The 72,089-nt window shown below is 30.9% G+C and overlaps 4 protein-coding genes across 7 annotated transcripts; 3 read left to right on the top strand and 1 right to left on the bottom strand.

The window, feature by feature from the left end:
- The first annotated feature begins 39,205 nt into the window (after positions 1 to 39,205).
- On the top strand, positions 39,206 to 41,721 carry LOC109806571 (glucan endo-1,3-beta-glucosidase 14). Of its 2 annotated transcripts, none has more exons than XM_020369019.3 (3): positions 39,206 to 39,466; positions 39,663 to 40,717; positions 41,249 to 41,721. In XM_020369019.3, the coding sequence occupies exons 1-3, from the start codon at positions 39,403 to 39,405 to the stop codon at positions 41,402 to 41,404; spliced, it is 1,275 nt and encodes a 424-aa protein (XP_020224608.1). In that variant the 5' UTR covers positions 39,206 to 39,402; the 3' UTR covers positions 41,405 to 41,721. The 2 variants fall into 2 exon arrangements, with proteins under 2 accessions (XP_020224608.1, XP_020224609.1); XM_020369020.3 differs by having other exon boundaries at positions 41,029 to 41,251.
- Positions 41,722 to 43,890: 2,169 nt separating this feature from the next.
- LOC109805463 (succinate dehydrogenase subunit 6, mitochondrial) lies at positions 43,891 to 48,290 on the bottom strand. 3 transcript variants are annotated; one of them, XM_020367544.3, is made up of 4 exons: positions 48,137 to 48,290; positions 47,608 to 47,821; positions 44,904 to 45,006; positions 43,891 to 44,213 (listed from the first exon to the last, which is right to left on the bottom strand). In XM_020367544.3, the coding sequence occupies exons 2-4, from the start codon at positions 47,791 to 47,793 to the stop codon at positions 44,062 to 44,064; spliced, it is 441 nt and encodes a 146-aa protein (XP_020223133.1). In that variant the 5' UTR covers positions 47,794 to 47,821; positions 48,137 to 48,290; the 3' UTR covers positions 43,891 to 44,061. The 3 variants fall into 3 exon arrangements, with proteins under 3 accessions (XP_020223133.1, XP_020223135.1, XP_020223136.1); XM_020367546.3 differs by having other exon boundaries at positions 48,132 to 48,247; XM_020367547.3 differs by having other exon boundaries at positions 48,085 to 48,178.
- An 11,224-nt stretch (positions 48,291 to 59,514) lies between these two features.
- Positions 59,515 to 62,011, top strand: LOC109806760 (cytomegalovirus UL139 protein). Its single transcript, XM_020369276.3, has 4 exons — positions 59,515 to 59,613; positions 59,703 to 59,890; positions 60,352 to 60,514; positions 60,649 to 62,011. The coding sequence occupies exons 1-4, from the start codon at positions 59,536 to 59,538 to the stop codon at positions 60,871 to 60,873; spliced, it is 654 nt and encodes a 217-aa protein (XP_020224865.1). The 5' UTR covers positions 59,515 to 59,535; the 3' UTR covers positions 60,874 to 62,011.
- A 134-nt stretch (positions 62,012 to 62,145) lies between these two features.
- LOC109806029 (uncharacterized) lies at positions 62,146 to 65,063 on the top strand. The gene is made up of 5 exons (XM_020368364.3): positions 62,146 to 62,362; positions 62,557 to 62,700; positions 64,248 to 64,487; positions 64,572 to 64,631; positions 64,771 to 65,063. Exons 1-5 carry the CDS (start codon positions 62,252 to 62,254, stop codon positions 64,873 to 64,875), a joined length of 660 nt encoding a protein of 219 aa, XP_020223953.2. The 5' UTR covers positions 62,146 to 62,251; the 3' UTR covers positions 64,876 to 65,063.
- Positions 65,064 to 72,089: the final 7,026 nt, after the last annotated feature.

Below are 72,089 nucleotides of genomic sequence, written 5' to 3'. Positions count from 1 at the left end.
CCAGTTTTTATTTCACTTTTTATTTATTTATTTTAATTCAGGGTATTTTGGTAATTTTATAAAGGAGATAGGGGTGATTTAGTAGCTTGGAACGGGCTGTTCCGGAATTGGAACAGGTCGTTCCAAACTACCAAAAGGTATGTGATTTAGTAGCTTGGAACGGGCTGTTCCGGAATTGGAACGGGCCATTCCAAACTACCAAATTGAATGTGAGTTAATAGCCCAGAACGGGCCGTTCTCAAGATGGAACGAGTTGTTCCGGACTATTAAATATGCCATTAACCCTAAATGGGAACGGGCTTGGAACGGGGCGTTCCCAAAATTATGGTCATTGGGTGTAATTAATGCACACCAGAACGGGTCGTTCTGGTTTTGGAACGGGCCGTTCTGGATGTGATTTTTAGCCATGGTTTAAGGGTCCAGAACGGGCCATTCCGGATTTGGAACGGGCCGTTCCGGCGCAGAATGCCTATATATAGAGCTGTTTGCCACTCCCAAAAAGCACACCTCTCATTTCTGATTTCTTTTCTTCCGCTCTCTCTCTTCTTTCCTCTACTTTCTGCTTCAGACTGAGGGGAACCCAGCGAGGGAGATCAACCAGATCTAGTGTAGATTCAGCTTCTACATATCTAGATTCAGCTTCTTCTTATCCAGGTACGGGGGAAAAGGGAATTATTTATATGTAGAGTTACATGAGGAAATTGGGTAGAGGAAAAACCCTAATTTTATAATTATTTCTGTTTGAAGAATTATTGGTCTTATTTGATTATGTATGTATTTAGGAACATGGATATATGATTAATTGGTAAAAATGATGCTCTGGGAGAGAAAACGAAATTATAAAAAAGTGCCTGTAAGTTAGGTTGTGAAAAGTTGGATGATTTTTGTTTGAGGAATGGATGATCCCATTAGATTCTGTATGTGATGAGGGTTATAAATATGCCAACAATTTGTAAGAATGATGATCTGGGAGAGAGAACGAAATTATAGAAAAGTGCCGGTAAGCTAAGTTTTGGAAAAATTAGAATATTTCTGTTTGAGAAATTAATGATCCCATTAGATTCTGTATGTGTTGAGGGTTAGAAATACATATTTAATTTGTAAGAATGATGACCTGAGAAGAAGAACGAAACTGTAGAAAAGTGTCTGTGAGTTAGGTTTTGGAATAATTAGGAATTTTATCGTTTATGTTAAGATTGTATTAAAATTGATTATTATATTAATTTATGAATATTATTGCTATATTACTTGATAAAAATTGATGACTTAGATGTGAATTGCTTGAGATGTGCGTATGGAATTGAATTATGAGATGTTGTGTGGAATGTGAATGAGATGTGATTGTGGTTCTTCACACCTATGACCAGGGGTGAGCACGGCCCGAGATTGTTACGTGAGTATCGTGACCTTGGTTAACATGTCAGGGGTGAGCACGGCCCTAGGTTAGGGGTAACGTGACCTTGACACAGTGTTATATCAGGGGTGAGCACGGCTCTGGATTGTTACGTGGGTACCATGACCTTGGTTAACATGTAAGGGGTGAGCACGGCCCTGGGATAGGGATAACGTGACCTTGGCACAGTGTTATATCAGGGGTGAGCACGGCCTGAGATTGTTAAATGGGTATTGTGACCTTGGTTAACATGTCAGGGGTGAGCACGGCCCTGGGATAGGGATAACGTGACCTTGGCACAGTGTTATATCAGGGGTGAGCACGGCCTGAGATTGTTAAATGGGTAGCGTGACCTTGGCATAGTGTGAAGTGCAAGATTTGTGATGATTTGGGTGATTGAGAATTATGACGTGATGGCGATGCATGATTGATTGAAATACGATATGTTGAAATATTTATGAATATTGTTATAATAATATATTGTGTTTTCTTATGTGCTATATATATAGATGTTTTCTTTTCTCACCGTGCGATTTGTGGATATTTTAGGTGAGGAAGATCTGGCTACGAGTGGTATCTAGAATGCCAACGGTTGAATTGTCGGGGTGCTCTGATATTGTGACATCGGGGCAAAGGATTTTTTTTAGAACATAGGTTTTTATTGTAAATGTTATTTTTGAAAATAATTTGAAAACTCTTGCGTTTCATTTTTGTTATTGTGGTTATTGAAGGATAATTTTAAAGATTTTCATGTGAACCCTTTTACCGAAATTGAAAAATTTATTTATAAGTTTTTATTATTACAATATATATGTTGGGGTAGTAAGGGTGTCACAAAACCTGTAAATTAATAAAACACCAGACAATTCATATGTTTTTAATAGACCAAATTACATACAAATGACAATGGTTGATAAATGTCAGCCATATATGTAATTAAAGTAACTTACAAATTATTATGCATCCTAAATTACAAAATGAGTAAAACTATAAACATAACTAGTAGCTAGCCAATGTTTCAATGAAAAATGTAGCTCATTGCTCCCTAATGGTGTTTATATCTTCTAGCGACAATGGTGATCGATCTATAAATATCTGTTAAGAAAATTTAGAACAATTAGAAGTAACTCTTAAAACATGATAAAATGCAAACTTAAAATAAAAATTCTCAAAATTCTAAAACGTACTTCAGTCCACCCAGATACTATTTGTGAATCAACAATAGTATGCATTACCTTCATTACATAGTATCCGCACTCAGTTTCTTTTTTGCTTATGAGACTACAAAAAGAATATAAAAACCAATTTTAGTAGTTTACTTTAAACATTGACTAGCCAAAGGGAATCAAACCCCAACATTGACTAGCCAAAGGGAAGCAAGTAACTTTTAATGGTTTTATTTACTATACAACAATGCATAAAAACTTTTCTCTAGGCTTAATAGTTCAGTTTGGGGTTTATCTTACAACCTGCATAATAATAATATACTATATTATATGCTAGAATTTGACTTACTTGATTGACATTTTTCTGAGATTCTTCTATAAGTTTTGATAATTCTTGAACACGTTTCTCATATAATTCCGGATTAGGAGGTTTAGAATTATTAGAATTATCTCCATTCAAAGAACCACCACCAACAGCAGAAGAAGCAGATCATGCTTTTGAATAGCGATGCAGCATTACATCATTTATATGCGTCTGAAGAGCTACACAAATTTCTTCACCCTACAACAAATAGATAAAATACCATTGAGGCAAAATAATTCAAAAGTAACAAGAGCTTGTGTGACATCAACAAAGGTAATGTACTTGCTTGGTTTCAAACTGAAATATGTCACTACAAGAAAATGACGATTTTACGACAGTTATATGACCTACATTGCGACGGTTAGAACTGTCGCAAAGACACCATTGCGACGGTTCACCAACCGTCGCGGAAATGTCCGTCACGAGTGAATTTTGCGACGGTTATTGAAACCGTTGCACAAATCGTCGCAAAATTAGAATTACGACCCTTACAATACCCGTCGCACTAACTGCCTCTAAATCAGTCTCTAAATATTTATTTTTTATTTTATTAAATTTTTTAGACGTCTCAAATTCAGTTGTTATTCTTCTCAAGGATTTTATTTCACAATACTTCACTTTTTAGCATGTTTTGTCCTTACTTACACCTTGTGAAACTTTCCAGAAGGTCACCCATCCCTGTATTACTCCAAGTCAAACACACTTAACTGTAGAGTTCTGATGAGATAAGCTACAGAAAAACAGATACATGTTGTCAGTATAAGTAATACAAATTAATTCATTTAAGTCATTCTCAACTATACAATCTCATACTTATATTATCTTTGGATCCCACTCATTCTGGTGTGTCCGAACCGTTATAAATATATAATAATTATATTACTAATAATAATTATATTATATTTAATTAATCTTTATTTATATATATACTTACTTTTATAATTAACAATCTATTTATTTCTATTTAAAATTAATATTATGATATAATTTAAATTATTTATTATAAATTTAAAAGTTTAAATAATAATTTATATATTTTAAAATGAGAATGGTTATAATAACACCGGTGTAACTTTTACTAAGTATTACACTGCTTAATAATCTTATATTAAATGTAAATTTTGTAAATCCAACCGTTGGATTGAAAGTTCATATCACTTTATATGTTTATATCAAATTTTGTTAAAATTGAACAACTTGAAGGTAATCAAAGTGTTCATATTTTAGTATATTTTGAAATGTATATGTTACGTCAATTTTTTTTTACAAGAATGAAGTATCAAATCATCTTGAATTAATATAAAATTTTGTATATCTTATATTAAACAAAATATATATAAAATTGTTAATAAAATATAAGTTTATTAAGATAATTAATACTTCCAAAAGAAAAATATTCCTTTTGGTCTAATCTACTATTAAATGTATTTTTAATCCTAAACTTTATCAAATTTTATCGTAATTTTTGAACAAAATAATATTTAGTTTATACTAAAAATAACTTTTAAATTCGAATTAAATAGGGATTATATATATGTGTGTATTATATTCAAACCTAGAAGTGATTAAGTTATTATTTGTGAAAAGATAATTAATTTATCAAATATCTCATATTTAATTAACCATTAAAATAATAAATTTCATAAATTATTTATTATTTTTTTCAATATTCTCAATTTAATCCACAATTAAGATGTATTATTAATTTCACTAACACATAAAAAAATATAACATATTTTTTTTATTATTTTTAGCTTCCTAGGATTAACATAAAACATTTTTTTCTAAAATAATTTAAAAGATAGAGAAATAAAAAGTATATTAAAGTATTTTTTCCTTTTTAACATTTCTAAATGTAATTACATATCATTATTATTTTATTTTTCTATTTTTTATTGAAAGTAAAATTATATAATTTTGGAGTGTGCATGACTTTGTGTGAATTTTTATTTCAATTTTTGTCTTGTAAATTGTGATGGTTGGGAGGAACCGTCGTAATGTTGAAAAATTTTGTGACGGTTGGGAGAAATCGTCGTAATGTTTAAAAATTTTACGACGGTTTTGAGAGAAACTGTCGTAATGTTGAAAAATTTTGCGACAGTTGGGAGAAACCGTCGTAATGTTAGAAAATTTTGCGACGATTTTGGGAGAAATCGTCGAAATGTTAAAATTTTTTGCGACGATTGGGAGAAACCATCGTATGAAGGGTCGCAATATCAAAGCGACGACAGTTTTAGGATAACCGTCAAAATTTTTCCGTCACAATTCATCATTTTCCTACAACTCGCATTTTAAAAAAGACTGCAGTATTGCTACTTCCAAATTGCATTTTGTCTCTCAACTCAGCTGAGTGCAAATATTCCTTAGGAACTGGACGGAAAAAATGAATCTAACCAAATTGATCAAGACAAAGCACAATTAAAAACAAAATTCCTTTACTCATATTTATAATAGTAAATTATATAATGTATAGTTGAACTAGTTTTTTTTTTTCTTTTTAGTCGTACCCCTCTTTTATTAATTCCCAAAATTATCTGACCAGGTAAGAGTCCAATTGGATCATCAATCTTGCGAACATTGAAGAAAACAGAATTCTCATAAGGAAGTGCTCTCAGTATACACAGAAATTGTTTTCGCGCATCATCTTTTGACAGATTCTCCTATTAAAAGAGAAGAAAATCTTATATAAGGGGAGCGAAAAATATAAAGAAACTCAGCAGTATATTTCATTTACTATAAACTATATTCTAGAAGCAAATATGAAATTTTATATTTAAAACTAACACAAAAGTGAAAAATGACTGAAGCTATGTGTAAAAGAAAGGCTTAAATATAATTAACAATACAAATAAAAGATTAAATTTCTCATGGTTTTCAATTATTAAAGGTCAAAGAAAAACGTATAGGTGGTCTTCTCATACCAATGAACGATTACGAGAAAGAATGTCATACTCCCATTCCCGTTTTGCTCGTGTCATTAAAATTTGTCTAGGCAGAAATCGCTCTAGAAGCGAATTCCAGTCACTGAGAAATACAAAATCATCATCAGTGTCAAGGGTATAGGAAATTGAAATTAACAAATGTACAAATTTGTCTAGGCAGAACGGGCTGTTTTGTTTGCAGAACGGGTCGTTCTGCAAGAAAAACGGGTCGTTCTGCAAGAAGACCGGGTCGTTCTGCAAGTAGAACGGGCCGTTCCAGATTCAAAATTCGCCCAGCAACAACAAATTAAGAGACATGAGAAGAGAATGTTACCTTGATATTGTATTCTTCCAAGAAAATGAGAAACTGAACACTTTAGATGAGAGCCCGAGAGAGTAAAGAGAAGAATATATGAACTATTGAAGCCAAAGATTAGAGAATGGAGCTAGGGGGAGAATGGGAGCGTAGATTGTAGATTAAGTACCTCTGATGCTACTTTTAAAATCGGTTGTTCAATAGCCGATTTTAAAAGTGCTACTTTTAAAATCGGCTATTTAAGAACCGATTTTAAAAATTACATACAAAATCGGTTCTTAATTAGCCAATTTTAAAAGTATCACTTTTAAAATCGGCTATTTGATAGCCGATTTTAAAAGTAGCATCACAGACTTTTAAAATCGGTCATAAGATAGCCGATTTTAAAAGTAATGTCATTATTTACAAAATTGCTACCGCGTCACTTTTAAAATCGACTACCTTATGACCGAATTTAAAACCCCGATTTTAAAAGTCATTTTTGTACTAGTGATTAGATTCTAAACAAATTATTAACTTAATTAATTACAAAATTATTCATGTAATTAGCAAGATATTCTAATAATTAAATAATCACACACCTTATAATGGTTCTCCCCTCAAGGTGGAGCACACATATCTATCATGCCTAACGTGTTAATTATACCATGGAAATTTTTGTTGGAATAGTCTTTGTTAATACATTAGCTAGTTGTATTTCTGATTTGACAAATTGTAATTGTATAATCTTTTGTCGGGGGTTTTGCTTGATAAAGTGGTGATCAACTTCAACATGTTTAGTGTGGTCATGTTGTGCTAGGTTTTGGGCAATTTTAATGGCTGCCTTATTGTCACAATAAAGATTTATATTGGTTCTACATACTTAATCCCCAAGTCCTTTAAAACACTTTTAATCCACAATAATTCACACATATCACAGGTCATACATCGAAATTCAGCTTTTGCACTTGATCTTGCTTCAACCTTTTGCTTCTTACTTCTATAAGTGACAAGATTACCCTCAACAAAGATAAAATATTCAAATGTAGATCTTTTGGTTGTTTGGTCTCTTGCCCAATCAAAATCAGTATATCCTTCAATGTTTGAGACAATATTTTTTTAGAATAGCTGTAACGACCCGCCATGGTCTCTACACTTAGTGGAATCGCACTACTACTAGTGAACTAAGGAAAATATTAAATTGGATAACTCATACATACAGGTATAGATAAGAATAAAAATAACCAAATTCTTTAAATACAAAATAAAATGCCATATATGTACAGTCATCCCAAAAATAATATTCCCTAGTGCCGGTCAAACAGACAAAAATCGCTACCCAAAATGGTAACCCTAACACGAGGATCAAACTCCCCGTCTCGCAGCGGTCACCTCGACTCCAAGCTAGCCCTGACCTGCTCCCATACCAAGTATGATCATCGCAGTTTCACCACATGGAAACAGAAGGGTAAGCTAGAAATCACAAATGAATCATAATAATCTATACTACACAATCTATTCATAGAGTCACACCATACACTCTATCCAATACTACTCATGCATAAAATACAATCCACCAATCATGAAGTCAAACACCACACTTCATCATATTAATAATCATGCAATAAATGCATCTCATGACAGATATCAATGCATATCAATCATCTAATGCGTCGTCACGCATACACCTAGGAGATCTCCACATCAATAGAGTTGTATAAGTGACATTCCATCCTACCGAAACCACCCCAACCGTTTTCACGCCCAATGCGCCCGCTCGGTCACAGCTAAACAGGATATATAATCCTCCCTCGGGTTTACTCGGATGATGTCACTTACACAATTGGAAGTCCAGATCCACCGTCAGGTATAGCACAGCTGGGTACGGGCTTACCACGACCTTGGCATGCATTAACCAAGTCAATTGTGGAGTTCGCCCACCGACTATCCGCAAGGATCCACGCACCTTCCCGAGTACTTGGTTAAGGGAATAACCCTCGACCTCATACCCCGCTCCAACACTAGCTAAGGACTTAGAGGAGACTCACCCAACCCAGTGGCCTATCTGAGCACCATTCTCCCAAATCCAGTGGCCTCCCAGAGCACCACTCTCATATATCAGTGGCCTATCCAAGCACCACTCTCAAGAGACTCTATGTGAGCTCTTCCAGTTCGAAAATATTTTTCCTCTCCTCAAGTCCTAGGCTAGACTCATGCCATAGGCATCACATGCAATCAGATGCATAATGGTCTGCCCACCATCATGATCAACAATCATACACATGTCATAAGACATCACATGCAATAATGCATCATACATCATAATGGTCTGCCCACCATTATGATCAACAGTCATACTCATATGAACATATACGCATGTCATATCATATTCAAACATTCATACGTATCATCACAAAGCATACATATGAATCACACCTCACCATACATCATATATCATACATACATGATCTAAAACTTCAACTTTAAACATGCATAAGCATCAATTCATTCATAAACTTATTCACGCTCGGCGTAGCCTGAGCTCGCCCAGCCTAATCCCAGCCTGAGAGTCCCAAGACTCATCCACGCCTAGCGCATTCAACCTGCGCCCGGCCTAAATTCCAGCCTAAGAGTCCCAAGACTCATCCACGCCTAGCGCATTCAACTTGCGCCCGACCTAAATTCCAGTAACAGAGTTCACAAACTCTCATCCACAGCAACAAATCCAGCCACATGCAAACACAAAATATAATGCATAGGCTCCATACAACTTAAATAAACCTAGAATCAACATGCACGCATCTGATGCATCAAATTCACCAGAAACCCCATTTTTTCCAAGACTTTGAACAATTAGCGAATTCTCCGATCCAGCCATGGATCCTCAACTTTCATGCCTCAATTGAGTTTCTAAACTCACATGCAACTTAAATAACAAACATTCTAGCTTCCCTTACCTGAAGATTGGCTCAGATAGCCAAAGATTGAACAAAAGTAGAATTTCCCCTCGAGGCTCAACTCAGAACTTCAGTCCTCCCAAAACAAGCTTTCTAATCTGAATTTCAAGAAAAGTCAGAAGGAGTTAGTGATCTAGAGGAGAAAAGGAGTCAAACAGAGAAATTTGGGAGAGAAAGGAGCTCACTGACCCAGAGACCTTCTCTCTAAAACTTTTCTCTAAAAACTCCAAAACTCCTGAAGGCCCCTAACCCTCTATTTATAGACTTTCGGATTGGCCCAGAACGGCCCGTACCGAGTTCGAAACAGCCCGTTCCGAACTCCCAAATCACGCACAAAATTAACGCCCAGAACGGCCGGTTCTGAAATCAAAACGGCCCGTTCCGGGACTCATCCGGAACGGCCCGTTCTCCCTCCGGAACGGCCCGTTCTCCCTCCAGAACGGCCCGTTCTCCCTCCAGAACGGCCCGTTCTCCCTCCAGAACGGTCCGTTCTCCTTCCCAGAACGGCCCGTTCTCAACTACAATATGTAGTTCAATTCAGTAGCTTGGAACGGCCCGTTCCAGTTTGGGAACGGCCCGTTCTGGGCTACTAAATCAGCCTCTTTTTTTTTCTTTTTTTTTTAACAATGTTACAATACTCCCCATCAAATAGGAATTTTCGTCCCCGAAAATAGGTCTACCTGAAGAGAGGAATGGATACTGTTCCTTGAATTGACTCTCCACCTCCCAAGTAACCTCACCAGTAGCTGCATCCCAAACAATTCTCACCAAGCTGATGGATTTGCCACAAAGCTTTTTCAACTTGTGATCAACCACAGCTACCGGTCTCTTCTCATAGGTCAAGTTCTCTCTAACTTGCACCTCATCCATCTTTACCACTTGACTCAGATCTGGGATTTACTTCCTCAACTATAAAATGTGAAACACATGTTCTCCCTCATCAAGTTCTAGAGGTCTCCTCCTCCTATCGGCATAGGACTTTCATCAACTCTAGGTAGCCCTCAACCTTTTCTGAATCTATCTCACCATCTCATTAGTCTAAAGAACTAACTCTGGACCAATCACTACTCACCCTCCTGATACCAACATAATGGAGTCCTACACCTCCTGCCATATAAAGCCTCAAAAAGTGTCATGCCAATAATCAAGTGATAACTGTTATTATAAATAAACTTTACCAATGGTAACACCTCTTCCCAGCTACCTAGATGATCCAACACATAAGCTCTCAAGAGATCCTCCATTGACTGAATTGTCCTCTCCGACTGACCATCTATCTGTGGATGATAAGCAGAGCTCAACCTCAACCTTGTTCCCAAAGCCTGATGCAGAGTCTGCCCACCGGGAAGTAAACCTTGGATCTCTGTTAGAGATAATACTGTAAGACACTCCATGCAACCGTACTATCTCTCTGATATACAACTGTGCAAGCCTCTCCAAGGACCACCTCTTGATAGGAAGAAAGTGCGCATACTTTAACAACCTATCAACAATCACTCAGATAGAGTCACTGTTCCTAGCTATCCTAGGCAACTCAACCACAAAGTCCTTAGTGACACTATCACACTTCCACTTGAGAATCTCCATCAGCACTAAGCTCAAAGCACTAAGCTCAAAAACAGCTGCCCTCTTAATACCAAGCAATCCCAAAATCCTCAACAATTCTAGATCTTGTAGTTGCTTAGTTCCCACCTGTCTCAAGAACTCATTAGTTATGGTGATCATACCGCAACTAATGTGATCTTGGACAACCTCCACTTCTAGTCTCAAATCTCTAAACTACTCAATCAGCTCCAAGTCCTTAATCAACATAACCGACACATGAATGAATTTCCTACTCAATACATTTGCTACCACACTCGCCTTTCCAGGATATACATCAACTTTGAAATCAAAATCCTTTAGGAATTCCATCCACCTCCTCTGCCTCATATTCAAACTCCTTTTTATCACTAAATACATTGAATCTCGCATCATACAGATAGTGCCTCCACGACTTCAAGGCAAACACCATAGCTGCAAGCTCCAAATCATGAGTAGGATAATTCCTCTCATGAGTCTTATGTTGCCTCGAAGCATACACTACTATTCTCCCTTCCTGCATCAACACACAACCCAACCTCTGGTGAAAAGCATCACAAAAACATATCAAAATACTCACCAGTGTCAGGTAACACCAAAACTGGAGAAGTAGTCAATCACTCCTTCAATTCCTGAAAACTCTGCTCACAAGCGTCCATCCAAACTAAAAGCTGATCTTTCCAAGTCAGTTAAGTCAAAGGCATTACTATTCGAGAGAAACTCTTCATGAATCTCTGATAGTTACCCATTAACCCAACAAAACTCATAATCCCCGTAACAGTCCTCTGACGCTCCCACTGGATCACAGCCCCCACCTTGGCTGGATCTCCTGTAATCCCCTCTATCGATATCACATGCCCCAAATCTCACCTCAGACAGTCAAAACTCACCCTTGGACAGCTTGGCATACAACTACCTCTCTCTCAGTACCTGTAAAACCAACCTCAAATGCTCATAGTGATCCTCCAAAGATCTAGAATACACCAATATATCATCAAAACATCGAAGCTCCCCTCAGTTGATCCATCAACTCATCAATTCTCAAAAGCGGATACCTATTCCTTATCGTCAATTTATTCAGTTGCCGATTGCCGATAATCACACAAACGGGCCCCACCATCTTTCTCTACTAACAGTACCAAGGCACCCCAAGGAGAAACATTGGACCTCACTACTATTTCTCCAACAAATCCTCGATCTATTTCTTCAGCTTTACCAACTTAGCTTGAATCATCCTATAAGAAGCCACTGATACCGATCTTGCACCCAATACCAGGTCAATGCTAAATACAACATCACGCATAGGTAACAATCCCGGCACATCATCTGGGAACACCTCAGGAAACTCACTGACAATCTCAATCCTAGTGATGGCCCTCTCCATCTCAATCATTCAAAACGACAAACAACATGAAGCACTCAGTTCCATCTTTCATCAACTACTCAGCCTGACCCGCTGACAACAACACCTCATCCTCCAACTGAGGAAATACCAATCTTCTCCGAGCACAATCTATAAGGATGTGATGGACAGATAACCAATCCATCCCTAAGATTATGTTAATATCTATCATGAGCAACCCAATCAGGTTCACTCAGAACCTCCTACCAAAACACCTCTATTAGGAATCTCACACACATCTCCAATGTCATCAAAGAAATTGAAGCCAGAGTAGATACATACAAAACAACGTGCCCTGCAAACACCAACAACCCAATCTCCCCACACAATCAACAAAAATAAATGAATGTGTGGCACCAGAATCGAACAAAAATAAAACATCCTCACCTGCTGCCTTCCCTTTCCCCTTCACCAAGTCTGATGAAGTGGAAGCCTCTGCAACTGATAATGTAAACACTCTCCCCGCAGTTGTAGGTCTAGGTGGCCTCGGGGCACTCCCAGATGAAGTCGGCGGTGTCTGACAATCTCTAGAGATATGGCCTGGCCTACCACATCTGAAGCAAACATTCCCTGGATGAGAACAATCTCTAACCATATGTGCTCTTCCACATCTGTAGCACCGCACCGACTGTGCTCCGCCCTAAGCAGTAACAGGTCGAGGTCCTCTACTAACAGCTCCTCTCTAAGACTGTACAGGTCTGTCATAGGGTCCCCTCTACTGGCCTCCCCTCCTGAACTCTAGCAGCCTTACCACTGCTACTACCACCCTCCAAACTCTCAACAGTCTTTGCCTTCTCAACCAAGGCAGGAAACTCCACTATGGACATAGGGACTATGACCCTCTTCAACTCGTGCTTCAATCCCTCTGCAAACTTTCTACATCTCCAAGCCTCAGATATGGCCTGAGAGTAGAAACGAGTTAAATGCTCAAACCTCATAGCATAATCTAGAACAGACAGGCTCTCTTAATGCAATCCCTATCAACAGGTACACTCCTGTTCTCTAACATTTGTTTGGTGTCTCTCCACCAGTACTCAGCCTCGCCTGCCAGTATACATATTGCATAGGCCAACTTCCTTTCCCCAGAAGATCTCAAAACACTGAAGATCTTCTCCATCTCACACAACCACTAATATGCCACATCAAGATCTGAATCTCCCTTGAACTGAAGAAGCTAACATCTCCTGAACTCTGCCTGAGAGACCACCGGTCTAACTGCCTCAACTGCAGCTCTACCCACCTCCATCTGAGCAAAGTAAGCACTTTACTATTGCATCACTATGGCCATCATCTCCATAGTTCTAGCGATCTGATCAAACTGAGGTCTCATCATACTGAAAGAATTCAAACATTCTTTTACTAACACTTTACCACTACAACTCACCAAAATTAACACATATCAAAGATATGACACAACAGAAACATAGAAGGATCACTCCCCACAGAGCATCCTAACAGACTCGACCGGCTCTGATACCATAAAAGTGTAACGACCCGCCATGGTCTCTACACTTAGTGGAATTGCACTACTACTAGTGAACTAAGGAAAATATTAAATTGGATAACTCATACATACAGGTATAGATAAGAATAAAAATAACCAAATTCTTTAAATACAAAATAAAATGCCATATATGTACAGTCATCCCAAAAATAATATTTCCTAGTGTCGGTCAAACAGAGAAAAATCGCTACCCAAAATGGTAACCCTAACACGAGGATCAAACTCCCCGTCTCGCAGCGGTCACCTCGACTCCAAGCTAGCCCTGACCTGCTCCCATACCAAGTATGATCATCGCAGTTCCACCACATGGAAACAGAAGGGTAAGCTAGAATTCACAAATGAATCATAATAATCTATACTACACAATCTATTCATAGAGTCACACCATACACTCTATCCAATACTACTCATGCATAAAATACAATCCACCAATCATGAAGTCAAACACCACACTTCATCATATTAATAATCATGCAATAAATGCATCTCATGACAGATATCCATGCATATCAATCATCTAATGCGTCGTCACGCATACACCTAGGAGATCTCCACAACAATAGAGCTGTATAAGTGACATTCCATCCTACCGAAACCACCCCAACCGTTTTCACGCCCAATGCGCCCGCTCGGTCACAGCTAAACAGGATATATAATCCTCCCTCGGGTTTACTCGGATGATGTCACTTACACAATTGGAAGTCCAGATCCACTGTCAGGTATAGCACAGCTGGGTACGGGCTTACCATGACCTTGGCATGCATTAACCAAGTCAATTGTGGAGTTCGCCCACAGACTATCCGCAAGGATCCACGCACCTTCCCGAGTACTTGGTTAAGGGAATAACCCTCGACCTCATACCCCGCTCCAACACTAGCTAAGGACTTAGAGGAGACTCACCCAACCAAGTGGCCTATCTGAGCACCACTCTCCCAAATCCAGTGGCCTCCCAGAGCACCACTCTCATATATCAGTGGCCTATCCAAGCACCACTCTCAAGAGACTCTATGTGAGCTCTTCCAGTTCGAAAATATTTTTCCTCTCCTCAAGTCCTAGGCTAGACTCATGCCATAGGCATCACATGCAATCAGATGCATAATGGTCTGCCCACCATCATGATCAACAATCATACACATGTCATAAGACATCACATGCAATAATGCATCATACATCATAATGGTCTGCCCACCATTATGATCAACAGTCATACTCATATGAACATATACGCATGTCATATCATATTCAAACATTCATACGTATCATCACAAAGCATACAAATGAATCACACCTCACCATACATCATATATCATACATACATGATCTAAAACTTCAACTTTAAACATGCATAAGCATCAATTCATTCATAAACTTATTCACGCTCGGCGTAGCCTGAGCTCGCCCAGCCTAATCCCAGCCTGAGAGTCCCAAGACTCATCCACGCCTAGCGCATTCAACCTGCACCCGGCCTAAATTCCAGCCTGAGAGTGCCAAGACTCATCCACGCCTAGCGCATTCAACCTGCGCCCAACCTAAATTCCAGTAACAGAGTTCACAAACTCTCATCCACAGCAACAAATCCAGCCACATGCAAACACAAAATATAATGCATAGGCTCCATACAACTTAAATAAACCTAGAATCAACATGCACCCATCTGATGCATCAAATTCACCAGAAACCCCATTTTTTCCAAGACTTTGAACAATTAGCGAATTCTCCGATCCAGCCATGGATCCTCAACTTTCATGCCTCAATTGAGTTTCTAAACTCACATGCAACTTAAATAACAAACATTCTAGCTTCCCTTACCTGAAGATTGGCTCAGATAGCCAAAGACTGAACAAAAGTAGAATTTCCCCTCGAGGCTCAACTCGGAACTTCAGTCCTCCCAAAACAAGCTTTCTAATCTGAATTTCAAGAAAAGTCAGAAGGAGTTAGTGATCTAGAGGAGAAAAGGAGTCAAACAGAGAAATTTGGGAGAGAAAGGAGCTCACTGACCCAGAGACCTTCTCTCTAAAACTTCTCTCTAAAAACTCCAAAACTCCTTAAGGCCCCCAACCCCCTATTTATAGACTTTCGGATTGGCCCAGAACGGCCCGTACCGAGTTCGGAACGGCCCGTTCCGAACTCCCAAATCACGCACAAAATTAACGCCCAGAACAGCCGGTTCTGAAATCAGAACGGCCCGTTCCGGGACTCATCCGGAACGGCCCGTTCTCCCTCCAGAACGGCCCGTTCTCCCTCCAGAACGGTCCGTGCTCCCTCCTGAACGGTCCGTTCTCAACTACAATATGTAGTTCAATTCAGTAGCTTGGAAGGGCCCTTTCCAGTTTGGGAACGGCCCGTTCTGGGCTACTGAATCAGCCTCTTCTTTTTTTTTTTTTTTTTTTTTTTTACAGTGTTACAATAGCAATCCTTTGATTGGAGCATTCTTCAAATATCATAAGATTTGATAAATAACATTCATATGCTCTTTGCTAGATGAATGCATGAATTGACTTACAATACTCACAACATAAGCTATATTTGGTTGTGTATTAAGTCTCCCAACCAACTGCTAGTGATGAACATTATCTGTAGGAACTTGGTTTGGGAAAATTTCAATCTTATGATTCATTTCTATGAGGGTTTCTACTAGTTTGCAAGCAAGCATACCAGTTTCTATCAAAAGATCTAGCACATATTTTCACTGTGAGAGAACAATCCTCTGTTTTGATCCTATTACCTCAATTCTCAAAATTATTTTAGTTGCCCCAAGTCTTTCATCTCAAATTCAACAGCCAAATACTCTTGTAATGCTCTCCTCTTATAAAGATCATCCCTAATCATGATCATATCATCAACATATACAATTAAGATTGTTACCTTCCCTTCTTTGTGTTTTATAAATAAAGTATGATCTGAATTACTTTGCTTATATCCAAAAGTCTTCATTGCTATTGAGAATCTCCCAAACCAAGCTCTAGGAGATTGTTTTAGTCTATACAATGACTTTCTCAACTTGCATACTTGCTTTCTACATTAAGTACTGCACTTAACCTTAGGTGGTCCATATATACATCTTCCTTTAAGTCTCTATTGAGGAAAACATTCTTAACGTCAAATTGTTGTAGAGGTTAATCTTGATTTGTTGCTACAAGTATAAGAATGTAAATTGTATTAATCTTAGCAATTGATGCAAAGATTTATTGGTAATCCACCCCATACCTATGGGTATATCCCTTGGCAACTAACCTTGCTTTATAACTATCAATACTACCATCAACTTTGAGTTTCGTTGTGAACACCCACCTGCATCCAACTGTCTTTTTTCCTTTAGCTAATGGAATAAGCTCCTAAGTGGCATTCTTTTATAGAGCCTCCATTTCTTTGTTCATTGCCTTTGTCCACTTTGGATCTGGCAATGCATCCAACAAACTATTAGGAATAGTAACATTGGATAATTGATTAACAGTAAGTGCACATAATTAAGATAATCTACAAGATGACACATGTTTACTAATAAGATATTTAATCTTAACCTTAGGATCAAGTTCACACTATTCCTTTGGGATTCCCTTATTTGATCTTTGTGGATTTCTAGGAGCCATATTTTCTATAGGAACATGTGTTTCACAAGATTGATCACAAATAGGGTTTGAAATTACCTACGGTGGACCATTTTAAGTTGATTCTATAGTTGACGGTGTAGGCATAGGCAACTCTAAAAGCATTGACTCCAACATGGTATTATCACTTAATTCATTTTTAGGAAGTACCAATGAGTCATCATCAACTTTAGCAATACTATTCTTACCTTTATCAATCCTTTGATCAAATAATTGATTTAATTCCTCAAGTTACTAATGAGATATCTAAAAGTGATAGATTGAGACAATTATTTAGCATGAGTTAAGTTTAATGTGATGTTTTATCTAATAGAAACAGTAAATAAATTTTGTGATATTATTTGATAAATTCTCGAACAAAATTTGAGTATAAGAATTAAAATAAGATTTTTTTAAAATTATAAAATTAAAAAAAATAATTTTAAATTTGAAGAATAAAAAAGTATATTTAAAAGTAATTCATGGTACTACCATTCTTGGCCCCTTGTATCAACTTGTTACTTTATCATGGTAGAAAGTTCAATAGAGATATGAAGTAATGAAAACGTAATTAAAGTGCAAAAAGTTAAGGCTTTGTTTGCCTCTTTCAATCCTCGAGCGGACAATAGGATGGTTCTTCTGTATTCCCTGGCCAAATAACCATCAGCTCAGGGTTATTGCATTCCCCTTTTCCAAAGGTTCCTTTATCAGTTTTTCTATTTTATTTCTATTTTAAAGGGGACAATCAAACTTCAGCCTTGATGGGGTTTGTGCACATGAGCCCCTCAAATTCTCAACCTGACCCACCCTCAACAGAAAACAAAGGTGCACAATAAAATACAAGGCCAATTTGAAAACAAATCCCACCAAATGCCTTTGCATTGTCATCGTCTTGAGGAACTGAACTTTCTGATTTAAAATTGCTTCCTGCAGACAACTTTTATATGACAGCATTTTGGCGTTTCTAAATTTTGATTGCTAGTCCAATATAACACATTCCTAAGTAGGGGCCTCACCCCTTAATAATTTCGGTAAGTGCTTTGACTAAGACAGAATTGGAAAAACTGTTTGATGAGAATACCAGTGTTAAACACTGGTGATCTCCACTGATACACATTTGGATATAACGGGTGACTCTCATTTCCTCTTACATTCCAACAATAGCTTAGTCATTATTATCGGTCCGCTCTATATATTTACATTCTTTAAGCCCATTTTCATTGATAAACTCACTGACTCAACCTTCTCAGCAATGAGTTTTATAGGTTACACCAATTTTCAACCCCATGATCATATATGGTATTCTTAGAGAAAAATCTCATTCATGCACAATAAAGATTAAAGAATGGATACACATACAAATATAACAAAAGTACAAATAAGGAAGATAAAAGTTTAACATGATTCAATTCCTCTTATCATATCCATGAGAATATCAATAGATATTTAATCATTCAAACATACAAGTTTTTTTTAGAAAAGTTTAAAATTTCGTAATACATAAACCCCTCTCTTACTGAGGGTAGTAACCCCTCTCTTACTGAGGGTAACCCCCTCTCTCATAGTGGATAGTGACCCATTTTCTCTCAATAGGTGATGATCTCCTTTCTAAGTGATAATAACTTTTTTCTCTCTCAAGAGTAGTGACTCTCTCATGAGGAAAGGTAGTGACCTCCCATTTTCACTAGATGGTAACCTCTTATCTAGATGATAACTATTATTATCACAAGTCTTTTATTTATAAGACATAATATGACTTTTCATTCATGACATTTTATACGTAATTTGAGTTTTTATTCGTGATTCTTCACTATTCATTCGTGATTCAGTTCTTCACTCATGAATCTTAACTCTTCATTCATGCTTCTTTTGATCGGAAATTTTACATCAATTTTCTGGCTCATTTAAGATATACTTGAAAACAAGAATTTATTTGTGCGAATTAAACATATACATGTGCTGTTGAACTTCCTTTTTTACTGCACGACACGCACACCTCATACTCTTCATCCACGCTTCCTTTAACAAAAGCATGTTTTTCACAAAAACCACTTTATGAAATTTCTATCTCCCACATTCATATCCCATTGGATTCATAAAGTGGAAAAAAAGATGGCATTTACTATATAACAACAGACTACTATAGTGGTCACAATGATATACAATTTATTCATTTTTCATTTATATTTTAAATAATAAATATTACGCAATAAAGAATATATATTATATATTACACAATAAATCGTACTCGTATATTTTTTCTACAATCTAAAACTTGTTAGTGAAGTGTATAACACTAGATTATTTATATATCACCTTATTGATTTATAAACTTCAACTTCTTCTTTTTAATCTCTTTTTCAGTGAGGTCACGTGAGGCTGGGGGAGATGCCATTTGGTAATTAGAGTTAAAGTGAAAATCCTCTGCTGCAACTTAAATATCTTTGTTCCTGATCAAAGATTCAAAAGTGAACATTATATGGCTGATTATACAAGTTGGGAGAAATGTACCACACATTCCCTAGCTTTTTATTCACAACTAGCTAGATAGGTGATATCTCTTGGTTATCTACATATATATGGTGTCCAGTGCATTGACAAGACAAAACAAACTTGATTCGATTAGATTTGCAACTTACCAAAAGTGATGTATTCATTCTAATCTATCTATCTATTTTTGTCAAAATGTTTCTAAAAGAAAATACATTTAAGCTATAGTCACAATTTGAAGTAAAAACTTCATATATTCAAACCCTTGCCTTTCTTAACTACCCAAACAACATATATATTACTAGAGAACTTATACATAAAAGTACCAAAAATTTTAGATGATCAAAGTTCTCGTGACATTTTCATCATTAGATGAAAAAAATATATATACTAAAAAATTAAATAAATAAATTTTGTATAAAAATTTAGCATAAACTATCTGGTTACAGTTAATTTTAAGTTGATGTAAAATATCAAATGATCAATTAGTATCCAGCTTTACATGAAAAATATTAAAATAGAAAGTCATGCAACAATAATTCATTTGCTTTGACAAGAAAAATCTCACCGAATCTCCGTATAATTTAAAAATAAAAAAGAGCTTTGTGAAGTATAATTTATTAATTACTGTTACTTGCGATTCAATTTCAAGAAAAGTTTCCTCTGATCAATTTTCATTTGATTTAAATTCAAGAACATGTAAATTGCATAAACTAAAAGTGAAAAGAAAAATATTCAACCCAAAAAATGAAAAGAAAATTTATCTATAAATATACATAAAACAGATATACATGTTTTGTGCTCAATTGTTTTTAAAGATATTTATATCTTATTTTATATTCTATTTTTTCCTCCACTAATGCATCTCTTAAGGATGAAATAAGGAAAAGATGCTGTGCACGGAGATTCCCACCTCCTCCAAATATAGATTCACTTACGAATTCCATCCATTACAATATATATATATATATATATATATATATATATATATATATATATATATATATATATATATATTTTGTGTAATGAGATACATTCTAAAATAATATAGTATTTATTATTAAAAATTATTTTTTATTTTAGTAAATATATTCTCATAATTATTAAGAAGTGCAAGTATAAGTTATAATGACTCGTAACACTAAAATTGTGAGTATATATGTCTAAAATTGTGAGTATATGTTAAGTATAAATTATTATATCCAAAGTTATTTTTTTCTATATGTTGTTATATGTAACACATTTTATAGTGATCAATTTGTCTAGTTAATCACCTACATGTGCTCTTATAATTGTCATATACACATATTTTAATATTGGTATAATATTCTCTATTTAAAATCTAAACTTTCATAGATTTATTTTTTGTCATAATCCAAAAAATCTTATAACAATAAAGACTATGTATGTGATTATAAAATCATGTTCTTTTTTTGTTTCGAATAATATGAAACCTTAATTATATCCGAACATATGTATATATAAAATATAATTAATCACTTTTTTTTTACGAGACATAAAATGTCTTTTTTCATGCTATAATATATATATATATATATATATATATATATATATATATATATATATATATATAATTAGAATCATGCTTGAATATTTAATTATAACTTGGAAGCCTCATTCCACTTTTAATCTTTATTCCCTCATATTTCAATTGTGCAAATTAACTAACATGCACGTGTATACACATATATACATATATGAATGGATGCCCGTAAACACACATATACATAATTTTTTTTTTTTTAATATATACACTATATTATATATATTGTTAGTATTAGTACACACATATTATCAAAATTTAATTATATATATACACACTATATATTATATATATTGTAGTATTAATATACACACATTATTAAATTATATATATACACTATATTATATATATTATTAGTATTAATAATATTATTAATAAATTAATATCAATAATATTATTAGTATATTAAATTATTATTAAACTTTAAATATTTTTAAATTATATAATTATTAGCCTTAAATAAGTTAATTATAAATTTCATTATTTTATAAAAAAACATATATTTATTATTTCTAAATAAATAAAATTTATATATTATCAGTATTAATTGATAATATATTTGGTAAATTAGTATTGATAATGTTATTAAATACTTATATATAAATTAATAATTTAATAAATATAAATTAATATAATTTAAAAGAAATATAAATATATTACAAGAACATTAATTAAAATTATATATAATATATAATGTAATATATAATAGAAGACATATTATGAAAATGAAATATATGATGTAAATATAAATTTTAGTAATTAAAATATACAAAATAAATATTCAATACTTATATTTTACATCATATATAATATATTTACATTTATTTAAAAGCATGTTAATATATACTAAATTTTTTATATAAACTATTAGTTTACATATAAATATTTTAATATTATTATTATTATTAGTTTTTCAATGATATTATTAGTATTAATAATATATATAAAAATTATTTAATAATAAATATATATTCTTTAACATATGAATAAAATTTATAATTTTATAACTTGAATAGATAAATAATCATATAATGTTAAGATATTATAAAATGATATATTAATGGACTAATAATATATTATATATATATATTATTTATATGTTAATGAAATTTATTGGGATTAAGTATTATTATTGGAGGTAGTGACATATGGTGTAGGTTCAATTTTTGAAGAGTTTAAAATTATATAATTGCGATATTTATGCACTTAGTTTCTTTTATATATTAAAAAATTCATTGCTTTAGTCGTTAAGTATTATTGTTGTAGATAGTGGCAAATGTGCATGGTTTAAATCTAGGAGGTTCCAAAATTGTATTAAATACTTAAGTGTTTTCTATTGCATGTTATCAGTTATATTGGAATGAGAGAGAACAAGTTTGTATATATAGGTATGAGATTATATATACAATTAAGGATAATTCAAAGAAATTAATTTGTATTATTTGATCTATTTTTTGATAACTCATTATAAAGTTGTGAATTCGTGAAACTAAGACCATTAAGAGCAACAACGACAAGATCAAGGTTATCAATGAGATGATCGATAAGAGTAAGTTTAGATGCTTTTAGTCAAATTAAAGATGAATTATTTGAGTATTTAAGTGTGATAATTGTTAGAATTGAGTTTAATAGGAATGGTGTATGTAATGATAGGTTCTCCAAGTACAATGATAATTAGGAAAGTTATGAGTGAATCGAAAAATAATTATGAAACTATAGACTAATCTAAAACTTTTTAGATAATAGAATAAAATTAGGTTTTCTTATTTAAATATTTTAGATACAACAAATATATATACATAAAAAAGAATAAATATCCAAAAAGATCCAGATAAATATTCAAAACACATGATAAAATATTAATTATAATTATTTAAATAATTGGATCAAAATATCTTAATTAATTACACCAACAATATTTATCCATGAACAAATTTTCAAGAAAACATAAAAATCAAAGAGAGACAGACAGACCAGCTGAGAAAAGATCAAAAGAAATCCTTTAATCTCACTTTTTGTTTGAAACGTCACAACCCACACCCTCAAAATCATTTTTAATCGTTATTTAAAACACAAGTTTTCAAATCTGGTCTCATTCAAAATAAATAAAAGTGCAAAATCTAAAAGTACAAAACAAGCTAAATGGAATTAATGCATGTGCCAGATACGGCTCTAAATTAATCTTTGGAAAGTTAATCCTCAGGAACTTGCATATATATATGCCTATACCAGTTGTCACTGATTCAAAATTTACCTTCTCCTTCGAAACAAGCTCTTGATAGTCATGCTAAGTCCTGAAGGTTCAGTATGAACTTAAAAGGCCTAAGCTAAAGAGTTCAACAATATAACTCCAGAATACATTCAAGTTATAAAAATAAATAAATAAAATGCAATGCAATGAACAAAACTAAATGCCTAAATAAACCATTAATATAGATAATCATAACTAACATACTTCTTAATTAATTATACGTTAAATGCAGCACATTAATAATATTATAGTAAGTTTTGGATTTAAGTATAATATAAACAAGCTTCAAGATAGCTGAATGTAAATTACTCAATAAATTTTATTGTGTAATTTTCTGGATTTACTATGTTCACGATCTACTTTATTCATATTTTTAATTATAATTTCATATATTTATTTAAAGTGAAAGATTAACTTTAAAAAATGTTTATATATATTAAAATAATTTTTTACTTTTCCTAATAAACTTTCATAATTATTATAAATATTTAACTAAAAACATTTTTTTAGAAAATGACTAGTAAATTACATTTATATAAAAGAAATATAATATCTTTTTATTAGGTTATCGATCTACTTTATGAATAAAATAATATCATTAGTTGTGATTTCATAAACAAGTTAGAAATTAAAATGGGAGAAAAATTTAAATATTAAAATAATTTTCTATTTTTTCTAAGAAACATCTATAATTATTATAAATATTTAGCTAAAAACATTTTTTAGAAAATGACAAGCTAACCGCACTTATCGTATTAAAGTAGCGTTCATTTTATTGTGTAACTTTTTCTTTCTTTATATTTGCGTACGTTTTTGTTGTGGTATTGTTACATTTTCATTCTATGGATATAATAAAAAAGGTAATAATTTCATTTCATTTTAAACGAGCACTCAAATGATTAAATATTAATGATTTTTTTTGGGAATCCAAATCTGTTCTAGTTATATATAAAAATTGTGCATGTACAATTCTACATCTTTTGTACTATAAGAAAAAGAGACTATTCTTTAAAGTACTGTGAATTTCACTATCTTTTTGGTTTACTTCACTAATCCTTTCATTTTCATGAAATCGCCATCCTTGAAAAATCAAACATATCCACAACAGCAATATTGGAAACATGCAAATAACTTTTTGTTAGAGGACAATCTACGTCGTCCTATTCAAACAATATTATTCTCGTAGAAGAGAAAATCAATACTTAGTTGGTTTGTTCCATTGACTTGATATATATATATTATTTAATTTAGCCAAATCCAAAGAAACAGTACCCATATATTCAAAGAAAACTTGAAGCAGGAAGCTCCCTGGCTCTGACCCTAAAGCATGCATAAATATAGATTCAGACAGCTGTGGATGAACCCAGAAAAGTCATACCAACCACACAAGAATTCTTGGCAAATGACACGCATGTATCGCACTACTTAAATTTCTTTTGATTCAAATCTATCATAACAAGACATGTCAACCAGAAAAATATCCCTTCCAACTCAGACACTGGTAGACACTTCTCGTCCTTCCATGCTTTTCAGCTCAGTTATTATATTCCCAAATAATATCAATTTAATTAGTGAATGTATATGAAAACAAAAACAAATGTTTCTTAATAACAAACAAAAATTGTTAAGATCGACTTCACTGATATATTTAGGAATCAAAGGTCTAGGCTGACTATAGGACTCATTATATTATCATTTCAGCAACTGATAATTAATATATATATATATATATATATATATATATATATATATTAATTATAGTATAAAAGAGTTGTTTGATAATTAGTATATTATATTATATTTAATATAATTATATAAACTGACAATGTCTATACTAACAATTTAATTTTCATTAGCTAAAGAATATAAATTAAAACAGGTAATATAAAGTCAAATAGTAAAATAAGAAAAAATAGAGATGTTATGCTCACCTTAATTAATTAATACTCCTATTGAGTGTAAGTAAAAAAAAAAGTTATGTATCTTGATTTATAATATAAAAATATTTTAACTAATTTTATTTTATGATATATTTATAAAATACTGTTTATTTAGTTAATATTTTTTTAAATGATTTTTTATTTTTATGTTAAGTTTTAATGAAAGAAAATTTTAGAATTTTTTTCAAAATAAAAGTAATAAATTTAATTATATTAATTATTTTCAATTAGTATAATTATTATTCATTATTTATTTATGTTTTAGACAGAAAGAGCATAATAGATGCGAGAGTAAATATCAAATTCCAGTAAATATGGAATTATTTTTTGTACCTTTCATTAATTAATAAGATAGACATGTAGATAAAATGAAAAATTTTAAAAATAAAATTAAAAAATTAGAAAAAATATTTTCCCTCTATTTTAATTCGGGAAAAGTGAGAGAGAGAAAGAATGACGTGGTGAGAACATCAACATGAAATCCTTCTTTTCAGCTTGAAGTTAATTAAACACTAAACAGGATTAATATTTATCCTAAAATGACATGATACCCTACAAAGTCTAGAGATGCGAGTTTGGTTTTCTGACTTGACTATTCAGAAAATTGACTATTAATTAAACTCGTTTTAAATGGGTCGCAGATATTATTATTATTAATTATTACTATTCTTTTAGTGGTACGTTCCAGACCTTTCACTTTATATATACTTTGAAAGAAAAAATGTGTCAAAGCTAAAATATTTATATAGCTTGGTTGAAGTGTGAATCTATTCTTATATTAGTCTATTTTTCCTTTCCAAAAATGGTTTACTTTTGTTTCTATTCATATTCAATTATAAATGAAAGATAGGACAGTTTGACAATTTTCATCAGAAAAAAAAAATCAAAAGAATAAAGGAAAATTTTTTCATAGCTAGGTGTAAAATTGTGTTTTACAAATTAGTGGTATATAGATTTCTTTTCACTTTTCAATTATCACTTAGAAATCTTACATAAATAATACTACCATTTGATGTATAAATAATATACATTAATATTCTACATATAAAAAAATCATATTTGGTAGTATAATATATAATATTTTAATATAAACTCAGAATCTACACTAATGGTTTAATTTTTGTTAAAGAATATGCTAGTGTCGTGTCACATAATTAATGTTTCTGTGATCTGATTTGCTACTTTGTGATTTTTTATTCTAAATAAAAGAATAATAGTTAAGCTCAAAGGCGGCACAAATCTTATGACTTTGATCAAAGTCTGAAATGAAAATTCAATTCTTTTTTATTTTTATTGCCAGACACAACTAAGTCTAAATTAAAAGATTCTTTAATTTGTGTTCAACCTTTCCAGTTTGTGTGCAACATAAAGTATTAACAAAAGCAGAAGATATAAGATAAGAACACACACATCTCATCACCATTGATATATATAATTCTATTCCTATCCATTCACCAGACACAGCTTTTGGTGTCTATCAGTGGTACCCTGAACACGGATTGGTGAAGCAACTGCTCATAACTCTATTGTTGAAGAAATAATGAAAAAAATATATTTAATTTGTATAATATAAAAACAAAATTTATATAATTAAATCATATAAAAATGTATAAAAAAAATAAATTAATTGCAAAAATTTACCTAAAGAAAAAAATTAATTGCAAATAATTAATAAATAACTACTTCTCTCACTTATCAACAAAAATCTACTCATAATTTTAGAAAAATAAATAAATAAAAATAAATATAAAAAATAGAATATATTATTAACTTTTTTATTCAATAAAAATTTTCATAAATATTAATGTAAAATCATAAATAATGATTGTCTTTCAATTTTATCATTTTTCCTTTATATGTAATTTCTTTAATTATCTTTTAGTTTTTTGAATCATTGATTTATTTAATCTGCTAAAATCTTAAAATTAAATTATTAAATTCTGTCTTTCTACTTTGAACTTTTTTTTGTGATGTATCGTTATCATTAATCTAGTTTTTTAATATGTAATAACTTTATAAAGATTACTCATAGTCTCGTACTAATATATTATATGTTTAATTATTTTTTAATAATTGTATTTAATTAATTACATATTTTACAATTTTAGATTTGAGTACTAGAGTCATCGTTTTGAAGTAGTATTCAAACAATTGTAAGTACCATTTTTTACTTCATTCAGGAAAAATAAAAAATAAAAAAAAATAAAAACCTCAAGGAAGTTACATAAGCATTATCTTTGAGCATTTAGACACTAATATTGCAGATGTAGCACATTTTGTTTGTCTTCTTCTCAAAAGTGCTCTAATAACTTTATTCTACTGGTGCTTAATGACTTCTTTTCTTTTTCTACTCTTTTCCCTACTGAATAATTAGTAACCATTGTGTTGCCAAATTACAAATTCACCAACCTTGTGTTTCTCTTGCTTCTCTTTAAGAAAATGAAAAGGATTACATTTCATAAAATTATTTGATTATTTGATAATATTTTTAATAATTATTTTAATCGCAACTTTTTATTTTAATTTAACCATCGAAAATGATAATTCTCATTTTCAGGTAAAAATATCATTCTCACGATATATATATATATATATATATATATATATATATATATATATATATAAATTATAATTATCTTAATACTTTAAAATTTGATAAAAAGAGTTTAATATATATATATATATATATATATATATATATATATATATATATATATATATAATTATCTTCACTAATATATATGTTATTTTGGTTATTTTTATTTTTTTAATTAGATATTCTTAATATATTTTAGTTCTTATATTTGAACGTGAATTTTACACATTATTTTTGTAAGTAATTAAAAAAAATTCTCTCTCCATCGTGTCAAATTATATTTCCTTTATCCTTATGTGTATAAATGGATTATTTAGTTATCTAACCTTTTAGTCTATTACATTTTATCTCTATTTTTAATTAGATTTTAATATTTTTTAAGAAATTATCAATAATTAAAAATAATTTTATATCAAAACTTTATTATTAATTATAAATTTAAATTTTATTTTATATGTTTTGATATATTTATTTATTATGAAATTTAGTTATAATATATTTTAAACATTAAAAATAGTTTGAAATTTGATTATATAAAAATATTTTTTATCATGTATTATATATAAATAAAATGTTAATTCATATATATATATATATATATATATATATATATATGTGTGTGTGTGTATATATATATATATATATATATATATATATATATATATTATTGCATTAAATAGAGCATTTTAGAGAGCCCTTGTGCTATAACATTTTTTAAGTTTGTTGGCAAAAATTTTTTAAGGCTTTTCACTTTTAGAGAGCATTTCTTAGTTAATCAAAACATGCATGTAAGTGTTTTATTATCACCTTCAAAAATAACTTTTATATCATGGTTGGATTGATCTTCCCCGAATGCCTTTAAGTCCTTTAGGAATGTTGTTGAGTGGGAAAAAAAAAAAAAAAAAAAAAAAAAAAAAGCAAGAAGATGACGTGGGTAAAGTTCTTCAAGATTATGCAATCTAAATGATATAGATCTAGTTCACTTCAAGTTGGAATCACACCACAATGACCACATAAATGTTAAGAAAAATTCTAAATAGAAATTTATTTGAGAATAATTGAAGTGAATTCATGAATTTTATAATCTTATGTGTTGTTGATATCATCCTAGCTAGGAGTTGATTAAACTTTTGTCCGGGATTAAAAATATGTTGAATATAGTTGCTTTGATATGAAAAATAGGTGATGATTGAAGTTGTGTTAGGCATCCAATTTTTTTGTGACAGGTCATGTGACATTCTTGGATGGTCTCAAAGAAGATTTGAATTAATGCTTTAATTTTTATTTTACCTCCTTGTGTGTCATGCAGGTTAAAAAATTCTAAATAGATAATGACTTAAGTCACGCGATGTCTTCAAAACCATTTGCTTTTGCTATTTGCAACCAAATGTGCACTCACTCAAGTTTGTGTTCGTCCAATAATGTTCTTGGTATTAATACCTTGGACAGATATTTGAGCTACCTAGGTTTTTGGAAAGTCATAAAATTATGTGAAGTGTGACCGATTTTAGGTTATTTCTTTTATGTTTCCCTGATGACTCGAAATCTTCTTCTTTAATCTCATGTGAATGGGAGGAATGTTCGTAGACACTTACCAATACTCATTCCATAAGAAACAAAGTGAGACTATTTGTCACAATAGTTTAAAAGTCATTCGAATTAAAAGAAAAAAATAAGTATAATTTAGTTTGATTTGATTAAAATTAAGTATGATTTAGTTTAATTTGATTTAAATGTATTATAAAATTCAATTGAAACCAAATTAAATCAATCTCTTTTAATTAATTTAATTTGATTTTTACTTTTATAAAAATCTTTTATTTAAAATCAGCTAAAAATATGTAATTTATAAAATGATTCATAATTTTGCATCATAAAATTCAGTTTAATAACATTCATTTATATAATTATAAAAAAATATAATTAATTGAATTTTAATTTGTCGGGACTCATTAGCTAAATTCAATTGATATTGGTTATTGGTCAAGTTAGTACCACAATTGCAAATTTGGAACTTCAAGACATAAAATATGCTTTGAGACTTTAATAGAATTTTTTCAATTGATATATAAAATATTGTGCATCGTTTTTTAGGTTATTTTTTCAGTTTTTCGATTGGATTGGATCAATTTTAAACACTCTTTTTATTAGCTAATTTGTTACTTCTTCATTGTTAGAAACATATTTATTTCATTTGTGATATATTGCAATGATATTATGTCAGTTGTAATATATTACATCAATATTGTTATTGTTATTTTTTCTATATAATGCATATTGGTAAATTTATTAACCAAAGGATTAATTAATTATCAGAACTTTTGATCATTTTATAACTCGCGTTTAGTTTAGTCATTTGATTTTGAGTTTGTGGGATCGAGTTTGGCATTGCACGTTTGTTTACTATTGAAATATGAAATTTGATGATGTCACTTTTGTTATCTTATCTCTTGTGGTATTATTAATATGATTTAACCATTTTGTTTGAATTGCGTATTTGTATTATTTTATGTTTTCTTTATCATCTTTTCTATGAAATATGAGTTATTGACAGGTATGATGTTTGTCCTATCAAATATAATCTTTTGCATTGCTAATAGCTCATTATTTCGTTGGACATAATTGATATTTCATTTTAATAAGTATGACAAACTTATCATTGTTGATATAATTGATAGTTCATTGCATGATTTTTGTTTATGAATTACTTAATTGAGATATGTTATAGAGAAATCACATTTAAAAGGTGAAGTTTTATTTAATTAAATATTTTTTTTACTTTGAGTTGATTAATTAGTCTTTAAGATAGATAAGTTCAAGTCTCAAGCACACACCATTAGCTAGCTACTTAAAAGATCGTAATAATGCAAGATATCATTGGAGAAAAATTACAAGATCATACATTAAAAACTTTCCAAGTCTTCACGCAATTTTCTTACACTTTTATATTATTCTTGGTCATCCTTATTACTAACACCTAGTTGTTAGAAGTTAAAGATACCTAATTTTTGACAAGTACAATATTTAAAATCTTGAATGCAATTTTTTTTTATATATATAATGAATTCAAATCAATAATATGTATTTGAAATAGTGCTACAAACACATTTTTCAACATACGTTCTCCCTGTAATTAAAATTTACTGAAGATGCCTAAACATGGAGCTTTTGCAAAAAATTTCCATATTCAAGAATAAAATATTGTGACTTGTTATGAAATTTGTTAATCCAAAAGTGCGATCTTCCATGTCTATGACTAACGGAAGTTTTGTTAAAAAAATTTATATAATTGTAATAATTTTTATGTATTATATTTATAAAAAGTAAAGTAATTTTGTATTCCAAACTTTATTTAATTTGATTTTAGTTATTCAAAAAAACCTGTTCTATTTTTGGTCTTTAAAATTATTTATATAACACTTTATAATATATGATAGTTTTAAAACAAATTGAATGAAAATATAATATATATTTTTTAGATTTGTTAACATTATGCTATTTGTTTAATGTAATAAAATGTGTTATTTTTAATTAAATCATATATTTATTTTCATGTTATAAATATTTATATTTTAAAATATTTATATATAAAGATACATATTTATTGTTTCATATAAAATTTATGAAATGTTAGGACCAATCTAGTTTATATAACTCCATGAAAAGTGGTTTTTGTTATGATCCTTATATCGAATAATATTCTTTATTTTGTATGTACAATAGTAGAGGAAAAACATTTCGTATCCAGGAGGCTTTATAAGGCGGGAGGTTCTCCAACCTCTTGGACCGACTTTTGAGGGATGGTTCCCCTCCTTAGCCTTATGCTCGTTACAATGGTGCTTTCATTGAGAGCCAGCCAAATCGAAAAGGGCTACCCACGGAGGGTTCTGACTATCGGAGGGTTCTGACCGGCAAGAAGGCCGAGTGAAGTGCCGGTGAGTGAAGTACCGTGGAGTGCAGCCATCGAGGACGCTGGCTTTCGAAGGGGGTGGTAATGTAACAAGTCCCACATCGGGGAGGTCTCCTCACCAAGGAGGCTTTATAAGGCGGGAGGTTCTCCAACCTCTTGGGCCGACTTTTGAGGGATGGTTCCCCTCCTTAGCCTTATGCTCGTTACAATAAAAGAAAACAAAATTGGCAATTAATTTTGATGGTGGTATGCAATTAACTTATTGTGTACTTATTTTCTCTTATTTTATGATTAAAAAATATACTGGTGAAAAAATTGAAATATACAAAAAAAAATGTATAAAAATATTAACAAAAAAGTAGACACCTAAAAAAATGCTCCTTTATATATTGTTACAAATATATTTTTCTTATTTTATTCTTAAAAATATATTTAGTAAAAATTCATTATGATTCTACCAAGAGCTTCCTTATCCTTCTTTGAGGTGATGATCATGTAGTAGAAGTGGTGATTCTAGCTAAGGAATTTGGAATCTTAGAGAGAAGTTGACCTTTGAGGATCTCGTTGTGGAAGCAATTGAGGTACGAGAAGCTTTTAGATTGATTCATTTTATATAGTTACATGTTGAATCTTGAATTGATTGAGCCCATTGGTGGCATTTGTGTTGAACTTGGTGCTATGGGTGTTGTTAACGGATGTGAGGTTTGGAACCTAACCCAAATATTTGATGATCTCTTGCTTTGTGATGAATGCATGTGTTCTTTTATATGATTTTCATGTTATGTGAGTGAGTTTTGGGAGGTTGGAAAGATGATTTGAATGCGGTGGATTAACATTGTATGATTTTGAGTTTATTGATTAATTGTATTATTTATATGATTAATGATGTTTTGTTGTAATTGTTGATTTAGAGATTTAGGGGTTAAGAAACCCTTGAGAGTTAAATTGTTTCTGAAGTAATTTTAGTTATAATTAAGTTGGGTCAACTTAAAGAATGATATAATGTTTTTCTTAAGTGAAATTATAAGTTCATTTCTTAAGAAAAGTAGAGAGAAGTTAGAGAGAGACTCTGGGACTTGAGAGAGAATCCTCCCTCCCTAACTTCGTGGAACCTTTCTAAACCCTTCCCTTCCTTGAGTAACAAAGGTACATTGGAGATTCAAGCTTTAGGAGCTAAGAATCTCGAGTTGAGAAAGTCATACAACAACCCTAGAGACTTTATTTTCTTCCTCCCTCCCTTGGTTTTTGAGTAGCTAGAGGTAAGTGAAGTTTATGATTGATGATTAGTTGAATTGTATTTCTTGCTTGATTATTAAATGCATGAATTGTAGACTATTTGAATTGAATTTAGAATATATTTGAATTGCTTTAGTTTTTGAATTCTCAAAGGCATTTTAAAGAAAATTTGATGATTATGGGAAATCCATGGTTACATGTAGTAATTTGTATTGGTTTGGAGTTGTTTATGATGTATATATGTTGAGTCCTAGATTGCATGCTATTTAGGCTGAGTGAATTGAAAATTTGAGTCAATTTGGTGACTTTTCTATAGAAAAAATCATCATAACATCGAACATACCTTCATGACGTTGAATGTGGCTCAAGTTAGGGATATTTGCCCTTATCATGTTAGGTGCGAGATTGGTAGCATCAAGCGTGGGTCATTGAGGAATTTTTTAACTTGGTCACGTCGAGCGTAGTAATGAGAGGCATTAGGTGTGGGCTTGGCCACATCACGCGTGATAGACACAAAGGCTTTCTACCTCATCCACTTCGGACGTAAGTGGTTTGGTGTTGAGTGTGGGCAATATAGAAGCTCCCTACCTCAATAGAGTCCGGTGCATAGAGAGTGGAGTCGGGCATAGTTTGTTAGGCAAAAATTTGTTGTTTAGTTGTCTAAGTGTTAGAAATAATTGAGGTGTATCACTTATTTATATGCAATATGATGTTATGTGATTATAGGTAATTATGCATTGATCTAAGATGATGTATAGTGATGTTTTGAGTTGATAATTAACTGGAGTTATGCAAGTTGTTAATTTGTTTAGACATGTGGTATTATGATACATATCTCACTTGAGATATATAAAAGCTAGATGAGAATAAAATTGTTTTAGAAACAAAAGTAACCCATTGATCAATTTTAAGTTGTGGTGCTCAAAGAGACCAAAGTAATAACCCTTCAACGAGTAGTTGGCTCCTAAATAGGAAAATGTTTTAAGTTGTCTCCTCTAGGTTTTATGTGGAACTATATAGGGGTCAGGTCAATCCATATGTATAAAGTGACCAATTGAGTGATGTATGAAGTTAAGGGTTAAAATCCTTAACCAATTATTGGAAAGGTGCATAGTATTTAGACAATAGTCGGTAGACTAATTCCATAAGAGACTTAGTTAATGCATGTTAAGATTGTGATAGGCTCACATCCAAGTTGTTGTACCCTGACAGTAGTACTAGACTTTCCTAGTTTAAGTAAAAAAACATAGAAATCAATCTAACCACCATGTTAGTCATTGCTTCTAGTTTTATACTAGTCATTGTTTATGGTCACCATGACAACTATTGTTTCTAGTTTTATACCAGCTGTGATGATTTGATAAAGTCAAGCCACTTAGACTGCTCATCCCAATTGTAAGAGATCTTTATTAGTTGATATGATTAATGACACATGTGTTGTATAGATGTTTAGCAGTTATTAGATGTCTAACAATTACTCAGTTGTATAGTTCATGCCATCAATGGTTTAGCTATTGCTCTATTGTGTTTAGAATTGACTAGTTGATTATCATTTACTATGAGTAAATTATACGATGATCAGTTGTTAATTGATCTTCTATCAGTTGTATGTATGATGAGTGGTGAATTACTTAAATGATGTAATGATTGAGTCAATTCTCTGTGTAGTTGTTTATGTTGACCTTTTCATAAGATTACCATTTCTTTTCCTTGTAATTGGATTTCATGATCATACTTGGTATGGGAATAGGACAAGATTAACTAGATAGCTTGGTTGGCTGGTGAAGGGACATGCTGGTGGTGACCCAATTTTGGTGATGTTAATATGATGTAGTATGATTATTGTATAGACTCTTGACCGATGATAGGATTATTTTGTATACAATAATGCTTTAGTTTATGTATATTGTATATATATATACATGGTATGTATGTAACCCCATAAAGGGCTTTATGTTTTCAATCATATAAGCAAGAACTATTTTATGCTTTCTACCCCTGTACATATATTTATTGCATGAATGACCAAGTAACAGTTGCATGAGAATCCTTGAGTAGTTGAATTATTCTTATGATTTCTTTTGCATAGCAACTGTATTATAGCAAGTACAATGATATGCCAATTCATTACAACTATAGGTTATATGATGGTTGGAAGAGTTGGAGAAGTGTGAGCATCATCGAGGTGTTGCACACTTTCGCCCAGGGAGGCAGTGAGCTCATCAAAAACAAAAAACATCCACAATGCCAAGTTAAACACAAATTTCACATATTTGATGTCCATCAAATCTATGAGGGAGATTAATTTTCATGTTTAATGAGAGATACTCTTTGGTAGTAAACCAAAAAAGTTGTGTCTTCCTACATTTCTTCAATGGCAAGAACTTCTTGTTTCTTCTTTTCAAAAGCTTCTCTAACAACTTTTCTTTTTTCATGAGCTATTTCTTCAACTTTTGATATTGCTTGATCTTTCATTGTAGAATTTTCTTTTTTTATTTTCTCTATCTTCTCTCCTTCTTTGACTTTTGACTACAATTTTTTACTAACAAGCTTAACATTTTCAAGTCATGCAGACCTTTGACAAAAGGGATAAGCTTTTGTTTTGATGTTAGTAGGCATTTCAATACTTTCAAACAAGGCTCCAAAGTGAGTGTTTGGTAAAGAAAGTTTAACATATCATTGTTGTCATCACTATTACTACCATTAGGATGTGGTAATTTAATTGTTGTATATTAATCTAGGCTTTCTATTTTAAAGAAAGTGTAATAATTCATATTCTCTTTTAAAAAGGGCATTCTTAACAAATATTTCAAGATTCTTTTGAAAAAAAAATCTAGAATCAATTATTTATAAAAGATACAAATAAAAATAACAACAACAACAACAATAATAATAATAATAATTGTGACACTCTGTACCCCACATATTAACATAGGCATATAAAGTAAAGAAGATGAAAAAGTTTGAAAATAAACTTTACTAAATAAATATGATACACAAAACTTCCTCAAATAGAGGTATCACATAATAATGCATAACAAAAACAAGAACTAAAAAGTCTAATAAAGTAATTACATAATAAACTAACATGAAATCCTAAAAATAAAGAAACTAACAAAATGGAAATTCTAACTAAAATCCGATTTCACATTCTATCATAGCACAACACTTAACCCAAGGCCTAAGTCTCATCTCCAGCCTTAATTATGCAGGGATTACAACCCAAAAATACAATAGCATACCATAATTAATTAGCATAGATTATGCAGCTTATCACACTTACCTAATCAACACAATTATATATATGTATATATATATATATATATATATATATATATATATATATATATATATATATATATGTGTGTGTATATATGAAAACTAACGATTGAACATATACAGGATAGTGTCCAACTTAAGGACCCCTACATCTAGTGTAATCCAACTAGAGAGCACACGTTGCTCTTTGGAGAAAACAAGTCCGACGTGACTATACTCAGGCCTAGCAAAAGCATACCAAGGAGCCCTTGGAGCTCCCATGATCGATGTAAGTGACACATAGAACAACCTATGCTCTCTATTGTAACATCCTATTTTTTAAAATAAATAACAAATAATTTAGAATAAATAGAGTATGATATATGAGAATGTTTTATTAATAAAATAAAAGGGAAGAGATAAATTAGAGAGTTTTGGATTGGACTCCAAGCTCAACCCAAAGGCTAGTTAAAAAGAAGTAAAATATAAGAGATTAGGTTATTACGTATCTTTTGAAAACCTATAGCATTTGCACAAGGAAACCTAGAGGAGACCACCAGAAAAGGTGTAGATTAGAGGTTGGAGCTACGAGAGGTGTGTTGAACCATGAGATCATCACTCCATGTAGAGGGGAGTGAGATTATCACATCCATGAACATATATGAGGGATAAAGGTAGAGAGGTGATCCATAAGCCTCTTACGTTGTTTGTTTGATTAATTCATATTGATGCATATGAATTTAAGTGAGAATTTGTTACAACTCTGATTTATGAACCATGAATCTACTCTGATTAAATCCATTTGATGAGGAATTTATGTTTTCTGAAGGTTTAGGCATTAATGTACAATTTTTTTTTTGTTTTAGGTTTGATTAGATGAAGTTTAATGATTTGATGATGCGATGATATTAATAGTGTTTGGATTGATCAATTGACTTATTAGATTGTAATTGGGAGCCATTGATGTATTTGTATAAAATTGGGGAAGATGAATTATGCATATCATGGGACTACAAAGTGTAGATTTTATGACCCTCTAAGCGTGAGAATGGTCATGTTGGGTGTCGATCTAAAGAGAGGTTCTAGACCTCTCAGCACTAGGCATGAGGGGTTGCACATATTGCCATTTAATGTCAAATTTTATGAGAGAAAGGATGTCAAGCATGACCCAGACCATGCCGGGCGAGACTAAGACTGAGAAGTCTCATACTTAGCTACGTCAAGCACATGTGATCCCACATTGAACAAGAGTTTGATAGAGACGTTTTTGGCCTCTCCATGTCGAGTTCAACCTCATTGGACACCACTATATTTTTGAAAAACATTATATTTATAGTCCTTTTGTATTCAAACGTCAATTTCATTCTATAATTTTTGTATAGATGAATTTAATGTTACAAGTTTCACTTTTTGAATTAGTTAAAAATTGATTTAAAATCATGTTTCAAAATTGAAAATGATCATTATTTTAAAAAGACTAAATTGATTCAAATATAAAAGATAAAAGATCAAAATAAATATTTTAATAGATATAAAATTAAAATAAATTTAAAAAAATAAGATAAAAGATGAAATTATAACTTAAATCGTATATATGTAGTCAAAATGTTGGAAAATGTAAGTTATATTAGTCTTTTGTAAGAATTGATGTATATAACTTAAATATATATATATATATATATATATATATATATATATATATATATATATATGACCCTAGTTTATAAATAATGAACCAAAACTGTTACATCATAAAAAGTAAATATAATATTTTTCTTAAAATAAGAGTTTTATGAAAAATGATAATGTGGTACATTTTACACGTATATATGAGTTAGTGCTGCCAAGAAAAGTAGCCATTACACATCACGGCACAAATTTTCAATGGGGAAAATGTCGCCAAGTCAAAAAGGGTCAGTTCCGACTGCCCTACCAGATTACTCCACAAAAGCACTACGCCTACACGCCTCTTCATACCAACTTGTTTCCTCTAATATACAATACTATTTACTACATACTAAAAAAAAAAAAGACTTTACTCTAGAATAAGTAAATCTAATTTTTGATGAAAAAATAAATAGTTAAATTTTAGAGATAATTCTGATTTATTAGGTATGTATATGTAATATTGAATTATTGACCATTAATATCTCGTTAAGAATTATAATTTTTATTTTAGAAATATTTTCTTAAGTGAGTTGTTACGTAAAAATAGCATCTTAAATACGTTTTGTTTTATATGTATATTTCTTATTATTTCATTTTAATTAATTGACTTAAACACTAATAATTTACTTGTTATCCATGTGATTGATAATAAATTGAATATCTCAAGTATGGTCTCGAATTTAATACATTTTATTTATTTATAAAATTTATAATAACGACGTTAAGATTTGAAATTAAAATTCTATAAATACTATTTCAATTCTAGAAATTGGATTGATCATAGTAGTTTAAACGTGGTGAGTTTAAAATGTAAAGTTTTATTGTTTGATTCAAATAAAGTATGCGATATGTGAGGTGATGTATTTTGCGAAGATGCATGGAAGCATGATTAGTATACGGAACGAGAATAAGGGTCAACTAAATTTCACCTAACCTTAAATTTTGGGATCCTGCGGTTGATGGCTTGCCTCTAGTATTTTACCAAGAAATGGAATGCTTCTTTGCTTTTGGTCGAAGAAAGTGACTTGGCTAAAGGGCATTTACGAGACTACAAAACATTGGAAGTTGGCGTGAGTTGGAAAGAGACAACCTTGTCCAACAATATAAATACAATGACAAACGAAGCAAATTAAAAAAGACCTTACCACTAAGGCAACCCAAACCAAACCACTCTAGTGAAAACCATACATAATAACGCCTCTTATTTTCTTCTCTTCTGCCTCCAAATATTTGCAAACAAGAGAAGAAAGAAGCTCCCTTGCTGAAAATACCAACTCTATATCTATCAATTTTTGAGTCATTTTGAAACACAAGTCACAATGGCAGCATTTATCCGAAGAATGGCAGTCACCTATTTTTTTGTGACATTGTTTTTTTCAGCAGGTGCCTTGCTTGTTTTCTTTTGTTTTTCTGTTCTCTATGCATGGTTTTGTTGTTGCATTTCCTTCTTTGTAATTTTTTAGCTCCACTAACTTGATAACATTGATATGGAAAAAGTAGAATAAGTTTGTTTTTTTTTTTTTTTCTATGAATCTTTCTATGGAAAAAGTAACAAATTTCAATGGTTTTGCAACCACAGATATTGGATTTTTTGGACGTGTTGCATCATTTGGAATCAACTACGGCCAAGTAGCTAACAATTTGCCTTCACCAGACAAAGTCCTTGAACTATTCAGCAACTTGAAGATCACCAAAACAAGAATTTATGACACCAATCCTCAGATTCTGAGTGTTTTTGCTCATTCAAATGTTGAGGTCATTGTGACAATTGAGAATCAAATACTAAACCAGTTGAATGATCCCCAACAAGCCCTTCAATGGGTGAGTGGCCACATAAAACCGTACCTCCCTGGCACAAAGATCACAGGGATTCAAGTGGGGAATGAGGTGTTCACTGATGGTGACACCACTCTTATTCAATATCTTGTACCAGCAGTTGTTAACATTCACAATGCTCTAGTTCAGTTAGGCATAGACTCCAACATTCACGTTTCAACACCATGTTCCTTGCAAGTGCTTCAAGAATCTTACCCTCCTTCAGCTGGTAGTTTCAAGAGTGAGATCTCTGGGATCATGTCCCAATTTTTAAACTTCTTGTCCACTACCAAGGCACCCTTTTGGATCAATGCCTATCCTTACTTTGCTTACAAGGATGACCCTAATAAGATTTCATTGGACTATGTATTATTCAATCCTAATGAAGGCATGGTTGACCCTAACACCAACCTACACTATGATAACATGCTTTATGCTCAAGTTGATGCAGTCTCATTTGCCATTGCTAAATTGGGTTTTAGTGGCATAGAGGTTAGGGTCTCTGAGACTGGTTGGCCTTCCAAAGGGGACCTCGATGAGGCTGGTGCCACAGTGCAGAATGCTCAAACGTACAACAGGAATTTGTTGAGAAGGCAAATGGCAAATGAAGGGACACCACTGAGTCCTAGAATGAGGTTGGAAGCATACTTTTTTGCATTGTTCAATGAAGACTTGAAGACTGGAGCAACCTCCGAAAGGAACTATGGCCTCTTTCAACCTGATGAGAGTATGACTTACAATGTAGGCCTGGCTGCTTTTGCAGCCTCATCCACTTCAGCCACTTCAATTTCTCTTAGCTCCTCTGCCACTAAGACAAAGGTAAAAATAAAAACCAGATTTTTCTTCCCCCCAACTCTACAAAAGTTATTTAGCATATAACAGCACTTGTATGACAGAAAAAGAAAATGTTAATTTAGACAATTGAGAGAATTGTTTCGATTTAAAAAGGGTCAATATGTAATTTACAGATAGTCAAATTTATGATTATATATTTTAGCAAAATATTTTCTCAAGTATACACTATCCTGCTATTTTTACATAGGTAGTTAGTAGTTGGTGCATTCTCATCATTGTCAATCTAATTATTTTTTTTTTTTCATCTCTTTAAATCAAATTTTACTTTGAAACAGGTATCATCAAAAGAATTTCAAAGCTTGTTCTTCTGGATGTGTGTGTATTTGCTGACTTCAGCCCTTTGTGGCTTTGTTTGAGAAGAATATTATTATTATTATCCTTTGGAGTGATTCATTTGTATATATCAAAATAACGAAAAGTTGGGATTTTACATCCTTCAAGTTGCAAAATGGAGTATCTCTAGTATAATCTATATTAAAGGTACCTATTTTGCAGAAATCAGGACCAACACACTTCCTAATCGATGGGGCAACGAAGAGGCATGGCAATTCATTTCAAGTTCAATTGGAAGATCACCTTTTATTGAGTGCTACACTTTCACCCATTTACCCCACCATTATTAGTCACAATCCAGCAAGAAGCATGTGGTGATGACGTTAGATTGAGCTTATTTTTAGGTAGATAAGGTCCAAAAGCCACCTTATTCTTTTATTATATGAATTGTCAAATAGGAAATATGTTTGTATATTGCTGATTCTGTAGAATTGTTTTGATTCATCCAAAGAAGAAAACAATATATGCGTAAGTTGCTGCTTGAGGAAAAGGTGTTGACTATAGAGGCTAGTCCTGTCTGCCTTATGCCTCACCTCATTGGATGCTAATAAAAGCCCCTTATTATGGGACGTGGAATCCATAACTGTTCTCGTTTGTGTATAAATAAATATAAAAGTAATTCCTGGTATTACTAATCTTTGCCCCTTTCCCCTTTTATCAACTTGTGTATTTTATCATAGTACAAAGTTCAACAGAGATATGATACAATGAAAATGTAATTAAAGTGCACAAAGTTAAGGCTTTGTTTGCCTCTTATTATCCTCAAGCGGACAATAGGACGGTTCTGCTTTATTCCCTGGCCAAATAACCGTCAGCATAGGGTCATTGCCCACCCCTTTTCCAAAGGTGGCTTTATCAGTTTTTCTATTTTATTTATATTTTAAAGGGGACAATCAAACTTCAGCCTTATCAGAACATGATGAGCATTGGTCTAGCTCTTTGACATAAATGAAGGTGTATGTGCATATGAGCCCCTCAAATTCTCAACTAGACCCACCTCAAGAGAAAACAAAGTTGCACAATAAAATACAAGGCCAATTTGCAAACAAATCCCACCAAATGCCTTTGCATCGTCATCGCCTTGAGGAACTGAACATTCTGATTTAAAATTGCTTCCTGCAGACAACTGTTATATGACAGCATTTTGGCCTTTTTAAATTTTGATTATTAGTCCAATATGACACATTCCTAAGTAGGGGCCCCATCCCATAATAATTTCAGCTAGTGCTTTGACCAAGACAGAATTGGAAAAACAGTTTGATGAGAATACCAGTGTTAAACACTCTGGAGATCTCCACTGATACACATTAAGTCAAAATCTATCACCCTGCACGAACTTCAACATGGCCCTGCTAAATTTTAAGGGGCAATGGCGAAAAAGATTGTCATATCATTAAAAGCTTGCATACAGAAGTACCTTTGTAACTATGATTCAACGGCTGCATAAGTTTTTCTTTTTATAACCTTGGAATGTATGCAAACTTATTTTCAGCATTTCAATTCTACCTTTCCTCAGAAACTTTTGATGATCATTGATGGTCTTGAAAGGTATGGTTTGGGGTGGCTCAATAGGAGGTCTCCATGTGTCACTTAACAAACAAAAACCAAGTTCCCCGGTGTACAACATACAGGAAAATTTACAGTTTTCCGCTGTGAGATCACTTATGATAAGATTTTGTGAAGAAATTCCAGTGTTTAGCAGTTGGAAAACGAGCAACAAGCAGATGGGGCTACATATTTTGGCTTCAATAGCCTCACACCTGAACATGAAAAGAAATAACAGAAATGAGCCACCGATTTAAGGTGCTTTTGTTTTGTGAAACCTCTTTTTGAAGGATGTGTTTTACTTCGAATGTCGTGCATAGATTGCTCAAAACTTTTAATTCACTTAATTGTTTTGTCAATTCAACATTTAGTAAATGTATACTATATTGCTGTTATATATTTCTCGATAGAAAAATTTTACAAAACGTAAACGAAATCACTCAAATTCATGAACCACCAAGGTCATAAAAAAATTAACTCATTCTTTTTTATAAAAAAAATTAAAAGTTTAAATTTATTTTTAATTCTTCAAATTTAAAATTAATCTTATTAATTTATATAATTTTAAAAAATATTAAATTTTAGTCTTTTAAATTATAAGTAACATATTTGACAGTGTCAAATTAAGATATTTATAATATATTGTATATTTTATATATTTGATGGTAAATTTTGTATGTCAATATTACACAAATTTATTAACAAAATTTAATCATAAGAATTAAAATAATATTTTTTCAAATTACAGAAACTAAAAAAAAAAAAATTAAATTTGATATATAAAAAAAATTACTTTAAATTTAAAAGAGTAAAAATAAATTTAAGCTAAAAATAAATTTATCTAAAATTAAGTACGCAAACTCATCCAAAAGACGACCTAAGTGCGATTCAACTCGTCATATTTGTAATAATTGTATTCTTTCCGATGGATAAAAAAAAAATCAATTACAAACCAGTACTGTGGAAGTCATGTGATAGTAATAAAAAAAGATTACGAAGAAATCAATTACAAACCAGTACTCAAATTTAATTTTTACTCCAATTAGCATATATATTATTAGTGACCTGATTAGTCAAAAAAAACCTTGGTAGTAATTTTTTGTACAAATGTATTCATACAAAATAACTGCTCTCGGAGTATGTCGTCTCGATTGCACCAGCGGTGGAACAATATGAAAATGCCAGCTCTTATGACCTCTAGTCAAGTCCAACCATTAAAAACCCAGACTAATGAAGAACAGACAATACAAGAGAAAAAATGGCACAAGTCATAATTTGTTTTGCGATGATGCATTAGTTTTAAAACTCAACCTATGTCACAACAAATATTTATTCAGTGAACATCAATCGCACTGGCCAAACCGAAAAATATTCTTCATTTTTTAAGAAACGATAACAAATGGAACATTAATTCCCAGAAGCCAACTGTTTTAATACCCTCCAGTCTTCTTATTCCACCACTCCAGAAACTTGACCTCAGCAGCCAATGTGTCTACCCTGTAAAGTTGAAGTGCATGATTTGCGATTTCATGCCCAAAAGTCCACCCAAACACACCTCCAGCTAAAAATGACAGTCCAGCGCCTGATCAATATAGTAGGGGGAAGAAAAAGATTAACAACGTATTTGAAATACTTCCATACTACTTTTATGACAAAAAGCTACATAAAAGGCAAACATATATTTTTCATCCCTTATATTATTTATTAATATCAATTTAGTCCCACTTTAATTAATTGAATCAATTTAGTCCCATATCTTTAAAATGTATCTCAATGTTTGACCTTCCGTTTCCTCTATTTAAATACTTAACAGATCTGACACGTGGCATGATATCATACCAAATGTCATGTCATCATGTCACGTGTCATGTCATCATGCCACGTGTCATGTCATCATACCACGTGTCATGTCATCATGTCACGTGTCATGACATCATGTCATGTGTCACATCCGTTAAGTATTCAAACGGAGAAAACGGAAGGTCAAACATTGATATACATTTTAAAAATAAGGGACTAAATTGATTCAATTAATTAAAGTGAGACTAAATTGATACCAATAAATAATATAAGGGATGAAAAGTATATCTTTGCCCTACATAAAACTTTGTATGCGAAATATTATAAAACCAAGTTAGAGTCTAAAACATTTTCTAGTGTCAACAAAGCAATAATGATGCCTGCTTTTGCTTACTATATGATAATCAAGTGAATATCCAAAAGAATTATGCTGTAGAAGAAGATTTCAATAGTATGAGAAGCAGTAGATTACCATGTAAACTCCTTGAATATTTCCAGGCATAGCCAGCGGTAAACAATGCTCCCAAAGCACTTCCGGTGAGGCCGAATTGCACTGCTTCTCTAGCACTTTTCAGCTGAAATCAGAAAAAGGAAATTACCCATGCAGCATTTCAGATCACAGCTATTTTGAAGTAAGAACTCAATATTAACTTCAGATTCCAGCAGGTGAAATATTCATATTTCAAAAAATGCAGAAAATGATAACATACACAAACAGTTACTGATATAAAAAGGGGTTAGCAACATACAATAAACTTGACAGCCACAAAGAGTTAATGGTACACTATGGGTTAGCAACATAGATTTATTGTCATTTTCCATTTATTAAGAGAATCAGCTTCAACATGATCAATAACAAATGAAACAAAAAAATATAATGTCCCATTATGAATTGTTTTATACAATATATGTTTTTCCTCTTTTGGGGAGAGTCAGGGGATGTTTCAAGGGATCACCCTTTGATTCCTTTATATTATAAAGATCACAACCACTGAAAGGTCGATAAATGTTGTCATGTCTACTAGTTAGATCACATTACAACAATAATCCATATTAGTAAAATCAATGAATGATGAAAAGTGATGACCACCATAATGATGTCTAAAGGACATTCAATTGATGGAAGAACTCAATTGTGTTGAAAGGACAAAACATTTGAAAAGGACATAGTTAATGCCCAGCTCAAAATTGACTAGATTAGAATGGAGCATCCCAATAATTTCAAAGGAAATCAGAGTTCCTTAACTTTGCTTCATAGGTTAGTAAGTAGTAACTATTAAATCTGCCTATGCCTAAAAGTACCGATCATCTACTGGGAGCAATTCCACTTAACATGTCATTAAAGATTATTTGTCTAAGTTGGTAACTTTAAACACTTAGATAGTAGTGCGAAAATACTAAAGATAGCAAGTGAATGACGCGGTGCAGCCAACCTGACATAACATTGCCAAGAAAGCAAAAACTGACATGTATATGGTGATTGGTGCCACATTCAAGTTGCTTGTCAAATAGCATCTTATTGGAGGTAGTTTCAAGAGGATCGTCCCACCAGTGGTGTTGGAAACATGCTCAGTTCTTTCATCTCTTCGGATTATTAGAATGACAACCAATCGAATATAGACAAATGCTATGTCTAATGAGTGATGACATTATACAATAATGCATATTAGGGAAACCAACCAATGATGTAAAGAGATGACCACCATATTGATGTCCCAGGGATGTTCTGTTGATGGAAGAACTCTATTATGTTGAAAGGACAAAACTTTAGAAACACACATGGTTAATGCCCAACTCAAGATTGAGCGTATTACAAATGGAGTATCCTAATAACTTCAAAAGAAGCCAGAATTCATTAAGAGGGTGTTTGGTAATAATTGTGTCAAGGAAAATAATCAGTATTTTAAGTAATAAAAAAGTGATTATTTTATCAACGTGAGGTGAAACTAACCAGAAAACATTAACATAGCTTCATACAATGGAACTCAATGCCTAAAAGTGTCACCCTCATTGATTGTGAGATGGGATTTGAATTACTATCCATAATGGTAATTGCAGCCACATCAGTAAAGTATGGGAAGTTTCTGCAATCAACTAACAACATCACAACCACAATTTTAATAAACTTAGCCATAATTTAAAACCATAATTGTGAGTGACTCCATATAACAAGTCATCTAATGTTATTTTTCTAAATCTGTGACTGTAAATACTTAAAATTCATATAAAAATACTGAAGATTATGGAGTGAATAATGCAAAACCAATTGAAGTGGTATGCAGACATGAGATATGCAGTGTGGCCAACCTGGCATCATAGGGCCAGGAATGCAAAATATACAGATATATGGTTCCATATTTGAGTTACTGGCACAATAGCACCTTGTTTTAGGTGAGACCAGTGGCTTATTCCATCTGGCCCAGATGGAGCAACTGCTTTCCATTTCTAGATGTGTATTCTTAGTGTAAACAAACTAAAAATAAATGCAGTAACATTGGGACAGAAGCAGGACTGATGAATGAAAAAAAATGCTGAAATTTCCAACTCATTGTGCAAGTGCAAACATGTATCTTAAACTCTTAAATGTTTTTGTTCTTTAATTAGTCTCACTAACTTTTTGTCAAAGTCTTATGCCATTTTTATACTAGATAAATAGATTTAAAGCTTTTACAATTTTACATTTGACGTGTTTTCTTTATCAATAAAAGGACAAGTACATAAGAGTCCGCACCACCTTCCCCCAGACTTTCCTATACAAGTAAAGCACAACTTGTCTTCTACTTCTGACTAAGCGAGCAAAGAAGGAATCTCTTTGGATATATGCTCTCTATAAACAGTTTGTAACATAACAGTCCTCGTAGTCCAAATAAATTTTTCATAGAACAGGAATATAGCAATTAAATCAAGTAGCATTTTACTAAAAAAGAAAACCCAACACCAAGAAATATAACATCAGAAACCAGATTAGAACATGCAGTACACAAGAAGGTAAAATTACAAACTAAAACTAACCAATCACACACACACAACACCCAAATGAACACCCCACACTAAAACATAAACAAATGATATAGAAAGAATATGCAAACATTCAAAATAACAAAGCAAAGAACACCTATCTATGACGACATCCTCAGAAGACACAAATGGGGATGATTAAGTGAGAGAATCATTACCACGGGCCCATGAACAGGATCAGAAGCAATGAACTCCTCGACATCAGAGGTGGACCAGGAAGGGATGGGTTTATCACGGTTGATGAACTTGGAATAGTTGCCCAAAAAGGAAAACCTCTCTGACCAAAACTCTTTGTAGCCTTCCCAGTAGGACTGCGATGACGAACCTTGTGCGTTGTCTGCCATCACTCCTTTCCCTTTCACTTGAATCCCTCTGCAGTAACCAACCAAATTCACTTCAACACAAAAGATCCATAACTGAATCATGTAAAATACAATAACTACATCAAAAACGCAGAATTTCTTCGCATAAATCATTCCCGTGAAAGCCAAATCTTAATCGAAATCGAATTAAATACACCCATTTTCCTATTCGTAAATTAATTGGAATCAGAATCACTCAGGATATCTTCCTTCAAAGGAGAAAAAGAAAAAACAAATGCTAATAATTTGAAAGAAATCGATTGGATGGATTACAAGCTCAATTAAGCAAACTCGGAGTACCAAAAGGGGAATAAGAGTACATTACCGAAGCAGCTACAAAAGTATGGATGACCAAGATAAACAGTCGCTCTAGCTAGCAGCCCCGTTTTACGAACTGAAAACTCAGACAACAATGCCCATTATTATGCTTTCAGATCCATCATTTTTGCGTCATATATTTTCTTTTTGTAACATTTTTACTTTCTATGTGAATTACAATAATTTAATAATAGATTATTTATTATATAATATATTCAAATATATAAATTATATAAGTTTATCTCTATCCAAATTTTTAAACATATAATTCATATTTTAAATTTATAATAAATAATTATATTCTGTATAAGATAATTTTTAATTATTGATAATTTATTTTAAAATATTAAAATTTAGTTGATAAAAATTACAATAATAAAATCCAAATTAAATCTAAAAACACTATCACTATGTACGATATAGTTGATTGTATTAAATATACAAGAGTGGCTACATCTAAGAGTTAATTACCTGCAATGGGTTAGTTTAAGAAGAAGAAAAAAAACACTCCTAAAAATGTTTTTTTTTATTAAAAAAAAAGCAAACTAGGATATTAAATAAAAGTTAATACATGTCTAATTTTATTTAAATCAAAATAAATATATAAATTACTAGGATTTTATAGGAATAAATAAACACTCATTGTGCTTCCTAAATTTGTAAGGCTTATTATATTGGTTCTTAAAGTTAAGAAATTATCAAATAAGTATTTAAAATATTAAATAAGTATTTAAATTTAATTATTTATTATTATTTTGATCTTTGAATATATATATATATATATATATATATATAGTTAATCATCTATACATTGTCAGTGTAAAGTTTTTTATACTGATAACCAAACATATCTTTTAAAGTTACTTATTTTATTATTATTTCATTAAATAAGCAACTGACATGACACTATTAAAATATATGATTGGTTGCCAATGTAAAAATTTTTTTACACTAACAGTGTATAAGTGATAAACTCATATATATATATATATATATATATATATATATATATATATATATATATATATATCAATATTATAATTTTAGTGAATTTAGTCACACATTCTTTTTTAGGTTTGGACTAACATCATTGTTAATTTTTTCCTTTTTTTAAGTATTTATTTTACAATTTTTTTTTTATTTTTAGTAGCATTTTAAAAATCATACTAGTTATTGAACAAGTTTACACATTAATTCAAGGTTAAATAATTTAACTGTAATTGAATCGTAATCAAATCAATATTAATAAAATAATAATAATTAATAATATATAAAATAATACTAAGTAAATATAATATCTAATTTTATGGCACTAAAAAATCAGCCTTTATAAATTAAACATAAACTTCTATCTTGTGCAAGAATATTTTTAAGGGATTTTTCTTCAACAAGAAGGTTTGTAAATTTTTTTAATATTTTATCTAATTCAATTTTTATTTATTATAAATTTATTAATTAAATATTAATATTTTAAAATAAATTATTAATAAATAAAAATATTTTTTTACAATACCAATTATTTATCATAAATCTAAAATATAATTTATATGTTTAAAAATATTTATATATACTTATTTTAAATATAATTTATATATTTAAATATAATATTTTTTATATATAACTTATTATAAATTTTAATTATATTATATATAATAAACATACTTGTATATTGTACAAGTCAAAATACTAATTTAAATATAACATCATCTATAGGCCCTTAACATTTAATGTATACTCAAATCTAAATTAAACATGATATAATATCTAAGTTCAAATTTTAATAAAATATAGTAATATTCATCAACAAGAATAACTTTATATCTAAAATAAAAATATATTAAATTAATATAATATAAAATATAAAAACTTAAGATATAAAAATATACAAATTAATATAAATGGTTAAATTATATTTTTTATAAGAAAAGAATGAAAAATATTTAATTTAGAAATTTTATTAAATATACATCATCATAATTATTAAAATTATTTGAATAAAGTTTTAAAATTTTCAATAAAAAGTTAAAAAATATTTTTAAAAATATTATTTTAAAAAGGATATTTCAAACCGATTTTTATATTGGCTTCAAACCAATTCGAACAATTTTTTACTGGTTCAAGAATTGTCTAGTTATAATTTATAATTAGATTACACGTTTCATTGATTCTCAATCCGACTGATCGAATTATCTAATTTAGTATGATTTTCAAAATAATTTTTAATGTAAAACAAATATAATGGTGCTTTTCAAATTTGAGAACTAATTTGAATGTTTACTTGATTTTACGGGATATCTAATAGAGATAAAACAAAAAGAAATAATATAAAGTGAAGTGAAATATATTCAAAATGTATTTTTTCTTTAGATATTTTATGATGCAACGTAATAATATTTTGTTCCATTATTATGTTTATATATATTTATTTATTTTAGTATAAACCACTAATACTTTTTAAGATTTAATAATAATACATCCACAATGTAAATATTATTATTGAATCACAATTCACATAATAGATTTATTGATTTTTATAATAATTATTTTAAAAATAATATAAATTTTATTTTTTTATTAGTTGATTGTATTAAATTTTTTACATTGTAACACTATTAAACTCTATTTTTATATTAAAAATAACTTTATTTAAGATAGAAATGATTGTTATGAAAAAAAATCTCGATCAATTATTGAGTAGTAAATATAGAAGAAAGAATTATAATTTTCTTATACTTATATTTTCATAGTTAAAACTGTTATATGTAGGTAAATAAAAAATTATTAAATTATGCTTTTAAAATTTCTACACCTCCATTAGCTGAACGAGGACGGCGTGAAAAGTAGTAAGGATTATGACGGAGTGGTCATAATCCAACTTTTCCATTAATTTCATCCAATTCGAGATTAATTTTAATGAGCTTGAGTTTTGATACTTGATTGGTATAATATCAATTTGAATTATATTATTTTTAAATATTATAACGATTCGGTAAATTAATACATTTTACAACTTGATATTTAAGTTGAGAAAATAAATAATTAATTTAATTATATTGATGTGATAATACAATAATATTTGAATATTTATTTAATAAATATATGTATAGAGTATAAAAAATATAAGTAATTTTTATCAATATAACTTTAAAAAATAAAATTTCTAAAGGAGTTATAATAAATTTCTATACATATATACAATATACATAGAGTATATTACTAAAAACATAATTCTAATATTGGTTAAGCATACTCTATACAAGCTACATCACGGTAGCCTCTAATAAAAGAGCGTTATCTCTAACATGACACTTAAGCAGTCAATCTTCCATCCTAATAATCCATTACTCTCATATTAATATGATTATCGTAGTCTAACAATAAGGAAAATGCAAGAGTAAGCTTATAGACAACATAAAATAAAAGAAGATAGTTATATCATCATATCACAACATAACATCATCTAAACATAATGATGACTCAGTGCTCAACTTCACAACATATATCAACTTACAACATAGATTTATCATTAATACAACTTTACAACACAACAACTACTCATAGCACAACTACTCAATAACACAACTTAAAAAATATTGCAACATAGCAACACAACAACATAATATGTCGGCACATATTTCAATTAAGAAATCTCTTACAATGAGGTGAGTAGTCTAAGTAGCTTAACCCTATTAAACCAACTTAACAACGTGATATCAATAGCAAATTTGGATATCAACCCATAACATAAAATGATTTCTTGAGTTTTGCCAATTAAACTAGGAAAGTCTAGTATTTTTATTAGGAATAAAACAATTTGGGTGTAAGTTTACCATAACCTTAGCATACATAACTATGCATATATAAAATTAGTCCGCCGACTACCCTTTAAATATTGTGTCCTTTCCAAAACTTAGAAATTTTGGCTCTCAGCCTTGTATGTAACGACTCGTCGTAGTCATCACATTACGAAACAACATTACACACTACTGAAATATATATACTAAAATAGTATAATAAAATAATTACAACACAAGTTGCAAATCAAACAACCAACAACAACTAGCTATATACAAAAAAATATGCTACTATAAGGTAGCCTACAAAAAAATATCCAACTCTAGGCACCTCTTGTGGCCTCTAGCAGCTATCTCCCAACCTATCCTTGTCCTGCTCTCATACATCGTATGATCATCGCAGTCCAAACCACATGGAAACATGCAAGGGTAAGCTAGAGACAATAAACAACTTATAATAATTAAATATGCAACACACCAACTATATAATCATCTTCACATCCAACATAGAAGACAACAACACATATACTATACATCTTAACGTCATTTCAACTTGATTCAACATATCACCACTGTCTTAACACTTCAACATAACTACTGTACAAAACATTGGAATAGTTACCATATTCATCATAACAACAAGCAACACATGTATTGCACACCTCTCAACAACACATGTTTAAAAGCAACTTACAACACAGGTAATCTAGCGACGCTAGCATCATCATCAACTTGTATACAAATAAGTAACTTACAACATAACAGCACTATCATCATCCTCAACAGTGTCAACAAACAACACAATCACAGTTTAACAACACAACAATATATACAACTTATATCAACAATAAAACAACTCATCAACAACTTATGCGTCGTCACGTATTTCAACTCGGAGATCTCCTACAACATGGTGAACAGTCTAAGTGGCTAGGCCTTACAGAACCGACAACAAAGAACCTTTTTTGGGCTTGCTAGGTAAACAACAAATTTGGATATCAATCCACAACTTCACGATTTCTCAAACTTTGCCACTTAAACAAGGAAGTATAGTACTCTGTCAGGATAGATCAGCTAGGTTTAGGCCTACCACGACATTAGCTAGCTTAACTAAGCCACATATGAGATTAGCCTACTGACTATCCTCTAAATACTATAACCTTCCGATACTCGGTTAGGAACTAAGTTCTCGACTTCGTACTTTACTCGAATTGGCCGCTTGTAATCGATATAGCTCGACCTTGCCCCTATACCGTGGTCGCTTTGTACACGTGTGCCTCGACCTTGCCCACACATGGGACCAACTAAGTCCTAGAGGAGAACAACACAACATTCACTCCAAGGGACAACTTCCCAAGGAGGGTTTTCAACAAATTGGGCTCTCAGAGCACCACAACTATCTCAATCCGCACAATTAGATGAGCAACTTCGAAAACATCTCCTCTAGTCCTAATGATCAACAACTTATCATCACAACTGAATCAGCTTACAACTCAACAACACAGCTTAACTCAACAACTTAAACAACACACAACTTTTCAACTTATCTTCTCAATCAACTTTCAACTTAAACAACGTAGTCAACTCACAACTTTAACAACATCGTTACCATCTCATCAGCTCAATTATCAACTCATTTCAACTTTAAACAATATAGTCAACTCAACAGCTTATCAGCTCAACTCAGAATTTACAACTCAATCATCATAAAGTAATATCTTTTCAACACATGGCATAACATACAACTTTATAGCAACATACAACTCTCCTCTAACAACTTAGCAACACAGTCTACAATAACTTCTATATAAATCTCAACACATCTACACACTTCACATCATGCTTCTCACAACTCACAATATTATCATCATGCACTTCACAACTTTCAACTAGATCATCTCATCATATTTCACAACATATAAATAGTCCACACATAACATATAACAACTTTAACAACGTATCACATATTCAACACATTTCTATTTAGCACAACAACTCATTTAGAACCTATACACAACTACACAACTTCACAACTCAACTACAACATGCATCTCATTTACATCCCATCTTCATCACAAAAGCATCACCAACAACATCATTAATCAATATTTAATCACATATTATCAACACCCAACATTTTCATCACATAACACAACTCATACTACATGTTTACAACCCATCTATCATACCAACTTACCCACCTAAACAACACCAATCAACCTAAGCACCAAAAACAACTTTCAACTTAACCAAATCACTCCTTGTGAAATGGAAACCTCCACATAAAACAGCGTATATGGAGTTATACTACTCCTACCATGCTCATCATCATCTCATATTAAAGATAAGAAGATTTCATACAACTCTTATGAAGACATAAAGTCCTAATTCCATCATCTAATTTGTCAAAACTTACAAAAACCGCAACAGCTATAACTAATACTAACAACTCGACCCATGTTCACTAAAACAACAATATCTGGAGTTCTAGAACTCCTTTTTGAGTGATTTCGGTTCCATTGGAAATCTAACATCCAAGGCTACAACTTTTATGAAGACTCTAAGACCAAATTCAGTCATCTACACTCATCGCTGCAGCGCTCAATTCAGCACTTTAGCTCTAGATTTTTGTCAGCTCAGTTTCCTTTCCACGGCCATGGCTACATATCCACGGCCATGGCTGCAAGTTTCTGCCACCCCAATTTTTCCCCACAGCCATGGCTGCAAGCCTCTGCTACTCCATTTTCCCTCCCACGGCTATGGCTGTGAATCCACGGCTATAGCTGTGGGTTTCTACAAGCTCATTTTTCCTTCACGGCAATAGCTGTGAATCCATGGCTATAGCTGTAGGTTTCTGAACTTCCAAAACTCCATAGATTTCACCTTCGTTTTCACTCAAATCTTCCATGAACCTGCAATCCAAGGAGACCCAATCCATATAACAATTCAAATGCACCACTACCAACCACATGCAACCCAAAAACATCAAGAATCACAACATGCATGCACAAAGATTCAAGAGATCATCAAGAACAACCACAAAGTTTCAGCTTTACCACATGCAACCAACCCAGATCAATTAATCAACCCCCAAATCATATCCTAGATGAAGACCAACTACATGCAAGCTAAAATGTATGACAAACTCGAGTTCTAGCTTCCCTTACCTCAATCCCAGCTCCACGAGGAAGAAGAAGGGAAGAACAAAGAAGAAGAAAAGAATGGAGGAAGAAAATCCTTCTTCATAGCCTAAGCTCCACCACTTCAGCCTTGAGAAAGAAGACCACAACGAAAGAGCTTCAGGAAGAAATGAAAGGAAAAATGAGAGAGGAGAAAGGAAAATGAGAGAGGGAGGAGAAGGTACAGGTCTCACATTGTATGATACTTGATTGATCACTTTTAAATCAGTATGGCTCGATCTTGTCCGTATATGGTATTAACTAAAACCCTAGAGGAGATTCAACACTCTACTTCAAGAGACAACTATGCTCAATAAGGGTTTTTCAACAACTAGGTTCTTAAAGCACCACAACACATATCCTCATAGGATATTCATCTTTTAAAATAACATTCCCCACCTAGTCCTAAGTTAACAACACAACTACATACATCGAGCATTCGTAACACAACTTCATGCAACAATATATAACTTATCATCTTACCACTCTACCTCATACAACTCCAATTAATTACCAACTTAGAACACTATTGTATATCATCATAGATCAACATTGAAAACAACTAAGTTATAATTTCCATTCAACATAACAATGTCCGATGTCATTCAACTCGTGCCTAGTGTTGGTGAGGTAGAGAGTCATTGGCTTACCCACGCGTCGATGTCATTCCACTTGTGTCCGACATGAATAAGATAAGAAGTCCTTTTGTACACCATGTCAAACGTTACAAAACCCAAGTCCAATGCCACCAATTCTACGTTTAGCGTCATGAAGTCAAAGAACTCCTTAAGTAATCATGTTTGATAAATCTCATTTGATGCTTGACATGATCAAGTTAGAGGTCCCCTAACTAACTAACACCTGACGCTACCAATCTCGCATGTAACGTTAATAAGGCAAAAAGCCCCTAACCTACATCACGTCCAACGCCATGACGTTGCAACCAAAGTGATGGCAAATTCAACACTTGGCAAAATCACAATTTGCTTTAAAACCTAGGAAAAACCAACACATGCATTCTTCAATTCAACATTTAAAAAACTCAATTTTAGCAAAATACAACACATGCAACCATTAAGAGGCAAGGATCACCAATTCCTTTTCATTTTATCAAAAACAACAAGAAAACTAAACATCAAAGTATGCAATACTCAAATCAACATCACAACTACAATTTGATGAATCTATGCAACACACAACTCATACATTACGACAAGAAATAAATCTACAAGATTCCCTTACCTTGAATCACTCAAAAATGAGAGAAAGGATGGAAGAACGAAAACTTCTAGGAAGCTTATCGTATGATCAACCACGACTTGATTCTCAACCAATAAGTTTGAATTCACCAATCTACTATTACTACTCAGCTTAGGGGAGGATCTAGAAGGTTCTTGCGAAGTTAGAAAGAGAACGTTTCTCTCCAATTTCAAAGCTTATCTTAACCTCTTCTAATTTTCTTAAGAAAGTGAACTTATTATGAAGTTTAAGTCTAAAGAAAACCTTGTATACATTTCCCTAAACTTGATCAACTTTGACCTCAACTCAAAACAATTCCTAAATAACTAAAATCATAAGAATTATGAAACCCTTAAAGTTATAAAGCATTTAAACAACAAAATTAAATAATCATTTAATTAACAAAAATAACTAAACAATAATAAAACTGACAATGTTAAACATATCAAATTTGAGTTAGTTATTTTAGATTGAGTAAATTCAACAAAAATAAAATGTGTAGACAAAATAAATAGAAGAAGAATTATATTAACAATAGAGAAATGGTGCAACCTTAAAATTAAAAAAAAAATTAGATAATTGAATATTTGAGGAAATATACATGGAATTAAGATATATGAAAGAAAAATACAAAATACAAAATACAAAAAAAGAAGATGGAAGAAGGCATTACACTTAAGAGAGTCATAAGTGAGGATTCACCATACAAAATAAATAAAAATAAAAAATAAAATAAAAATTTTTTTTTTGATGAAATCAAGAGGTTTTTATTCAATAATAAAAAAGAAGGATAATTGTTTTATTCATACTCACAAATGAGTAAATTTCAATATTATTCAATGTTTCTAAACAAGGAATCCCATCTGTGTTTATATAGTTTATTCCAAATTTCCAAGATGATAACCTTAATCTTCCTCCAAAATAGCACTTACTACCTTAAGAAGGCTAACCCTAGCACAAGATCCAAGCATGATAGGAGGTAAGTAGCACATCTTCTTATGTTGTGCATCATTGTGCCCAAAACAAATGCTCAAATAGAAAAGCGAAATGGAAAATAAAAAAACTAATTACACAATGATACCTAATTAAAATCTTGCCTTCAATTGGATTTTTTGTCAAATCGGACTAGTTGCACTAACTTAAGTGTTTCTCCTTTTAAGATTTAGCTTGAGTTAAAATAACTTGTTCATTCTTGATTCAAAGGTTTGTTAGTCTTCTTAGCTCTTGATCATGTTGTGGATCCCTCATATCCTTGTAGTGTTTCTTCAAATTTTTTTCTACTTGGGTGATGTTTTGCATCTCTTATCATATTTGCATAGTGTTTTAGTTAGGTTTGCATGCATTTTTCTCATATATTTAGGTTGATTGCATAGTATTTTCATTAATTTTTCCTTTTTATGACTTGTTATAGTTTTTTGTTTAGATTCAAATGCTCTTAGAAAAAAAAATGGGAATATTGAAAGTTTAATACACACCTCAAGTAGCAAAAGAAGATAGAACACACCTAGTGAAAATATCATACATGAACATGATTACACTTATGAGTGTGAGCTTCACCAAACTTTTTTTTTTCTTTCTATTTTTTCTTTGTTATTTAGGAGTTTTGAACTCCTATTGACCCAAAAACCTTTAAATATCCTTTTTAGGCTAGGTTTAGGGGTTCAACCTTGTATGTTGATTACACAAAATCATAGTTAAGATTCATTTTCTTTTGTCATCTTTTATGATTTTCAACGCTTTCTCTTTTCTTTTATTATTTTACTTGTATAGCTATGTATGAGTAATCATTTTGTTCTAAGATTGGAGTATAACCCTTGACTCTTATAAATGTTTAATTGAAGTATCTTTTACGTTATTGTTTTATTTATTTTTTCTTGATTTCAATTCTATTTAATTTGTTTATGTTAGACATTAAATCACACTTTTCACAATTTTAGATATTTAAGAAAGAACTTAAATGTGAACTTAATTGTTAAAATTATAGGGATGAATGAACTTAATTCTTAAATCACGAAAATAGATTTAATTCTTCAAAGATTAATATAACAAAAAATTTAATGAATTTAATTAAACATAATTACTATAAAATAAATGAGTTAATACAATTATATACACCTCTGTTTATCGAAAAAGAACGAAAGTTACATTAGGTTAATTTTCCTTCAAAGAAAATTAATTGAAAACATTAAGATAAAGAGATTAGATCAATAAAAAATTATCGTATGAAGTCTTCATTACAAAAGTTTTAAAATAATTAAAATATCCTCAATTTTCATTACTTACTTTTAATTAAATTGATTTGTAATTCTTTTTCTTCTGATTAGTATTATATTCAATTAAATTCCTTTTTCTTTTATTTAATTTCAACTTAATTGTGATAATCGCAAAACTAAACTCACGGTCATTATGCATTCTATATTTCCTATTTGAAGACGATTAATCCCTATACATTCAGGTACCCTAAGTACACATCAAAGTCAATTGCCCTCATCCCCCTTTTTTTTTTTCCCTATACATTCTTGTTGAAAATGAAAGTAGACTCAAAATTCTACAGCTCAAGAAGCACTTAAAAATAGTTGAGAAATGAAAAAAAAAATTATAATCTTCACAAATCAGAAAATATTGTCCAAAAATTTATTCGAATAGTATTAACCTTTTTCCTTTTCTGGAATTTCATGTTCGTTGTTTTTATAAATATTTTCAAATAACCAGAAGTTAGTCATTTCAAGCTTTAAAATAATATATAATTTTCTTTTCTTTTGTATATTATTATTTATTTTTGGTGATTTTCTCAGGTTGGAGTTGATGTCACATTTTTTTTACCTTTCGATTTCATAATATTTTTTAGAGAAAAATCGCTATAAATCTTATATTGGTAGAATTTTTTACTGATATAGATTTTTTTTTAAAAAAAAATTACCAAAAAAGCATCTATTCAACTTTATTTACACATCTAGCACTATTTACTCTTCACACTCAGAATTCAATTCCTCAAAAATTAAATTATGAGCTTCAAATTTTATTTTTTTTGCGTTTAGAATTCGGGAAATAGTAGTTTTAATTTTTTTTTTTGGTGATCTAATTTACGCAAATCTTGAAAGTGGAACGACCCATTCCGGAAGTAGATCGTTGTACACGTAGGCGGTTACTTTTGAAATTGTAACGGCCGAACGGCTCCACAGAGCGCAGAAGCAATGGCGCTTTCTTCAGCATTCCACGAACGGCTCCACCACATGGACTGCACTCGAATCCAGCGTCTCTCTCTACTCCAGGTTCAAATTCAATTCACCTCTCAACGAATTAAACATCATAACCAATTACTAAAAGCACCACTCACTGCTACTTCGTTCTTCAATTCCAGGCCGAGAAAGAGTTACAAGCCTCCAAGTCTCGCGTTTTGGCTTCAAAGCTCGCAAACATCAGTGCCTCGGAACAGAGGTGCGCGTTGCTCGATCAGAAAATAGCGTCACGCCGTTTCAACATTCTCGCTCTCAGGTCTCAAATCGATAACCTCGAAGCCAAGTACGAATCCCTTTCACAAGAACTAAGGTAAGGTAGGTACCACGTGAATGAATCAATTTTTCTTGGTTAATAAAATCGTTTAACTGTATTTTTTTTTGTTTGCATATTCTTGATGTAATTAATTTAAAATCAAAGTAAATTTTTGTAATTGATTTTTAATAAATGTGACTAAAACTTGCTTGATTTTGGTTTGGATAAAAAAAATATAGACTTAATTTTCATATATTATATGAAAACTTATTATTAAAATTAATTTTGGATATATAATTATAAATTTGAGAGATAAAAGTCTAAAATTAATTTTATTTGATGAAAAAAAATATTAATAGTTATTTCTAAATTGATGTAAAAAATCTAAAAATTAATTTTACTTATAGTCAGATATATATGTAACAAAATTAACTCTGGTCATTTTAGACGTAACCAAATTGGTTTACTTAGAAATGAAACCAAATATACCATAATTGGCGTTAGCTTGAGCCTCATAGGACGTTGCAAAACGAGGTGGAGGAGCTTGAGGAATTGCGCGACAAGAGAGACAGCTTTTACGAAGCAAAGAGGATAGAAATGAAGGAGTTCAGGGAAACTGCGGAGAAGTTTGCGGTGAAATGTAAAATGGAAGTTGAGAGTTTGAGGAATAGAGTGAACGAGGTAACTGATTCATAATTGAAGTGAAACAGTTCCTCTTGGTATTAATTTTCATGGAACAAAGAAAAAAAAATAGAAATGTGAGATAGTTTGGTGATTGCAAAGTTTTTGAATTGACATGGGTTTTTGGTTTTCAGCTGAGGTCATGTTTCATGGAACTTAAAAGCAACAATAGGGACTCTCGTAATTCGGAGATAGCTGCTGCTGAAACGAGGAAGGTGAAACTCCTGGCTGAAAAGGACAGTGTGTGTAGAAACATTGATTATAACCAACAAATAAAAGCACAGTTGCAAAAGCAGCTTCAGAGTATTCTGATCATGCAAACTCAAGATAAGGGATCAGAGTTCAATAGTAGTAGCTAACTATCCCAACGGGGTTTGGGCCTTCCTTTACCAGTTTCTGTTTTTCAGAGGCTTAGTTCTTGGTTTGTATTGACCAAATGAAAAAAAGGAATATTATGATGATACATGCTCGAAAGATAAGCAATTCATCTTAGGTTCTCAGTACGAGGAGAAGGCAAGTAACAAAACTTTGATCAAGGATTGCTATGATTCTTAATTGTGTTGTAGTAATAGCCCAAAATGCAAAAACAGGTGTGTTTGACCCATGTTCATCAGCACAAACTTCACTATTATTACTGGCTTCTTTTGTATGTTAATATCACAATTTGATGTATATACAAGATAATACTAACCCATGTTGCCTTTTGTAATATCACATGTATACAACCAATTGTGCAGAAACATGGCCTTATTTAGAAATATATCATGCCTACTTAACCCATTGAGAGAGAGATACAAATTATAAAACCGAAGAAGGTTAGCTACACTCTTTCAATTTTTTTTTTTTTTTTACAATTCTTTAAATTATTGGTTGAAATATATCGAAAATTATAAAGTTTAGTGAATTGTATGGTTAAATCTGAGACTCGTTAAATGAATTGTGGAACTCATTAAAAGTTGTAATTTTCAAACACAATACTGTTATGATTTGTAATTAACTACAGTAAATACCAAAATATCTAATTTAGTTTTTTGAGCAGTGTAAAAAATTAGAGCAAATCAATCACTTCTTTCCAAATCAAATGGACTCTTAACTACTCATAACTCATAACTAACATTACAAATGAAGTTTTTTCCAACCGTTTTTATAGTGTAAAAAAGAGAGAGTATGCAGATTTTACGTGTTTTTTTTATTGGTGTTATGGATTTAAATTTTCAAACATAAAGGTTCATATACTGAGGACAAATTATTTGACTCTTAAATAAAAACATATGGAAATTGAAAAGGTCAAATAGATTCTGAGTAATTTAAATTAATAATAAATATATCCTTCTTCTTTTACCTCTTTTCACTTTAGTGGCTAAATCGAACAATAAAACCCAGTAATAATACTGAGTAAACAGCTTTACGGTTAAAATCTTTAGAATTTGTCACGTAAATACAAAAATGGAAAGTTGAATTTTTCAATACTATTGATCCAAGCCCAATGTAAAATGAGGCCCAGCGTACAACTAAGTCCCATTGGCAAAATCCTCGTTCTCAGTTCTGTCTAGAATCTTCCGAGATAAGTGGAAGAGGTAAAACCCTAATAATTGAACCCCAAAATGCCCCTATTACAACTCACAAATAAAATTCCTAGTACCATGTTCTAGCATTTTCCAAACCACAGTATAAAACTTAGTTGAAGGTGTTAGTTATCCGAGGTTGTGTCATCATCAATTTCGATCAGGTGAAGAAATGGCGGAACACTTGGCATTGGATTTGGAGGAGCTTCGCCACCTTCACAGCATCGCGAAAAGACCTCGAACCCTCTCTCTACTCTCCTCCGAGATTCGCAATTTGGAAAAGGTTTTCAGTTTATACATTTCATTTCCCTTCTCTTCATTACTATTTTCTCTTTTGTTTAATTGTTTCCGTTCTTTTCTCAACAGCTTTATTTTCTTTGTTTTGTAGTGGAATTTTATCGTTATTGCTTTCTGATTCCTTTGCATGAAAATTTATGAGATGATTTTTTATTTTTATTTTTATTTTTATTTTTTTAGTTATCATCATCAGAGGCACCTTCTGCGCCGGCTTCACAGATTCCAACTCCAATTTCAACTGGGACTATTGTGTCACCTTCACCTGCATTAAAGTATTCCACGCTCGCGTCGTTCAGTTGGGATCAGGATAATGAGAAAGTTAAGGTAAACAATCGAATAATTCATGGAGATACGTATACATTTGAATATTAATTATTAGTTGAATGACATTTTCTACCTGTGTTCAACTTTTGGCTGCTCTGTTTTATCCAATGATATCTCTTAACTAATCGTATCGCTATCGCATGGTATTTTGTCTTATAAGTTACATGTCCATGTTTCTAAATTGTGATTGCGGTTGCAGCCATTGCAGTTGCTGCACAGATTGCAACTGCAGCGTGAAATTATTATATGTTTACAGTTTACACTAAACATAATAAAGAATTCTATAATAATAAAATTTGAACCTTTCTTTCACAATTTTTCACTCCACACTTCCTTTCCCCTTTTACCTCCTAGCACTCCAACCAACAACCATTAATTTCTTCCCTCTCTCCCCCAACATCCCACATAACCACACTCGTTAGTATAGAAGATTGAAGATCGAGTATTTGTTTATTTTTGAGAAAAAAAATTGGAATAGAAGGGTGTTGCAGCTCTGTAGCAATTTCATTGTGGCTCAGTTGCCGTTGCATCACGGTATTTCATGTGATTGATCTTCACACTGCGATTGCAGGATGTTGCAATTGCGGGTAAATTTGCTGGTGGGGAATATTGCGGCCGCAATAGGTGTTGTGGTCCGCAATTTAGAACCATGCATGATGTCACCTTGCCCTTTCGTTAGCAAGTTGTGTTCACACTAGAATATACACTAATTGAGGAATCCTAAAGCCTCTTTAAGAACTCAAAAAATCTCATTATTACCATTAGATAGCAGTGTAGAGTTTTCCTTGAGACTTTGTTTGAGATGAGTGGGATGGAATAATAGTTGAGTAGTTGAATGTAATATAATTACCATACCATTACGTGGAATTTTGCTATGGAGTAAAGCAAGTTTTCATTTTGTTGTTTGAGTAGTGTATGGAATGGGATGGGAACTAGATTAGGAGATTAGAAATTATAAGTTGATTTTATTTTATATATTTCCTAATATTTTGTGACTATCTCTGTCCATTAGTAATAAATGTATAAATATAGATGTAGTAAATGACGTGATAGAGATAGACACAAAATGATGTTGAATATATTGTTATACAGTTTGGTTGTACAAGTATCATTTCACATGGTTAAATAGCCTCTATAGTGGCACTACAACCTACAATGCTATTGCATTGCGGAATTCCTTGGATCTACAATCACAACTGCATCCACTATAGGTGTCATGAGTGTCCAGCCAATTGAACTTTTGAGTTACTGTTATGCCATTTTTTATGCATTTTAGTTTTATTTGCACATCTTAGTCTTTTATACATATTTTGCCGTTGGCCAGTGATGCTGCGCTACCCTCTATATGATACAGCAGGTTATTGGCTTTTCTCCATTTTATGTGATCTGCAATTGATAACACTGTTTTAAAATCTAATTCCATTTTAATTCTCTACTTCATTCCTTTATAGTAGTATTAGTCTTAACAAATAGCTTAACAGTTATGTTCTTGATTATCAATATCAAATTTCTCCTGATGACTATGATTCTTTTATTTGTTCCAACAGATATATGTGTTAATGGAGGGAATTGATGAGAATAAGATTGAATCTGAGTTTAAGTCAGTGTCATTTGATGTTAAGTTCCACGATGTTCAAGGGAAGAACTACCGATGTGCAATTTCAAAATTGCATAAGGAGATAGTACCCGAGAAATGCAAGGTTTTGGTGAAGCCTAAAAGGGCGATCATCACATTGGTGAAGGCTTCCAAAGGGAATTGGCTAGATTTGCACTTCAAAGATGACAAGGTAATAAGATGCTAAGATTAAATGACAGTTTCTTACCCTGTTAATCAATATGATAAAGTAGTAACTTTTATGTTGATGTTACAGCTGAAGCCAAATTTGGATAAAGAAAAAGACCCAATGGCAGGAATCATGGACATGATGAAGGTCAGATTCTGTTTTAACTGTAGTTGGCTGATGATACTCTTTTTTTTATATTTTTTTTTTAATTTTATGTATGTACTTGTGGTTTACCCCTTGGGAACGTTCAGTTTAACTTATACCATGCATGTAATATATATTGCAGAATATGTACGAGGAAGGGGATGATGAGATGAAAAAAACTATTGCAAAAGCATGGACTGATGCTAGATCTGGAAAAACAGCTGACCCTTTAAGTAGCTACCGTTGAGCAACCAACAGAGGTTTAGAGGCTTGATTCCTGTTTCTAGAAAATGATTTGCTTAATTACATGATTTTGTTATAAAATGAATGTTTGGTCTATGTTCGTGGCACTTGTAGAAGATTAGATGTGTAGTTATTGTTACCAAAGTTCAACCTGGTCATATAATGACTATTTTTTGTTTGTGGTTGCTCAAATATTTGCTTGTGACTTGCTCTTGTGTGATTTTCCCGGTTTTGCTTTGAATTTAATTTATGTAGCAGGACCCCAGTAGACTAGGGACATTACAAATAAATATTAAACAGAAAATATGATGTCTATGCTAACATTTCCTGACTATGTGAAGTTTTGGGGCTAGAATCTTTTTAAACACCTAAAAAAAAGAAATTAACAATTGCGTACTTTCTATTTTTATCCTTCAAAGAGGGGCAATTTTCACTTGTATTATTACAAACGGTTTCTCATAAGTAACTAATATATTAACTTTCTCTTACAATATTTTGGTAAGAAATCTTCTAATGCCATAAAAAACGTGTGTATCTGAAGCACTTCAGGTTTGGATTCCCTGGATTTATATTTTCAATGGCTCAAAACTTCCACAAGTATATATTTTAGTGTAAAGTACCCATTTTGACTTTGTGAAGTGCTAAAATAATATACTAAGAGGTTAGAAAAATGGCAAATAAAATCCCCACTGTTAATTCTGTTATTTATTTTGGTCTTTATTGTTGTTTGGCTGTTGACTTGGCATGTTATATGTCATCGGCAGTTATAATGCCATATTGTGTTATGTGGATGAACCAATCAGATACTAAAATGACAGTAAAATATATGGTAAAATGATAGAGATGATTATCTTAAAGATACTTATTATTTGAGTCCTTAATATATGCAATTTACCATCATTTAGTTTTAAAATTTTACAACTTATTATCATTACAGTCTCTATAACGTATGGCTGAGATTCTTTATGATCTAAATCTTATAACATATTATCATTTAAAAAAAAAAAAGTGATTATTATATTATATTATATTTTCTATGAACATAATTTTATTTAGTCTGTAAATTGTGTGTAACAATAAATTGTGTCTTCATATCAATAAAAGGAAGTTATGCGTGAGTAATTTATATTCCAATAAAATGAATAAACTAATAATAGCATAGAAACATAATTTTTTTATGCAAAATCTATAAAGAATAATATATTATTATAATATTTATGCTGGTATAAAATTGGAAGATATACTAATAAAAATTATTAATCACTACTTGAAAAAGAATAGTTTGGATTTGAGTTTTATTGGATTGAGAATAGTTTGGGTCAGCTTTTTAATATATAAATTGGACTTGTTTTACTTTAAAATGTAATTTTGGTCTATTATTTATTTTAGGGTTATATAATCTGACATTTTTAAAAGTTTAACTTAACTTAGAAATTATTAAAAGTCTATTTTCTATTAATAATATTAAATATATTAATAAACTTAGTATTGAATAAGTCAATAAATTTATTTTTAAATGTGTAATTTTTTTTTTAAATTTGTGTAATAAGAACTAATTTTATTATTATTATAATCATTACTTAGTGTTTAAAATAAAAATATAAACTAAAGTAAAAGGGATAATTTATACACAAATTATAATGAAAAAAGATAATCATAAATAAATAAAAAGAGCAGTTGAATATGTGGTTGTTAGAGTTTTTATTTTTTATTTTTTGATTTCATATGTACAGAAAATATAAAATTGTAAAATGTTTAACTGTAATAAAATGTCAAAATATTTTGTTGATTTTTTTTTATTATAAATTTATTTATTTAATTACATTGTTAATAATATAATATGTATATTATTTTTTATTATATTATATAGATAAATAAGTTGGTCTATTAAACATTTCAATAAGTTTAAGTTTAAACTTTAAATAAATAAACTTTTCTAAAAACTTAAACATATCTTTTTTATTAAGTCTAGTCAGATCAAGTTAATAGGTTAGATCACAGATAGAGATGAGAATAGGTTAGGTCAAATTTTGAATATATAGGCTAGACTTATTCATCAAAATTAAAGCCTAAACTTGACCCATTATCTATTATATGTTTTTTTTTATATAGATCTAGCTTGAGAATTTTAAGGTTTGGCCTAATCTATTAGCTTATTTAAAAGTTTATTTAAATTATTAATATTAATTAGGTCAATAAACTTAATTTTTAAAATAAAAAAAATATTTTTTAAAATATAATTTACTCAATATTATAAAAATTTAATTTTTAAAAGAAATATAGGTGAAAAATTAAATCATTTTTTATTGAAGGATCAACTCATGTGTAACCATGTATGTTAATGTATATTCATGCACAAATTATAAACTTATAAACCTAAAATGAAAAAAATAATTAAATAAAAATATATTTTAAATATTATAACTTATTTTAGTTTTTTAATTAATTTATTTATTTATATTTTTTAATTATATATATATATTGATTTTTTTATTATATTATATAAATAAATAGGTTGATCTATTAGACATAACATGGTTTTCTATAAACCTAAACTTGACCTTTTATATAAAAGATTTTAAAAAAAAATTTAAACTTGACATTTTTATTAAACAGGTCAAATTAAGTTAAATCATAGATTCCTATTTAAAGTTTAATCTATTCTCACCCCTAATCATAAATTATTGTTAAAATTTGATTTATTTTCATCTTTAATAGTAAACATTTATAAATGTAAGTATTACTAGAAAAAAGGAAGAATATTAATTACACAAGACTTTTTTCAAAAACTCTTCAAGGTCATTATTATCGATTTTTGTGAAATTCTTTTTATCAAGAAAGCAAGAAATGAAAATAAATATGGCTCAAATAAAAGTTATGTATATACAAGATAGAATTTATAAGATTAAAATATTAATTTTAAAATTTAAAAGTTTTATTCTATCGAATGCACCCAAATTGGTGGGAAAGAAAAATTGAAATGAAAAAAACAAATGGAATACATGTGATCCCATCTTCCTTCGTGGTTTATCATCCTCTTCCATATTCATTTATATAAAATAAACAATTGATTTTCATTTCATCCATTCCATCCCACTCTTTATCACCAAACATAGCCTCATTAGACAAGGTGATGACTAATAGAGAAGCAGTTACTACTAGACTAAAAAGGTTTGCTAAGGAGAATTTGACAAGGAAAGAATATAAACACGATAATCCTATGAAACCAAAGGTTGATATAAATGATTTTTTTTTTATGGTTTATGTATTCCCTGATAAGACACTCTGGTGGTAAAATTGTTGGGAAAAACATTGACTTTAATGAGGGAGAAACTTTGTTGGCTTTAGAACCTTATGGCTTGGTTCGAATTATTGAGTTATTTCATGGCAAAAAATTGATGTTCCTGAAGACTGTAAAAACGTGAAAAGGAAGGGTTATGGATGATTTTTGACCACTACTTCCCTATTCAAACATGTCTCTAGAAATCATATAGTTTAGATATGTTTCCTAAGTTTAAATTTGATTTATTATGATGAAAGCATCTTGTTGCATTGGCCATTGTTGTGGATAGGCCTATCAAGGTGGATACCAATACTAAGGATGTGAGATGGAGACAATTTATGAGAATTTTTATGAAGATCGATCTGGCCAAATCGATGATTGAAAGAGTGTGGCTGAAAAGGTTCTGGTATTGTGTGGAATATGAGGCCTTCATAGATTTTGTTCTCACTATGGATGTTATGGCCATTTGACAAGGGAATGACATTCCATGACAAGCAACAATAGGAGAACCATTTGACCAAAGAAAAAATAAAAGGGGAACAAGAAGAATATGGATAGTGGTTTGAACATCATGGAATATTGTTTACATGTCTATCGATTCATATGGAAGTTAAGGAACGTGGATGCATTTGAAGACACACTTTGGTCTATTTGGTACACTATCAATCAAATTAAAACCATTTATGTGATTCTATCCAATTCCATTAAGGTCACCACTTCTACTCTTTAGTGTCTTATATCTTGGATCCCCCTCAATATGATTTTGGCAAGTTAAATGCATATGGTAGTTCACAGGGAAATCTTGGAGCTTCTGGGTTTGGTGAGGTCATCAATGATAGTCTAAGAAGATAGTTTTTTTTAGTTGGGAAAAAGGAAGTATACAAGAGAGGGCACTAGGCAACAAGATATCAAGGAACAAGGCATCTTAGGATATACAAAGAAACATACATATACCAAGATATAAGTCCCAAAAAAGAACATGCACACCAACACTATAAGCAATCATGCAAGTGCAAAGCCCAACCATTGTGTGATAATCATCCCCTACAAAATCAAGCCAATCAAACGATAGTAAGTACATAAGTATGAGATTGGAAGACAAGTCCTTCGCAAGAATGGAAGGGATCCTTGGTGAGATTAAAGCCCAAAGATGCACAACATGGGATTAGGTTCCCAATTAAAAAATCTGCATGTCTAATCCTTTTGCTTAGCTTTAGACTAGCTCTAAGAGACAAATTTGATAGTATCCACCAAATAGATCATGTCCAGAGTTTTATTATTGAAAATAACTCTATTTCTATACCTCTAAATTAACCAAATTGTAGTTATCCATATTACCCACCAAGCACACCTCATGATTTTGCCTTTCCTCCAAGCACAATGTTACCAAAAATGGGTAGAAGAACACAATGACAAGGGTGTCCAAACAATATGCACACACAGAATAAGAAACCTTACAAGTAAACAAAAGGTGCATCATATTCTCACCGAACTTATTATACCATATTCTTATGACACCCTTTATCCCACATACTAGTATAAACATATAAAATAAAATAAAAATAGAAAAATTTTTAAAATAAAATTTACTGAATTGAAAAATCATTTACAAAACTCCCTCACATAAGAAAACATAACCAAATCACGAAGTATTAAATAGATGAATAAATGAGTTAAGATAAATAAAAAAAATACACTAATTTTGATTATATTTTAATTTGATTCACTTAACTCATAAATCAAATGAGTTCAACTTTAAGTGAGATAGATTGACCAGTTTATGTGTATATCTTATATAGTTATCATTTAAAGTTTTGATTAATATTTTTTTATGTATTTGTATTTGAATTAATGATATATTTGATTTCTTGATAAAAAGAAATTCTCTTTATTTTACTTAACAAAAATAAAAACCTGTAATTAATATTTTTATTTTTATTTTTTATTTAAAAAATCTGATAAGCCAATTTATATAACTCAAAATTTTTTGACTCATAAAAAAGCAAGTCAAATCAAATTAATTCATTTAATATATAATAAGTTTAGGATTTGGGGATTATCTCCCTTTCCAACTCTACACGTTTTCGTGCTAAAAAAGCTCACCTTCAGGTCATTACAAATATATGTTAATTTTATTAAAGTCTGAGATGAAGAGGAATGCAAGCAAGGTAGTGAAGTCAGCTGTGTTAATTTTAAGGTTGAAATGAATTTCACCATATATGTTTATTAATTTTTAATTAAAAATATATAATTAAGGATGCAGATTTTGTACAGTTGAAAATATCAAGAAATCCAAATCTTAAATGCTTGAAGATCATCTTTTTTTTCTTGTACTTGTGAAGAGAATACTTGGTGGTTTTAATTATCTCTACACAGTTAATTGACACCCAAACATAATCCTCTCTGTGGTCCTCAGAAGTCTCCATCAGAGTAGTTTTAGGAACAAGTAACAAGAACAACGATATTATGTGAATAGAGTTGTGTCTCCACTGCAATGTTCTAGATTACCATCTCACCCTAAAAATACAGAACAAGTTACATCAATATCGTATGGGATGATGTCAACACGGGTCACCACATCATAATTATTGTCCCATTCCCATTCCCTCATCCTAAACATTTGTATAAATATCTACTAATTTAGGTTTATATGAGTGCTTGTACGAAAAGAAAGGAATTTTAATTTTTAAGTATTGTTATGGGGGTGATTTTAGTTTAAGACTTTGACTAATATTTTAATTTGCATAACACATAGCATAGAAGATAAATATTTAGTTTTATATACCTTCTTTAATCAGATATTTTTAAATACATAAACTATATTATGAATAAAATTTATAATAATTTTTTAAATATAAAAATTATATTTTTAATTTATAATAAATAATTCATATTGTGTTATTTTAATTATTAACATTGTCTTTAATAATATTATTTTTTAATTAAAAACGTAGAATAAAATAAATAAATGGTTCTAAAACAGAAATAAATAAATGAAGATATAAGGTATACGGTTTGATATAATCGAAAGAAAAAATAATAATTCTCAAAAAATAAAATAGTCTAGTAATTAATAAATAATCAAAATTTTATATTTTAAAAATAAAATAAATAAATATCTTTATTTTAAAATGGAAGGATCATAATTGAGTATTAATTAATAAAATTAGAAGACCTAAATAATAATTTAACCAATTAAATTTAAAAGTAAAGTTAAAGAATATATTCAAAAGTAATAAAAACAACATGTTTGAAAAAATCTTAAAGCTTTTTTGAGAATAATTTTAAAATTACTTTTTCCCAATAATAACTTTTATAAATGTTCTTATTCAACCAATAGGTTTAGATTTATAATATAGAAATAATTTTTATTCATCGTCATGATAAAATGTTTTTATATTATTAATACAAAAATTATCTTTTACATAAATTTTATTATAATTATTATAAAAAATAACTAATTAAATTTACACCATAAAGCGTAATTGAAAAATAATTAGAAATTATTTATGACATTAATATACTTAAATTAAAATCTTAAGAAAAAGAAAGTTTCATTTAGTTGTTTATTTTTATATTTTTTTCAATCCATCTTTTAGCAGTAATATATATAGTACGAATTCAAATCATTATGTTGGACAAATATTAATAATCAAGTTAAATACGTAATATTGTAAATTTTTTGTTAATTATTATTTTTTAGTAATAAATTATTATGTGTTGTAATGTTTTGATATGTAGTTTTAAGAGAGTCTAAGAGATAAGAAACTTTTGAGGAGTCTTTAAGTTTTTAGAAGGTTTATCTAAGTAAAGGTTTAATTTGACTATGAAGTATTTGCATATGTATGTATGTTGTGTGATCATGTGCATGGTTGGATGTCTTGCTTGACATAATGTGGATGAGATACATGTTTGTTTTGGGGTGTTTGACTTTC

The sequence above is a fragment of the Cajanus cajan genome, chromosome 3 (assembly GCF_000230855.2).
Source record: "Cajanus cajan strain Asha chromosome 3, NIPB_CcT2T_4, whole genome shotgun sequence".
Classification (NCBI taxonomy): domain Eukaryota; kingdom Viridiplantae; phylum Streptophyta; class Magnoliopsida; order Fabales; family Fabaceae; genus Cajanus; species Cajanus cajan.
Note: the sequence above shows the minus strand (reverse complement) of the source record. Positions and strands in the feature narration are given on the sequence as shown.

Excerpts from the sequence above, each read along its gene's own strand:
- LOC109806571 (XM_020369019.3), top strand. The coding sequence starts at position 39,403 with ATGGCAGCATTTATCCGAAGAATGGCAGTCACCTATTTTTTTGTGACA. Across the intron at positions 39,467-39,662 it reads GACATTGTTTTTTTCAGCAG|ATATTGGATTTTTTGGACGT; the intron begins GTGCCTTGCTTG and ends TTGCAACCACAG. Across the intron at positions 40,718-41,248 it reads CCTCTGCCACTAAGACAAAG|AAATCAGGACCAACACACTT; the intron begins GTAAAAATAAAA and ends CCTATTTTGCAG.
- LOC109805463 (XM_020367544.3), bottom strand. The coding sequence starts at position 47,793 with ATGGCAGACAACGCACAAGGTTCGTCATCGCAGTCCTACTGGGAAGGC. Across the intron at positions 45,007-47,607 it reads ATCCTGTTCATGGGCCCGTG|CTGAAAAGTGCTAGAGAAGC; the intron begins GTAATGATTCTC and ends TTCTGATTTCAG. Across the intron at positions 44,214-44,903 it reads ATATTCAAGGAGTTTACATG|GCGCTGGACTGTCATTTTTA; the intron begins GTAATCTACTGC and ends TATATTGATCAG.
- LOC109806760 (XM_020369276.3), top strand. The coding sequence starts at position 59,536 with ATGGCGCTTTCTTCAGCATTCCACGAACGGCTCCACCACATGGACTGC. Across the intron at positions 59,891-60,351 it reads TCCCTTTCACAAGAACTAAG|GACGTTGCAAAACGAGGTGG; the intron begins GTAAGGTAGGTA and ends TGAGCCTCATAG. Across the intron at positions 60,515-60,648 it reads TGAGGAATAGAGTGAACGAG|CTGAGGTCATGTTTCATGGA; the intron begins GTAACTGATTCA and ends TTTGGTTTTCAG.
- LOC109806029 (XM_020368364.3), top strand. The coding sequence starts at position 62,252 with ATGGCGGAACACTTGGCATTGGATTTGGAGGAGCTTCGCCACCTTCAC. Across the intron at positions 62,701-64,247 it reads AGGATAATGAGAAAGTTAAG|ATATATGTGTTAATGGAGGG; the intron begins GTAAACAATCGA and ends TTGTTCCAACAG. Across the intron at positions 64,488-64,571 it reads TGCACTTCAAAGATGACAAG|CTGAAGCCAAATTTGGATAA; the intron begins GTAATAAGATGC and ends TTGATGTTACAG.